Source organism: Molossus molossus, unplaced genomic scaffold, assembly GCF_014108415.1.
Source record: "Molossus molossus isolate mMolMol1 unplaced genomic scaffold, mMolMol1.p scaffold_m16_p_15, whole genome shotgun sequence".
Lineage (NCBI taxonomy): Eukaryota > Metazoa > Chordata > Mammalia > Chiroptera > Molossidae > Molossus > Molossus molossus.
This window is the reverse complement of record NW_023425350.1, coordinates 25267130-25339218: the sequence shown is the minus strand read 5'-3', so window position 1 is coordinate 25339218 and position 72089 is coordinate 25267130. Positions and strand designations below refer to the sequence as shown.

Here is a 72089-nt window from a genome sequence, read left to right as displayed (position 1 = left end):
TTTGACTCAGCGGTTAGAGCATCGGCCTGCAGTCCAGAGAGACCTGGGTTCAGTTCCTGCTAAGGGCACGTACCTCGGTTGCAGTTTGTCCCCGGCCCTGGTTGGTCATGCGGGTGGCAGCCACTTGATGTGCCCCTTTCACATTGATGTTTCTCCCTCTTTCTCTCTTCCTCTCTCTTCCTCACACTCTATCTGAACAAAAAATGGAAAAATGTCCTTGGGGGGTAAGGATAAAAATAAATAAATAAATAAATAAATATCATCAATGATCTTGTAAGATGTTAGATAGCAAGCACATTTCAGAGAAGTACTTTTCGATTTGAAGACCGTGGTAGGCACTGCTGGTTACTTATTCAGTGAGCATTTCTCTTCCTTCTTGTTGATTTTGTTAAGGCAGCAATGGCCCGTCCCATCACAGATATGGGCTTTCCCAGGTGGTGGTGGTGCATGTGATGGGGTCCAGGCCAATAGGATAATGTTACAGAGACAGATAGAGCTGGCACCATCTTTGGCTCCTTCCTCCCCTCTCCTGCCTTGAACAGGATGTGCTGACTGATCGTGCAACAGCCATCTTGGGCCATCAGGGTAGGAGCGAGAAGATCACAGAGGTGCCCTCTCTGACTTAATTGAGATGTTGAACCAGTGCCTGCAGCAGCTACCTCCATCTTCTTGTTGTGTGAGAAAAATAAACTGCTATAATCATGCATCCTTTCAGTCAATGACAACTCACATATATGGCAGTGGTCCTATAAGATTATACTGGAGCTGACATTGTAGCCATTGTAATGACATAGCACAATGCATACTCATATGATGCTGATGCTGGTATAAACAAACCTACTGCCCTACCAGTTATATAAAAGTATAGCACATATAGCCCTGGCCAGTTTGGCTCAGCGATTAGAGCATTGGCCCGTGGACCAGAGAGTCCCAGGTTTGGTTCCCGCTAAGGGCATGTACCTCGGTTGCAGTTTGTCCCTGGCCCCAGGTGGGGTCGTGTGGGTGACAACCACTCGATGTGTCTCTCTCACATCAGTGTTTTTCTCTCTCTTGTCCTCCCTCTCTCCCTCCCGCTTTATCTGAAGATAGATGCAAAAATGTCCTCGGGTGAGGATTAAAAAAAAAGTATAGCATATACCTGCTGATAGGCGATACCATTAAAGTTTGTGGAAGCACATTCTACGATGCTCGCACAACTAAATCGCCTAACAACGCATTTATCAGGGTCTATCCAATGATTAAGAGGCATGTGGCTGTATTTGTTTAAGTCACTGTGGTTCCGTTTTCTGTTATTCGCAACTGAATGTAATCCTAGCTGATACTAGACATTGAGGGCACAGTAGTGCTAACTCTGCTGATCAAACATCCTCACAAGCAGTGATTGTAAACTAGACTTTACCCTTTCCAGGGTCGAGAACTTCTGGTTTCTGACACCTAAATTCCATTTTTCTCTGTTTGTTTTGGGATATGCCTTTCATGAGCAGGTTTCCCTCAAATGTCTGGATTCATTGGCTGGCCATTCATTTTTAAGACTGACTTCTGAAAAAGTCCTTTGGAAGCTCTGGGTATATTGACAAGGTTTGATGCCCGGGGGGCTTTGCTGTAGAATGATTGGGTAGTGAACCAACCTTATTACTGCTGAGATGCTCTGGTATTAGTGTGTGGAAGTCTTTTCTCTGGGACTGTCCAGTTTCTCCAGAGGAGGAATGTCTGATCGGGTGGAGGAACAGATATGCTGGCTGCTGGCATCTAGGGCCGGGCAGGGAGGTTCCATAGTTCAGTGTATAGTTTCTTACGTAATATATCAGCTTTCAACTCTATGACTTGTCCTTGCCTGCATGTGGCTTAGTTTCTAACTCTTGGATGAATTTCTCCAGAGTATGAAGCTTTATTCTCCCGTAGGGTGGTGAGTAGAAAGGGGAATATTTTTTTGTCTACTTAAGAGTTGGGAAGGGGACTTGGGACTAGATGTCCAACTGTTTTCCACACATCTAGTCTACCAATCCCGCTAATCTTAGAGCCACGGCTTCACTTCCACCTTGTGTGGACCTTACTGCCTCCAAACACAGCAATTCTCAATCTCTAGTTCATTATTCATTGGGATGCCCCTCTGTTTAATTTCCAAATTCTTCTGTTCTGTTATGTTAGTGGTGACTTCTCCATTCACTTTCCATCTTCCATACGTTTGATGATTATTCTTTGTTTCTGTTCCACTCCATTTTGTTGTTGGGGGCAGTTGGGGAAAAGCCCCTAAAGTCTCAATTCAGGATCAATTCCGAAGAACTGACACATAGCCTATTCAAATTCAGAAGAACTTTAATAAGAGAAACTTACACACACAGGCAAGGCAGATGCTTCCAGTGGTAGCCGGCCAGGAGAAAATCCACGCCCCTCTCAGGACAGGGTCTCTTTATTATAGGGGGTTAATAGTAATACCAGATAGTGGGTAGTCACGTAGAACACCAGAAAGAACAATGCATTTCTAAGTTAACAGAGAACATCAGGCAGTTAGCATACTCTATACATTCATTAACTTCCTTCCAGGGGGCCTGACGGTTATCTTTGGGTGGTGTTTTAGTTTTCTAGGCCAGCCAAGCCTGAGGCTACAGAGAGTTAAGAGTCCAACATTTCCCAGACACCTTTGCTGCTGAAGCCATATTGCATCTCAGTGGGTTCCTCTACAGGGGCTAATACCTTTTCACTGTATTTTTTTCTTTTTCTTTAAAAAAAAATATTTTTTCTATACTGATTTTAGAGAGGGGGGGGGCAGAGAGAGAGAGAGAGAGAGAGAGATAAAAACATCAATGAGAGAGAACATCGATTAGCCGCCTCCGGCACGCCCCGCGCTGGGGATCAGGCCCACAACCTGGGCACGTGCTCTGACCAGGAATCCTACCGGTGATGTCTCGGTGCATGGGTCGATGTTCAATCAGGGAGCCACACCAGCCGGGCTTCACTGTATTTCTGTACTGTAATTTTACTGGTGTTAGGGAGGGGGCACAGGTGTGTGGTCACTCCTTCCTTTTTCTAGTTAACCCTGACTTTGAATCCAGGAATTATGGTAGTAAGCATACCAGGAATTATTATAGAGAGCTATAGGAATGAAGACTCCCGAAAATGATTCAATAGTTCAGCAGATTGTGGCAGGAAACTGAATCACTTTTCAGTGAAAGAAACTGCCCCCACAAGCTAAAGTGAAAGAATTTATTGTCTTATCAAAGTTGGTAGGTTCCGAGGATTGAACGGACAATTTGGTCTATAAGAGGAATTCAGAGAGATAATCTGTTATGTAGAAAGAAGAAAGGCTGCCTACATTAGTCAATAGAAGTAAAATAAGTTAAATCCGCAAATTCAGGGCAAAGTAAACATGTGACTCAATAGTTTTGGAAGGAGAAACAAAAGTAGGAGAAACATGGGCAGGAACTGCTGGATGTCTGCTTTTGTGAACACAAAAGCAAGGGGAACCAAGAACACAGCGGGAAGTGAGCAGGGTGTGGTTCAAGCTTCACTCAAGTTATGATGTGCTCTTTCCCCAAAGTTGTTCTGGAAGTGGAACACCCTCTCTATGGTAATGACAAAGACCACATGCGAAAGATGTAAATAACAACTAGGGGCAAAGCCACTGGTAGTCTAGCTAACTGAACCTTGGGGAGCTATCTGGAGATGAGTTTTGGAAGTGATTTGCAGAGAAGCTTTAGAAATTGTTTGGCCACAGATTAGAATAACATCATGAGGAAAATAGTTTCTGTTTGTAACAAGGATGATCTAAAACCTGTGGGCTTGAGAGAGCTCGGTACTTCCAACCTGCTATCTTTCTACCTGATAGGTTAACGCTAATGAAGACAATGAATCGCAAGCTCATATATTCTTAGTGCCCCACTAGTTGTTTCACTGGCACCACTCTCTGGAAGGGAACTCCAGGAACTCGGGTGTTGGACATAGTGGGAGTTTTTACTCCTGCTGAGCTGGGTAAATTGTTCTGGGATTGGAGCAATTGAGCCTACTACTCCAGAGTGGATGATAGGAGAAGAAAAGAGAGTTAATGTAGAGCCAGCTTCAGGCATAACTGGATCCAGGGACTCAAATGATGTAATCAGGACCATTTTCCTATCTCCCAGCTCTGCTTACCTCTCAGTTTCATTCAGGCTTCTTCAGTTCCAGACGCCTATGCTCCCAGTTTAGCAAATCAGCAAAAAGAACAGTCTTTCCCAATAGTTCTGCCAAAAAACTCCTGAAGGTGATTCTGGTAAATTCTGCTATGTCACATATACACCTCTGAAATAAACAATGACACTAAGAAAATGCGAAACTCTGGTGGCCTGGCTGGGTCACTTACAGTCTTGTGATGATGGCTATGTGGCCCTGAGTGAGTGTTGACCTCCAACTACGACACCTAGATTTGGTTCCTCACAGAAAAGAGGGGTTCTATTATGAGGGGGAGGAACCAGACTGTTAAAAATGAGAGATGTCCATTACAGGTTCATTTGCCATGGATGGATTAGAATCTTACCCTTGTGGTGCCAGCCATCATGGCCCGTAAAACATTACAAACTTTTAGAATGAACATGGCACTGATTTGTTCTGCATAGTTTTAAGTAAAGTTTAATTTGGTGTGATGATCATAAGTACCTGCAGAAATGATGTTATTACAGCTTCGCTCTTTAGGCTTTATAAATCCCAGCTTTAAAATCTGGTTTCTGTGAACACGAAGACCGTGGCAGGGGCTAACAGTGGAGGGGTCGCTTCAGAGTAGGGGATGTGCCCGACTGACTTGTCTGACTCAGCCTTCATCTCAATGTCTTTCATCATCAGACATTTTAAATCCAATTTATTGGAATTTTTTACCCCCATTGGCCACTGTGCATGTATGTAAGTTATACTTAAAAATGGCTACTTATAAGAAAATAGGATTTGCTTTACATTTTATTTATAGTCAACTTTTCTGAAATATTTATTTTATAAAGTGAGGACTACCTATGGAATATAAAACTGGGAACTGGTAGGGTGTTTTTGTAAATTAGGTGTAGTCTGAATGTTCACATACCTAGTCAGCCCATGAGAACTCAAAAAGTCAGATTACTAATACATCTCAAAACAGTCCTGCATGTACCCAGTCTGACAAAGTACCTGAGAAAAATTTCTTCAACTTCTGATTCTAACACTTCTTTTCACAAGGATCTAGTGAGTCCACAGAACCAAGAGGGTTGGGTAGAGTTTTCAAATTCTCCAAGCTTCCAGGCATAACTAAGTCAAGCATCAGACACCCCTATGCTTGTTTACAGATTCAAAGATATGCCCCAGTACAGGAGAGGCTTGTGTGTCAACCACCCACATGTCCCTCTCTGCCAAGTCTTAGGTTCACCAGATCACCTGCTTCTCAAATAGATTGCTTTTCAGAATAATGTCATTGAGACTTTCAAAAATAGTTTTTAATCATCTGTTCTAATCAAACAAGGAACAGAATGGCTATATACATGTTGACAATGGTTTTGTTCTTTCCCAATCCTACAGTGTTAGAGTAGCCTACACTTTCTTTGTTCTATATTTTATACTTGCAGTATTACTCAGCACATATTTATAACTGAGGCTCTATTTCTTGCACTCACATTGACAAAGAGAGAATGATAACACTGTAAAGTATTCTGCAAATGTTAGATGCTGTAATACTTCATACACATTTTTAAAATAAAATTAGGCATTGTCAAAATATTTTCAGTTACTTTCCCATTGAAGCCAAACATACATTAACTTCTTACCCAAATCCAGTGATGGGCTCAGTGATGAAATGATTCTGAATTTTTTTAAAACTTGTACAAAGTTTCCTTTAAAATCAGAGGCAATTCTGAATGTGGGCTAGCTCCAAGAAGCAGTCTGCAGAATAAGAATCACATCCTTTATTAATGAGTCATTCTGTCCTTCGTCCCCATCTGAATCACATAGTGATTTGACTTTATGGGTTTTTATTTTTTAAACTTATTTTTATTGTTGAATGTGTTACAGATATCTCCCCTTTATTTTTCCCCATTGACCCCCTCCTCCCCAATTCTGCCCCTCCTCCCTGCCTTCCCCACACTATTGTCTGTCCATTGGTTATGCATATACGCATAGAAGTTCTTTGGTTTATCCCATCCCACACTTCCTCTCCCCTCCCCTTTGAGGTTCATCAGTCTAACAATGAATTTGTACTTCTTAATTCTCTCACCTTTTTCACTTCCCCTCAGTCCCCTCCCATCTGGCAAGCAACAAAAAGTTCTCTGTATCTATGAGTCTGTTTTTGTTCTGCTTGCTCATTTTGTTTGTAGATTAAATTCTTGATAGATATGTATTAATTGCCATTTTATTGTTGATATTTTTGTTCTTCTCCTTCAAGAAGACCCTTCAACATTTCATATAATACTGGTTTGGTGGTGATAAACTCCTTTAGCTTTTTCGTGTCTGGGAAACTCTTTATATGTCCATTGATTCTAAATGATAGCTTTGCAGGATAGTGTAATCTTGGTTGTAGGTTGTTGCTTTTCATCATGTTGAATTTCTCTTTCCACTCCTTTCTGGCCTGCAAAGTTTCTTTAGAGAAATCAGCTGACAGTCTTATGGGAGCTCCTTTGTAGGTAACTAAATGCTTTTCTCTTGCTGCTTTTAAGTTTCTCTCTTTGGAAAAAATGGCAGTGGAGTGAATGGAACCTACACAGAACATCTCCCAGGACCAAACTGGAATTACAACTAAAATAAAGACAAATCGTCAGAAAAAAGCAACAGAAAAGCAGCTTGTGAGGACCATATAACCAGGGACACTGAATCAATCCTGGTAAGATTGCAGAGGCATGAGACGGGGCTGAGAGCCCACGAACAGCAGCAGTATTAGCTATGAGCAGGGCCCTTGGGGTTAAAATCCCAAGTCGGCTCCATAGCGCAGAGGGCCAGGACAGAGAGCTAATATAGCCACAGCCACTCACCTTGGGCTCCAGCAGAGGAAGGGCAGACAGGACTGGAACTGTGTGAGGACACTCGAGATTTGGAGGGCACTCAGAGCTTTTGCTGAGTTGAGGCCACACAGGATGGTGGCCATCTTACTCCTTCCCAGGGCTCTGAGGAGAGGTGGCAGACCCTCTCATGGAGATCCAACCCCACCCAGGTGGGCCATTGAAATTCAAATTGAGGCTCATTAACGAGCAGCATCTGCCCCACCCTCGGTAAATCCTCTTATGTGGAACACTTGAGGGAGTTTTTTATTCAACTGAGAAACTAGGCTCCTCAAGTAACCGTGACTAATAACCTCCAGGCAAAAAGCTAGAGATAATTAAACCTTTCCTGGGCTTGCAAATCTACCCAGGAAAGTAAGACTTGACAGTGGTGTTTAATGTGAGTACTCCCATACTTATCCAAACCCAGGAGAGGGCACCACAAACAGCAGAACACCAACACCCACAGGGCAAATTTGGCAGGCTCCAAAACCCACTGAGATGGCCAAAATGGTGAAACAAAGAAACAAATCCCAAATGAAAGAAGAAGAGACCTCTACCGAAGACAAGATAAATGAAATGCAGTTAAGCAAGTTATCAGAGGTAGAATTCAGAGCCATGATCTTAAGGAAGCTCAACAGCATGAGTAGGGACATCAACACCATGAGTAAAGACCTAAAAACATTGAAAATCAACCAACTGGAAATGAAAAACCACCAAGAAGAAATGAAGAATAACATAGCAGAAATAAAGAACACATTAGAAGGACTAAACAGCAGACTAGAAGAAGCTAAGAACCAGATCAGTGAATTAGAAGACAAGGGAGAAAAAAAATCAACCAATCAGAACACCAAAAGAAAAAAACAATTAAAAACAGGAAGACAGTTTAAGAGAACTGTAGGACAACTGGAAACGTAGTAATATTCACATCATAGGAGTCCCCAAAGCAGAAGAAATGAGCAAGGGTTAGAGAATATATTTGAAGAAATAGTGACAGAAAACTTCCCTAATTTGGTGAAGGACGAAGGCATTCAAGGTCAAGAAGCACAGAGAGTCCCAAGTAAGAAGAACCCAAACAGGCCCACACCAAGACACATAGTAATTAAAATGCCAAAAATTAAAGACAAAGAGAGGATCCTAAAGGTAGCAAGAGAAAAGCAACAGGTTACCTACAAAGGAACCCCCATAAGGCTATCAGCTGACTTCTCAACAGAAACACTACAGGCCAGAAGGGAATGGCATGAAGTAATCAAGGTCATGAAAAACAAGGATCTGAATCCAAGACTATCCTAGACAGCAAGGCTATCATTCAAAATAGAAGGACAAATAAAGAGCTTCTCAGACAAAAAAAAAGGCTAGGGGAATACATTAGCACCAAACCAGCACTGCAAGAAACATTAAAAGGACTGCTGTAATTAATAGAAGAAATAGGAAAAAAAATAGAACCACAATAAACAAAAATGGCAATAAATAAGTACATATCAATAATCACCTTAAATGTAAATGGATTGAATGCTCCGATAAAAAGACACAGAGTAGCTGATTAGATAAGAAAGCATGACTCATACATATGTTGTTTTCAAGAGACCCACTTAACGACAAAAGACTCACATAGGTTGAAAGTGAAGGAATGGAAAAAAAAATCTTCAAAGCAAATGGAAAGGAAAAAAAAGCTGGGGTAGCAATACTCATACCTGATAAAATAGATTTCAAAATGAAGGCCATAACTAGAGACAAAGAAAGTCACTACGTAATATTGAAAGGATCTATTCAACAGGAAGATATAACCTTGGTAAACATAAATGCATCCAATATAGGAGCACCAAAATATATTTGAAATCTTCTGGAGGACTGCAAAGGAGAAATAGACAGCAATAAAATCATAGCAGGGGACTTCAACACCCCGCTGACATCACTGGATAGATCCTCTAGACAAAAAATTAACAAGGAAACAGAGACTCTAAATGAAGCACTAGACAAAATGGATTTAATAGATATCTACAGAGAATTATACTCCAAAACTACAGAATTCACTTTCTTCTCAAGTGCACATGGGGCATTCTCAAAAAGATAAACAAGATTAATGGACCCTTAGCTAGACTCACCAAGAAACAAAGATAGAGAACCCAAATACACAAAATCAGAAATGAAAGAGGAGAAGTAACAACTGACATCACAGAAATACAAAAAATTGTTGCCATATAATTGTTCATAGTATTTGGTAACAAATTGGACAATTTAAGTGAAATGGACACATTTCTAGAAACACAGTCTTCCAAAACTGAAATGGGAAGAGATAGAAAATTTGAACAGACCAATAACAACTAAGGAAATTGAAGAGATAATCAAGACTCCCAGCAAACAAAAGCCCAGGCCTGGACAGCTTCATGGGGGAATTTTGCCGAACAGTCAAAGAACTAATACCCATTATCCTAAAACTATTTCAAAAAATTCAAGAAGTAGGAAGACTTCCAAACTTGTTTTATGAGGCTAGCATAATTCTAATTCCAAAACCAGAAAAAGACACTACAAAGAAAGAAAACTACAGGCCAATATCCCTGATGAACATAGACGCCAAAATTCTGAACAAAATACGAGCAAATCAAATCCAGCAAATACAAAAAAAAAATTATTCACCATGACCAAGTGGAATTAATCCCAGGGATGCAAGGCTGGTACAATATTTGCGAATCAATAAATGTGATACACCACATAAACAAAATGAAAAATAAAAACCACATGATCATATCAATAATGCTGAAAAAGCATTCAACAAAATGCAGCATTCATTTCTGATAAAAACGCTCAGCAATGAGGGCATAGAGGGATCATATCTCAACATAGTAAAGGCCATATATGAAAGGCCTACAGCCAACATTATAATCAATGGGCAAAATCTAAAAGTTTTTCCCTTAAGAACAGGAACAAGAAAGGGATGCCCACTTTCGCCACTCTTATTTAACATAGTACTAGAAGTCTTGGCGACAGCAATCAGACATGAAGAAAAAATAAAAGGGATCCAAATTGGAAAGGAGTAAATGAAACTGTCATTATTTGCAGATGACATGATATTATACATAGAAAACCCTAAAGACTCCATCAAAATCTACTAGACTTAATAAATGAATTTGGCAAAGTAGCAGTATACAAAATTAACGTCAAGAAATCGATGGCATTCTTATACACCAATAATGAACTCACAGAAAGAGAAACTGAAAAAAACAATTCCATTTACCATCATGGCAAAAAAATTAAGATACCTAGGAATAAACTTAACCAAAGAAGTAAAGGACCTATTTGCAGAAAACTATAGGACATTGAAAAAAGAAATAGAGGAAGATATAAAAAAGTGGAAGCACATACCTTGTTCATGAATTGGAAGAATTAACATAATTAAAATGTCCATATTACCCAAAGCAATCTATAGATTCAATGCAATTCCCATCAAAATACCAATGACATATTTCACAAACTAGAAAAATACTTCAAAAGTTCATATGAAACCAAACAAGACCCTGAATAGCCACAGCAATCTTGAAAAGAAGGACAAAGTAGGTGGGATCACAATACCAGATATCAGGTTATACTACAAAGCTACTGTAATCAAAACAACCTGATACTCATAGAAGAACAGGCATACAGAGCAGTGGAACAGAACAGAGAACCCAGAAATTGACCCAAGACATTATGCTCAATTAATATTTGACAAATGTGGCAAGAGCATACAATGGAGTAAAGACAGCCTCTTTAATAAATGGTGTTGGGAAAATTGGACAGCTATATGCAAAAAATGAAACTAGATCATCAACTTACACCATACATGGGAATAAACTCAGAATGGATAAAAGACTTAAATGTGACTTTTGAATCCATAAAATGTAGGCAACAAAATCTCGAACATCATACACAGCAGAATTTTCACTGATACATAACGTAAGGCAACAGAAACAAAGGAGAAAGTGAACACATGGGACTACATCAAACTAAGAAGCTTCTGCACAGCAAAAGAAACAACCATCAAAATGGAAAGAAAACCTACTGTATTGGAGAGCATAATTACCAATGATACATCAGATAAGAGGTTAATTAATAAAATATATAGAGTGCTCATACAACTCAACAAAAGGGAGACAAAGAACCCAATTGAAAAATGGGCAGAGAAACTAAATAGATACCTTTCCAAACAGGACATACAAATGGCCAAGAGACATATGAAGAAATGCTCAACATCACTAATCATCAGAGAGATGCAAATTAAAACAACAATGAGGTATCCTCACACCTGTCAGAATGGCTGCCATCAACAAATTATCAAACAACAAGTGTTGGCCAGGGTGTGGAGAAAAGGGGACTCTAGTACACTGCTGGTGGGAATGCAGACCGGTGCAGCCACTGTGGAAAACAATATGGTGTTACCTCAAAAAATTAAAAATTGAACTTCCATTTGACCCAGTGATCCCACTTCTAGGAATATACCCTAAGAAGCCTGAAACACCAATCAGAAAGAATATATGTACCCCCATGTTCATAGCAGCACTATTTACAATAGCTAAGATCTGGAAACAGCCCAATTGTCCATCAGTAGAAGAATGGATAAAAAAGCTGTGATACATATACACAATGGAGTACTATGTAGTTGTAAGAAAGAAAGATCTTTTATCCTTTGAGACGACATGGAGGGACCTTGAGAGTATTATCCTAAGCGAAACAAGCCAAGCAGAGAAAGACAAATATCACATGATCTCACTTATTTGTGGAATATTATGAACAGTCTGAGGAACAAGGTAGACCCAGAAACATGGAAGTAGGGTACAGACTGACAACCCTCAGAAGAGGGGGAGGGAAGAGATAAACCACAGAACTTGTATGCATGTATGCATAACCAATGGACATGGACAACAAAGCTGGGGACGAGGTGGGAGGGATGGGGAGGAGGGTGTCAATGGGGTACAAAAGAGAAACATCTGTAACAAAAATAAATTAATAAAAATAAGATTCTCTTCTTGTCTTTAACTCTTGGCATTTTGATGATGATGTGACAAGGTATGAACCTCTTTGGGTTCATCTTGTTTGGGACTCTCTGTGCTTCTTGGACTTGTATGTCTGTTTCCTTCATCAAGTTAGGGAAGTTTTCTGTCATTATTTTTTCAAATAGGTTTTCAATTTCTTGCTCTCTCTCTTCTCATTTGGGCACTCCCATGATGAGCATGTTGGCATGCTTAAAGTTGTCCCAGAGGCTCCTTACATTATCCTCAATTTTTTAAATTCTTTTTGAATTTTTTTTCTTTTTGCTGTTCTGATTGTGTGTTTTTTGTTCCTTATGTTCCAAATCGATGGTTTGCTTCTTGGCTTTACCTACTCTACTATTGATTCCCTGTAAATTATTCTTTATTTCAGTTAGTACAGCCTTCATTTATGACTGGTCCTTTTTTATGTTGTTGATGTTCCAAGTTCCTTGGAGGTCTCCTTAAGTTCCTTGAAGTTCTCACTAAGTTCTGTGAACATCCTTAACACCAGTGGTTTGAATTCTGCATCTGATTGATTGCTTATCTCCATTTTGTTTAGTTCTTTTTTCTGGAATTTTGTTCTGTTCTTTCACTTGGGACATGTTTCTTTGTCTCCTCATTTTGGCTGCTTCCCTGTGTTTGTTTCTATGTATTAGGTAGAGTTGCTATGTCTTCTAGGCTTTGTAGGGTGGCCTATGGTTGTAGGTGTTCTGTAGGGTCCAGTGGCACAACCTCCCTGATCACCCCAGCTGGGCCCTCGAGGTACACCCCTACTGTGGACTGTACACCCTTCAGTTGTAATTGAGTCTTAATTGCTGTTGGCACATCAATGGGAGGGATTTACTCAGGCTGATCAGCTGTAAGGATTGGGTGTACCCACTAACCACTGGCCTCTGACTACCTTGGAAGATCAGCTGTTTAGAAGCCCACCACACAGAGCAAGACTTCAGCAGGGCTCTGTTACTCACTGAGTTCACTTATTGAGTGTGTCACTTGTGGGTTGGTTGGGGGTAGTGCTTTGATGTGGTCTAAAGCTGTCCACTGGGTGTGCTGGCTCTGGGACAAGGTCAGCCACTACCTGTGTTCTACCCGGGGTCACACGGATAAGCTACCAAGTGATCTGCTGATGGCTGTTTCTTTTTTTTTTTTAAATCCTCACCCGAGGACATTTCTCCATTTTTGTTCAGATAGAGCGGGAGGGGGGGGGAGAGAGAGTGAAACATCAACATGAAAGGGACACATCGAGTGGCTGCCACCCACACGACCCAACCAGGGCCGGGGACAAACTGCAACCGAGGTACATGCCCTTAGCAGGAACCGAAACTCAGGTCTCTCTGGACTGCAGGCCGACGCTCTAACCGCTGAGCCAAACTGGCCAGGGCTGATGGCTGTTTCTTATGCTGGACTTGGAGGTGCTCAGGAAAAGCCAAGTTGTGAACCAAGGCTGGCTGCTTCTAGTGCCAGGCCTGGGGCCACTTAATGAGAGGTATGGGGCTAGCTGAGACCAGATGCTGCTTGTTTGAGAGATTTTAGAAAAATCTGAAGCAGGGGCCAAGACAGGCCAATCCTATGGTAAAGCCATTGGGAACAGCTTGGGTGAGCCTGAAAGTTGGGTGGAGCAGGGCCTCAGGGAATCACCAGGGTGGGGCAAACTGTGTGAGCCAGGTTTCTGGAGTCCCAGATATGGCTGCCTATGCCACCCCGAGGAAGGCCTCACTAAAGGAACAGCCTTTGTCAGCACGTCTGTCTGGGAGAAATCTACCCCGCTAGCTCTCATCCTGATGCCAAACAACTCAGTTCTTCACTGTATGTCTCTGGTGCCTTTCAAGCTGCCTCCCCCACACTGGAACCTGGAGGGTGTGAGTCTGAATAAGTCCATGTGCAGGCCCTTTAAGAGGAGCAGCCTGGGGATCCAGCAGCCTCAGTCTTCCTCAGCCTCAGTTCCCTCTGGTTTTATAGCCAGAAGTTATAGGAACTTCTCTTTCTGGCTCTGGAACCCTGAGCTGGGAGCCTGGTGTGGGACAGGGACCCCTCAGTCCTCAGGGAGGACCTTCACAGCTGAGGTATCCCCCCTGATTTTTATCTGCCACATGTGGGCCTGGGACCACTGGTCCGTGCCTCCACCCCTCCTACCAGTCTTGATGTGGCCTCTTTAATTCCGTAGTTGTAGAACTTCCATTCAGCTCAATTTCAGGCAGTTCTGAATGATGGTTGTTCTGTAGTTTAGTTGTAATTTTGATGTGGTTGTGGGAGGATGTGATACCATGTTTACCTACACTACCATCTTGACTGTAAGTAACTTTATGGGTTTTTTTTTTTTTTTTTATCCCCACCCGAGGACATTTTTTCCATTTTTTGTTCAGGTAGAGTGGGAGGGAGAGAGAGGAAGAGACAGAGAGAGAGAAACATCGATGTAAAAGGGACACATCGAGTGGCTGCCACCGCACGACCAACCAGGGCCGGGGACAAACTGCAACCGAAGTACGTGCCCTTAGCAGGAACCGAACCCGGGTCTCTCCGGACCGCAGGCCGATGCTCTAACCGCTGAGCCAAACCGGCCAGGGCACTTTATGGGTTTTTAAAAAACGATTTTGCAATCATCTAAATGAAGTTCTTTTGATGTTGATTATAGTGGTGAGATTAAAATTATCTCTAATAATGAGCCCGGCTGGTGTGGCTCTGTGGTTGTGCACCAGGAGGTCACCCATTCAGTTCCCGATCAGGGCACATGCCCAGGTTGTGGGCCAGATCCCCAGTGGGGGGCATGCAGGAAGCAGCCAGTCAATGTTCTCTCTTATCAATGTTTCTCTCTCTGTCTCCCTTCCTCTCTAAAATCAATAAAGAAAAAAAAATCTCTAGCCTTGGCCTGTTTTTCTCAGTGATTAGAACATTGCTCTGTGGATTGGAGAGTCCCGGGTTCGGTTCCTGCTATGGTCACATATCTTGGTTGCAGTTTGTCCCTGACCCAGGTTGGGTTCATGTGGGTGGCAACCACTCCATGTGTCTCACATCGATGTTTCTCTCTCTCTTCCTCCCTCTCTCCCTCCTGCTCTGTCTGCTGATAAATGCAAAAATGTCCTCAGGTGAGGATAAAAAGAAATGATCTCTAATAATGAAATGTATAGTAATCTGAATATTAAAACACATGAGAAGAGTTTGTAAATCACAGTACTACTCAATTTTATTTTAACCCTCTTAATATTTTTATTGCAAAAATAAAGAGAATGTTTAAAAGCTTCAATAACTTGCCCTGGCCGGTTTGGCTCAGCGGTTAGAGCGTCGGCCTGCGGTCCTGAGAGACCCGGGTTCGGTTCCCGCTAAGGGCGCGTACCTCGGTTGCAGTTTGTCCCCGGCCCTGGTCGGTTGTGCGGGTGGCAGCCACTCGATGTGTTCCTTTCGCATTGATGTTTCTCTCTCTCTCTGTGTTCCTCTCTCTCCCTCCCACTCTACCTGAACAAAATAAAAACGGAAAAATGTCCTCAGGTGAGGATAAAAAAAAAAAATAAATAAAAAATAAATAAAAGCTTCAATAACTTTATCATCATATTAAAAGTGCCTTTAAAATTTTTCCAGGTTCCCTTCCAGCTTTGTCTATATGTGCATATATTTGATATAACTGCAATCATAGAATATATATTATATATTTAGTTCATCTACCAAAGATTCTCAGCTGGGGGTGATTTTTGCCCTACACAGGACAGAAGTGATGTCTGGAGACGTTTGTGATTGTCCCTACTAGGGGCAGGTGGGTGCAACTGGCTTCTGGTGGATAGAGAGCAAGGATACTGCTAAATGTACTACAATGTACAGCTCCCTTTAAAAAAAGAGAATTGTCCAATCCAAAATGTCAGTAGTGCCAAGGTCGAAAAACCCTTGTACACACACACACACACACACGCCACAGGTTTTTTAAAACTTTCTGTTAAATAATACATCTTTTAAAATTTTCACACAGTTCTTATAATTATCCCTTATTTCAAGCAGTCAGCTATCATAATTTATCTAATGTTTTCCCCACTCTCAGACATCATTGATAATGGATGAACATCTTTATACGTATGGCTTCTATATTACCTTAGAGTAAATAAATGTTCATGAGTAAAATCACTTTGGTAAAAGGTATTATCATTTTAAAGGCTCTTGAATTTGGTATAGGGACCTTGTAAATGTCAACTTTGGCAAAACACATTCATTATTAATAGTTTATCAAAGAGAATTAATGCTTGCCTTTAACCACAGCTTCTAATGCTATAATTTTGTACGTGGGAAATACTGGGGCTGGGAGATGATTATATCTGAGAGTTAGTTTTAACTTTTGGATAGACAATGTGATCTTACAAGATTAAAAATGGACAGAGAGGGGTAGGAGTAGTAGCACATAAAGTAACTAACTGAATGTGACTGACTTTATTGGGGCAGATGATGGCATAGAAATGTTCGTGTTCCGATGAAACCATTAGCATTCATGTTGCAATTAGTTCTTATAGTTATCATTATATTTCATTATTGCTGCTCCCGCTCTCTGCTAGAAATATCTGCTAAGGTTGGTGGTAGAAGCCAAGTCATTGAAGGTCTGGGAACAAACACATGGCTCTTTTCTCTCAGCCAGGATGAATGCCTTCTCCAGCAAGATAACATTGGTTTTTGTATAATTTAAGTGGGCTTCAAAAGCTTTAATAAATTAAAAAATTGACCAGTGAATTTTTAACATCTAGGGAATTCATGTACATGACACAAAGTTGAAAAGTATTTTTCAAGCCGGGGTTTCCAGCCACCCAGTTTCTCTCTCTGGAGGGGCTGACATATATGCTAGATTAAGGCTAGAAAATGCCATAATCAAGAGATCCCAAAATAAGGCACACAAGCAGAATAGAAGTTTGTCTTTCATGTAACATCCTGGAGGTACATAGTGCCGGCTTGGGGGATGGTTCTACTCCATAAAAACCATCCTGGGACCTGGTGCCTTCAATCTTACTGTTCTGCCATCCCTTATAGTGTTGTGCATGGTGGTATCTAACTCAGCACCACATCTGTACTCCAGCATGTGTGAAGGGAAAGAGAAAACATGGAGGGCAATTTTTAAGCAAATGATGCAGAAGTTGTACCATTTCTACTCATAATCCATAGGCAAGAACTTTGGTCACATGGCAAAGGTTTAGTTACATCTAGCTGCAAGGAAGCTGAGAAATGTAGTCATCAGCTGGGGGGCCATATGCCCAGATGAAAATGCAGGCAAGAAATGATGTTGTAGCTGTGGGTGTCTAAAAATAAAAGTTGTTTCACAATGTGGCAATAGTGTCAACTGGATTATAAATCACTGAATCTATACCAGTCTTGAATTGTGATGTCTGGCATGTCACAATTAGATCCCTCAAAAACACCAGAAAATAAAGTAAATAGTAATCAAGAGGGGCTCGAGGCTTCAATACATTTCATTTCTAGAGCATTTGTCTTCTTTAACCCATTCTTCTCTTTTAAAAAAATGTTTTTTTTTCTTTATTGATTTTAGAGAGAGAGGAAGGAAGAGGGAGGGAGATAGAAACATTGATGAGAGAGAACATTGATTGGCCACCTCCTGCATGTCTCCCACTGGGGATCAGGCCCACAACCTGGGCATTTGCTCTGATTGGGAATTGAACTGGTGACCTCCTGGTGCATGGATTGATGCTCAAGCACTACGCCACACCAGCTGGGCCATTCTCTTTCTTATATTTGAATCTCTAAGACTGAGGCTTGATAACTTGGAGGCCTTTGGTAATCTTCCTTCTCCACTACTACACTAGGCAGCATTAATCTTTTAAAGCTGTGAAATAGGTGGAATTTATCTTTGGTGATGTCATCTTTCTTCACCCTTCTTCCCTAGGTATATAATACCCATGTTGCTCTGACCATTCAGAACCTCATACCATAGGGCCCATAGGACTGCTCTCTGTGTAAGGTGGTGGCTACAGAATTCTCTCTTCTTTACTTACCCAACAACTACCCCCTTAGTGCTCCATTCTCCAACTGCTTGGTAGACTTGCGAAGTGGGGGCCAGAGAAGGGGTTTAAGTAGTGGTTGATATGTTAACGCTTGTGAAAAGGACTCAATTTGAGTTAGTAGTATTGTTGCCTTACATAGTTTAAAAGAACCAGAGTTTGTCTTACTGTGTACGGGGGGGGGGGGGGGAGGGGGGGATATATATATATGCTGTATCTAAATCACAGATGTGCACATTGGTATTCATGCAGAAACATTCCCAATGCCATTTTGGTAAGTTATTACTTTTCTGCAAAAACAACTGTACTCTGGAAACAAGCAGATTGACTTTCTTTGTTCTCCCGTCCTGTGGTCAAAACCCTTATTATAAGAGTTGACTTGGTGGTATGTAAATTGATTATTGCTATCTTTAGTTCTCTTAATTTGTTGCAAAAATATTTATAAGAATTTCTGCTATTAATAAAGCATTCCAAGAAGAGCACACATATTTGCTGATACTTGACCAAGACTCAATAACTGACATATTTATTCAAATGCAATGCTTTCCAAATCACAGCACAGGTTAGAAATTAATATTTGTCTGGCACACTGATGTAAGCTGGAGGCTCTGCCTGCACCAATCTCATCTAGCTGCCCCAAGGCTCGAAGGGAATCATTATCTCAGCATACCCCACTCATGGGGCAGCCTGGCCTGCTGGGAGGGTTTATCTAAAATGCTGCTATTTTTTTAAAAATTGATTTTGAGAGAGAGAGAGAGAGAGAGAGAGAGAGAGAGAGAGAGAGAGAGAGAGAGAGAGAGAGAGAGAGAGAAAGGGAAATCGATGTGAGAGTGAAACATCAATCGGTTGCATAAAATGTTGCTATTCAAAATGTGGTCTTCACATCAGCAGTTTCAGCAGTACCTAGGAGCTTGTTAGAAATGCAGAATCACAGGCTTTACTCCAACTTACTAAATCAGAACCTGCATTTTCATAAGACTCCCAGATGATTTATGTACACATTAAAGTTTGAGAGCACTGATCTAGAATATAGTAAGTAATATAACTAGATAGAAAGTTGCACTTACCGGGCATTAACAAAATAGCAAATGATTAAAATGTATTGTTTTTTATTTCCCTGCTCTGGAAGAAGTTGTACTAAAATGGTGCTGCCTAGCATGTGAGGTTTGATTCTATAACTTTCCTGCTATTATAGAGTGTGCATTCTTTCATACGCATCCACAGACACACACACATCTATATACACATATGACCATTTATTTATTTACTTAATTTTATTTTTTATTATCCTCACCTGAGGATATTTTTCCATTTATCTTCAGATGGGGGGTGGGGAGAGAGAGAGAAAACAAAACAAAACAAAACAAAAACATTGATGTGAGAAAGACACATTGATTGGTTGCTTTCTGCATGACCCCAACCAAGGGCTGGGGACAGTACCCCAACCAAGGTACCTCCCCTTGACTAGAACAGAACCCATAACTCTTTTGTCTGTGGGCCGACGCTCTAACCGCTGAGCCAAACCGGCCAGGGCCACATATGACCTATTAGTATTCTATAAATGTGCAGAACAAAATGTGTGGTCTACTTAACCTGTTAACCGAGCGGGACGTATAAATACGTCAAGCGTTGCATACAGTGAAAAGGGAATTCCCCGGTTAACAGGTTAAACCATACATTCCATTTATTTTTATTTTTTGGTTAGATTACTTATTTTTATTTTATTTATTGTTGAAAGTATTAGATATCCCCACCCCATTTCATTGATCCCCTCCTCCCTGTTCCCACCTTCCTCCTGCTTTCCCCAAACTATTGTCTGTGTCCATTGGTTGTGCATATATACATATAAGTAACATTCAATTTCTTTAGGTGAGTGTGGAGGATAAGGAGGGTTGCACCTAACAGGCATTTCACCCTCCTTCAAGCTTCACATGTGCTTCCTGTACTGCAGAGACCTGCAAGCCAAAAATCACATCTTCCAGACTCTCTCGCAGCTATTATCATGGAAGTGCTTAGGTTTCAACAATCAGATGCTTCCATGTAAGATCTAGAGGGCTATTTCTCTGATAGGCATTGTTGTGGAGGCATTTTTTTTTTTTTCCCTTCTGTAGGGGTCCTATTATTCAGTCATGTGAACATCAGGAAGAATGGGATAGTGCATCCATTTTGCTGGTTCAGATAACAGTTGGTATGATGATTCTGGAGTTGTCTGTGGAAGTGGCAGCTTCTTGATCCTGGTGGCTTCCAGACAGTGGTTGTGGTGATGTAGTTCTGAACTACAACTGACTTCTTGGGGTGAGGTGAACCATTTCCAAGATATTTTTATTTTGTTCAAATTAAAAAAAGAGAAAAGAATTGAGAACTTTTACTTAACAACAAAGTTATTGAGAGTTACTGATCATTCCCAATATTTCACATTCTATCTTAATACTTTTTAAGTGTGAACTATTTGTTAATTTTGTTTTATCTATATTGTCACAGGCAAAATAATTTACTTTGATATATTCTATTTACTCTCAACTGGGGACAGAATGCTATTACTTTACTCCATTTTATTAAAATTATTTTTAAATATTTTTAAAGCACTATCAATTCACGAGTCAGAAGGAAAAGTAAATTAATTTAAATATTGTTTCTATGACTAAGGATAAGTGGTTATAATTGATAACACGAACCTGAATTTTACCTGTCATTATCTAGTATGTGGGCTAATCCTTCTATTTTATTTTTGCAGATTTATCACAAATTATTATTTTTTAAAAAGAGGCTAAGCATGGTGGCAGCTCTAGCCCCAAAGCAGATGCGCATGATGATAATACTCAAAAGAGAATACCACTGTGGTTACACTTGACTACACAGTGAGCCAGTAGTGTTCGAGGCACTTCCAGTGGGGTGCATCCTTGTGGAACGGTGGCTTCTTTTCACCATAACTAACCACATATGGGTGGAGTTAGAGGGGCTAGTTTGGGTACCAGTGCCACAGTGCCACTTCCTTGGTGATCTCTGTCGAACAAGGAAAATGATATCATCACAAATAATGTACTCTGAATTTGACAAAGTTTCATAGGAACTAATTGGTCTCTTAATGGACTTGGTTCTAAGCTGGATTCATGTTAAACATATCTTAATTAAAATATACCTCTATGGTTCCAATCTATTGGAAATATGGCTCACAGATAAGGTGAGCAGGAAGGTTTTGTTTGATTTTTTTCAGGAGCTGAGGCAGGAAACAGAAGTTTGATATTTTCAATAAAATAGCAGCAATATTGGAAACTGAGTTTTGGTATGAAAAGCTCATAGTTTGCATCTCTAGTTGTTCAAATGATGTCACCATCAGAAAATGGTAACATTTTCCTTACAATTTCTGAGGCTTTTCTATACAAATTACATTTTAAAATGAATACTAAAACAGTGTATTATATTCCTATGAAAGCTAACTGATTTTCCTTATATCAATACAAATGGTGAAAACTAAAACTTATTAATCCTTTCCCTTAATTACAGTTGTCTATGCCCTGGTAAAAATTGTGAATGAATCAGTATTATAAGTGACTATAAATTAGATCTATATGTTCATGGCAGTAAATAATAATTAAATCATTCCTCTTCTTGAAGTGTATTGGCTCTGAAATTAGATTGCTTGGATTCCAATCTTGGCTCTCTAGTTCACTGTGTCTTCTAGAATATGTGTCTTAATCCCTCCTCCATTGTTTCTTTTTTTTTTTTTTAATTTTATTTATTTTATCCTCATCTGAGAACATTTTTCCATTTTTTGTTTAGAGTGGGAGGGATAGATAGAGAGAGAAACATGGATGTGAAAGGGACACATCGAGCGGTTGCCACCCACACGGCCCAATTAGGGCCGGGGACAAACTGCAACCGAGGTACGGGTCTCTCTGGACCGCAGGCCGACGCTCTAACCGCTGAGCCAAACCGGCCAGGGCTGTTTCTTTACTTGTACAAAATGCCTCTGTTAAGGAACTTCGTTCAGAATTTGACATGACTCTTGTAGCAGTTAGCACGGTGCCTGTGTAAAGTGCTGTTATTACATGTATGTTATATGTGCCTTGTAGCCTATCTTTTGGGTATGTACCTTGTTTCCTTAACTTGATTGCAAGCTTTGAGAAGGCAGGGACCAGCTCATATAGTTTTTCAGTCCCTTCATCACTACAATGTCTTATATTAAAACTAAAGGGAAATTTGGGGCTACATTTTAAAGGCCCTTGACTATCAATTTCCCCAGGCCTGTTCTGGACCTGTCTCCCACTCTAGTATAACCCCTGAATCCACTTTGATTTGTGGCATAGGACATTCATGGCTGCTTCCTACACCAATCAATAGCAGCCAATCCAATTAAGCATTCAGACCATCGGTCCTTTGGCCTGAGGCTGTATGTAGTAGTACAAAAGATCCCATATGGTCATATCATTTAGGAGCTGTTTCTGAGTTTCTTAGGCATTTTCTGACTATTGGGCAGTACATAATTTATTTCATCCAAGTTAAATTATGCAGAATATAATTTATGCCCTCCTTCTTTTCCTCTTCTCACAGTATAGTGATGAGTTAGCTAGCATTTTCCTTGTCAAAGAATCTACTGTCACAGTCTGAACAACTAATCTGTAATAGGCTCAAAGGTCACCCAAGGTTAATATAGTGTGACCTTTGTCCTTTAAACATGTTAAATTTTACTTCTTCAGTTTTTTTTTTTTAACCTAGCAATCTGATTTGAGCTAATCTAAAATAGAATTAAGTTTAAAACTGGTACATATTGACTTTTACCTACAGTTTGTGAAGTAAACACTGAGTATAGCAGCAAGGTTCAGCAAGCCTGGCCAACTGGTGTGAGTGTTGCACTTTATTTAACCTGGTAGAATCCATAGACTGGATGGAGGCTTAGAGAATGTAAAATATTTTCGTCGTCACATGAACTATTTGGAAAGTTTGTATGAGGTTTTGGGGCTCCTCTCATTCTTCTCAGTGCTCTGCCAACAACATTTCCTTGTCTGCAAACAGCTCTGCAGCTCCCTTATTCATATTTCTTCTGTCCACTTCCACTCTATCTTAATTTACAAAATAAATTCCTAGGTTTTTTTTAGTTCTATTTTGTTAGTGATTACTTGCAGCCACACACAAATTTGATTATAGCTGTATGGTGTTGTGGAAAAGCTTGCAACTGGATTCCAAAATGAGAGGCAGTGTAAATTATAAAGTACAAAACACTGTGTTAAAGAACTGTCAGCAAAAAATAAAAATGTTAAAAAAAAATGGTTTGGAAAGGAGGGAGAACTAGGCTGGTAGAGGAAACAATACACACCTAGGAAAGGAAAAGCCACATTACGGAAAGCATTTGAGGGACAAGGACAATGGAAACACTTAAGTGACTTTATTTATTTATTTATTTATTTATTTATTTATTATTTATTTATTTATTCCTTCCTCACCCGAGGACATTTTTCCATTTTTTGTTCAGGTAGAGTGGGAGGGAGAGAGAGGAACAGAGAGCGAGAGAAACATCGATGTGAAAGGAACACATCAAATGGCTGCCACCCTCACGACCGACCAGGGCTGGGGATAAACTGCAACCGAGGTAGGTGCCCTTAGCGGGAACCAAACCAGGGTCTCTCAGGACCGAAGGCCGACGCTCTAACCGCTGAGCCAAACCGGCCAGGGCAAGTGACTTTATTTTTAATAAAATAATTATATAATATGGTTATTCAACATTTATATACCTAACAAACTGTCTAGTAACTATCTGACACCATGCAAAGTTATCACATTGTTATTAACTATATTCCCTATGCTGTACATCACCATGGCTTATTTATCTTATAACTGGAAATATGTACGTCTTATTCCCCTTCATCTTTTTTGCCCTTTCCCCCACTTCCTTCCTCTCTGGGAAACATCAGTTTATTTTGTATATCTATGAATCTGTTTCTTTTCTTTGTTTTTTTTATTCCACATATAAGTAAAATCATATGGTACTTGTTCTGTCAGACTTATTTCACCTAGCATAATACCCTCTAGGTCCATCTATGTTTTCACAAATGACAAGATTTCTTTTTCATGGCTCAGTAACATTCCAGTGTGTGTGTGTATGTATCACATTTTTTTAATCCATTAATCTAGCAATGGACACTTAGGTTGCTTTCATATTTGGCTATTGCAAATAATGCTGCAATGAACACAGGGTTACTGACCTGGGCCCCGAGGCTAGGGCGACTAGATTCCATTCTTATGTAGGTCTCTTGTCTAAGGCGACTAAATGACTCCATTTTTATCATCAATGGGCCTTCCTGATATTTTTCCAATAATAGGTTAATTACTCCAAGAAGTAAAGGAATTTTGCCTAAGATTATAGTTGCCCCTTGTGTTGGGAGGCGTTTGCAGTTTCAAGTACCAGTAATTGCAGACATTTGCAGGTATTCATGAGCCCGAAGAATAATGCTAATTTTGACTTCTGTAATTGCTGTCACACCCTCTATTGTACCAGTCCTCTGGGGAGGGGAGGGTTATGGGGCTTCTGTCTTTAAAATAATGAGCAAGAAGAATCATGATTGCTGATATGAGAGGAGACTATGCCCTCCGCAGCTGGCCGGCTAGAATAAAGCGCTCCTTTACAATTTGGCTGTGCATCTCTGGTTATCTCCCTGACACATTATAAGAGTACCTGCACTTTTCAAACCAGTGTTTTTGTTTTCTTTGGATACCCAGAAGTAAAATTGCTGGGTGTGGATCCTCCGAAATCCTCCAAAAGTCACAGAGGACATTAGGTTGTCTTAGATTTGTGACTCTCCTGAAAGATATACTGGATCTTTCTTTCTCTTTCCCAGAGGACATTAGGTTGTCTTAGATTTGTGACTCTCCTGAAAGATATACTGGATCTTTCTTTCTCTTTCCCAGAGGACATTAGGTTGTCTTAGATTTGTGACTCTCCTGAAAGATATACTGGATCTTTCTTTCTCTTTCCCAAGGAGCACTCATTCATCATTGTTGAACTCTAACTTGTGCTAGGGACTGTACAGGAACTAGGTTTGCAAAGATGAAAAGAGCACAGTTCCTGTCTTCAAGTGCTTTTAGTCTTTGAAACAGAACATCCTAAAACATAGGTATAACGGACCCGGTTGCAGAAAGAGAAAGCAGCAAGTAGAAGCTTGGAAGAGTCCTTAAGGCTCCACAGGGGAAGACAGCTGTGGTCCAAGGGACAAAGAGAATTGTGATAGGCTTTTGCATCTTTCAAAAATAACAATGTGAAATGGATCGTCCATAAAGGAAAGGATTGGGATGATGAAACTTTATAAGGAAGGTTTTAAAGATTTAATCAGAGCAGGGACTTACACAGGCATAGTTGTCAGGGAAGAAGAAAGGTCACATGACAAATGAGAGCTAACTGATCAAACTGACATTGGCCCGTGTGGAGCATCTTCTGCAGACTTGCACTTGCTGCATCTTGTCCTTGTTGACTACTGTTCGCCAATATCTAGTTAGAGGAAGAGAGCCCACTTCTTCTATCAGATTTTGCACACAGCATAGGGAGAAAGCTACCTTTATAGTTGCAAACCCTTTTCTCGCCCTCTCCCCCTGGAGTTTTAGGCGGTATGAGGCAGATCTGCAGGAAGTTTAGAGGTTTCCCTCTTTTCCATTAAATACAAAATCATTCAAATAGGGCGGTTAACACCCGCAGCCCTAAACCTCGCACGCCTCATCGCCTGCCCTCCGGGGTTCACTCCGCGCACAGCTTCTGGTTAGCCTAACAGTGTAAACGGCCGTGGGGCTGCAACCGCTCCCAGTCGGCACGCGGCGAGCGTTGCGCGCTCGGGACTCTTAGGCCAGGGTCAAGGAGCAAGGAGCAGGGAGGAAGGCGAGGCCGGGACGTGGGCTTTTGACGGACGACCCTTATAGCCAATTGGAAGCCTGGTCGGCTTCCCCCCTGCCAATAGGGAGCGAGACAAAGGTTGGGGGTGCGCTTCCCGCGGGCTGCGGCTGGATTCGATCCCACACAGCGACAGCGAAGGCAGGGGCGGGGGCGGAGGCTTGGCCTGGGCGACGGGCAGCGGATCCGGGGAGGAGGGAAGACCGGAAGCCGCGGTCTCGTCCCATCCTTAGATTCGCTCCCCCGGGCTGGGAGCGGACACAGAGGAGCGGGGTGAGGCTGAATGCTGGCTCCTTAGTGCAAGGGAGCGGCCGCTGGGGAGCCTCCTCCCCGGGCGCTCTCCGTACCCAGCCGGCGCCTGAGCACTCCGTCGCTGCGGGCGGCCCGGCTGCGCAGAGCTCGCTGGAGACGCGCTGCCCGCGGCAGGGACTGAGCGGCGGCCCCAGGCCCGCAGCGCCCCGCCTCCCCCACCCGCCTGCCCGCCGGTCCCTCCGCCGTCGCCATGTCCTCGTCCTCCTCCTCCCCCAGGGAGGCATACGAGGAGGATCGGGAGTACGAGAGCCAGGCCAAGCGCCTCAAGACCGAGGAGGGGGAGATCGACTACTCCGCGGAAGAAGGCGAGAACCGCAGGGAAGCGACGCCCCGGGGCGGGGGCGATGGCGGCAGCGGAGGCGGCGGCCGGAGCTTCTCACAGCCGGTAACAAAGCGCGGCGCCCCGTCCGCTGTGCCTGGCGGCTCCCCCGGGAAGCAGGGCCCGGTGGCGGGGACGGGCTCTGGGCCTCTCGCCCGCCTTGTTTTCCTTCACTGCTGCGCTGGCCCGGCTGGGGAGCGCCGGCGCTTCTCTTTGGGCTTCTATTATTCGCCCTACCTGTTCTGCGCATCCCGATCGGGAATCCGGCCCTGGCCTGGCCGCAGGCCCTGCGCGAGTCGGCTGCCGGCCCTGAACTTGGCGAGGGTCGCGGGAGGGGCGGCGGGGAGGCGTGGCTTCCGCTCCGGGGGCTTAGGTGTGCGGTGAGCTCTTTGTTAGTTTAACTGTTCCGGCGTCTGCACGACCCGCTCGCCCCGTTCAGCCCCTCTGCCTGCAGTGTCCGCGCGCTGGTCACGGTCACTGGATGGCTGCCTCTGCTCTCCGCCCGGGTCCGGAGGAGAGTCTGAGCAAATGACTACGCTCTGGCGCTCACACCCTAGTTCCCCTGAAGGTTCAACTTAAATTTTTAAAATTCTTGGCACATATGGCGTGCATGCTTTGCTATCCAGTTTTATGATTATTCCTTAGTACCGTTTTTTAGCTCTTCGGTTTTAAAAATACCAAGTAGGGACATCCCTACTTGAAAGGAAAACAAACCACCTCAGTTCTTCATTGACAGTTTATTTTATATTTGCGCCCCCCCCTTCCCCAAAAGGAACTGAACCCAGGACTGCATTAAACATACGCTCTTGGATTCTTGTTTCTCTCATCAAGAATGTTAGCTGGAGATGGAAGGAATGTGAAAATAGCACATAGTAACTCAGCTTCAGTTGGATGGAGACTTGAAGGAAACAAGCAAAGCAATTGTTTTTGCCCGTTTTGGGTGCATTAAACTGCCTTAGTGACTTAGATGTTCTTTAAACATTTAGCACATTCTAATTGTGATTTGATTCTTCATTTTTTTTGGTCTTTTTTTCCTTTTTTTAATTGTGATTTTTAAGAAAGCAAACTATGGGAAATTAATGAAATTATACACATGTTCTATATTAGATTAAAGTGTTTTTCTCCTTTGGTAAGAGGCAAATTAGAAACTTTTTAGCTATTGTTTGAATTTTTATGTAAAAAATTCTGATCTATAGTCCCCAAACTTCTGTTACAGTTTTCAGATATGATGATGTGATGGATAAGGTTGTAATACATTTGAAAAAAGGATCTCTTTCTTCCTCTAAATAAAATAGTTGTCTTATGGCTAGATATTACATTTGATTTTTGTGCCTAGCTATTTGGAATATTCAAAATGTAAGTTGAAAGTGTGAATAAAGAAAGAACATTTCTTCTTTAAAGAAATGCTCAAAGCCAATTCCATCGTGGAACTTGGAAGCAGTCATATAACTGATATTTAGATGCATTGAATCAGTGTGTTTATTTTGCCAAAAGTCTTGCTTGAGTTTTCGTGCAGCATCATGAAATGTCTTGGAAAGACAAATCAGTTATTAAACATTAAAAAAAACAAAACCAGATTAAACATTAAGCCAATAGTATAGGATGTTGAGAAGAAAATAATATATAATTAATATATCCAGAGAGAATTGTATCTAGCAATGGAAATAGCGTCAGGCAGGACTTGGGGGAAAGTCAGAAGTCAACTAGCATAAAATCTGTGTGATCTTGGGAAAGTCAGTTAACTGCTGGATTCTCTTAGTCTGTAAAATGTGAAAGTTGATCTACATGCCTTCCATACCTAAAGTTGTAATCCATGATTAATGTACTGCAGCTTTGAAATTACTTAGGCAGGAACTAATATATGCAGATTGAATTATAAATTCAAATTTTTGTTTCTTTTTTATTTTATCATTAGATAGAGTGGGAGTGTGGGAGGGAGGGAGAGAGAGAGACAGAGAGAAACATCGATGTGATAGAGCCACATTGACCAGCCGTCCCCATACGACCCCAACCAGGGCTGGGGATGAATTACAACCGAGGTACGTGCCCTTGAGCAGAATTGAACCTGCAACTCATTGGTCTTAGGACTGATGCTCCAACAGCTGAGCCAAACTGGCCAGGGCATAAATTCAAATTTTTGTTTATCTTACTGCTGTTAATGTTTCTTAAGGGAGGGTGAATTGCTTTATTTAATAGTAGAACCCACATTGCACTGTGAAATCTAATGAATGTGTAATTTTCCTGTTTTTAAACATTTTTCTTCATGTAATTTTTGGTTCTCTTTTGAAAACCTTACCACTGGAAACCTGTACATAATAAAATTCTATTAGGACAGGAATTTTCTGAATAGAAGTTTACTGTCTTCCACCTTGTATCTAGAAAGATGGTAATTCATCTAACTGAAAAGGGTTTGACTCAGCCCTAACGGTCCTTCAGCCCCCCTAGAGAAGAAATATCTCTGTGCTCAAACTGTTAAAAATAAATGTAGATTAGGTACAATGATGGGCAGTCTTTTCAACTCTAGTTGGAAGTTTGTAAAGTGCAAAGTAAGATTTACATTGTTTGGCTTTTCATAATTATTTTCACGAGTGCTTTAATAATATATTAACTAAATTTAAAGAGGAAAGTGAGTACATATTTAAGAAAAATAATGTTTCAACAAATGCTCCTAATTTAAAGATGAATTGGTCATTGTGAATGATCATGATGTTTTAAGGTATAAAGAGAAATGAGTTAATAGTTTAGATATGAGAAATAAGACATCCTTCAAATTCATGTCTTATGACACTTATTTTGAAGAGAGGAAATTCCCCAAGTGATTTAGATTCATTGGGCTACATTGTTGAACAAAGCTTGCTTATGGAGGTTTGTGCTATGTATTATACAATTACTTTATTCTTACAGAGTAAATGGTGTTTTTAAGTTTAGCAGGCATGACCTTCAAGATTATATTAATAGTAAATTTATGTATCTACTCACTTTTAAGAAAGCAGTTTGACAGAAGTAATTGAGGAATTGAATTGGGAGGTTACTTAGGAAAGATCTGCTTTTATAAAGACCAGTTTCAATAAAAACTTTTGGAGTACCAATTTACTTTGGAGACTTTCAAGTTTTTCTTTTAGTCTGTTCTGCTAGTGAGTAAACAGGAAATTAAAGATTGTTAAAGTGGTTTGTTTGTGGATGCAGTGAAATTTATTTTTCAGCTTTTATTAAATAGACTTACAAGATGGCAAAATGCCAAGATAAAAATATAGATCCTAGGATTTCCAAATAAAGGAATATGTATTATGTAGAGACTCTAGTTTGAATTTAAGATACACTATTATACTTTAATGTTCTAAATTACACTGATGATAGGAATATTATGATGGCTTATTGGATGAATAAGTGATAGGGGATGGGATGAGGTCACTTTGTTACTTTAGCTCCCACAGGAAAAGCTTAGAGACCATGACAGTGAACACAGTAACTATACTCTGTGGAATAAACCATTTCAAGGCTGTGTGCCCTAGAGTTAAGTGCCAGATCCTTGAGGCTTCTAGAGCAGTAAAATCTCCTTTAGCTAAATTGCTACAGTAAGTGAGGATTTTCAGGCCTAGTTTTGGGAAGAAATGAAAAGCAGTAGGTTCTACTATCTTTTGGTTTTATTTCTTCGTGTGAGTTTTATCTCTTCGTGAAAAGAGTTGTTAATAAAGGTATAAGCCCAAGCAAGGCAGGTGCCTTGGCCCTGCAACCAACATGCTTTAGAACTCAATTTATTACCTGTCACATGAGATGGTTGGATTAGATGAACACTTTGATCTCCTAACTCATTAAAAAAAAAAAATTCTTGAGCCCCTACTGTGTGCCAGGTGCAGTTCTCAGTGATATAATAGTAAAAAACATTCTGTATCTGAAAATCAATGAGTCTGCATCATTCATTGTTTTTCTTTTTCCTCTGTGAAATTGAATATAACTTGCAAAGCTTGCAGTTGCAGTCACAGCAACAACTCAGATGAACTTAAGCAAAACAAGAAGGGGGCAGGGGTAGGGAATCTATTGGCTCACATAGCTAGGAAAGCCAAGTTGTGGCACTAGTTTCAGGCATGGCTGGACCCAGGGATGTAGATGATGTCATAGAGACTTGATTGTGTCTCTTTCCATGTTTCAGCTCCATTTTTTTCTTTATTGATTTTAGAGAGAGGAAAGGAGAGGGAGAGAGAGAGAGAAACATCAGTGAGAGAGAACATTGATTGGCTGCCTCCTGCATGCCCCCCACTGGGGACTGGGCCCACAACCTGGGAATGTACCCTGACTGTGATCAAACCCAAGACCTCTTGGTGCATGGGTCGATGCTCAACCACTGAGCCACACTGGCTGGGCTCAGCTCTATCTTATAACTAGCAAATAAAGAAAACACTGTCTATTCCCTAGTGCCCATGTTTATCTCCTCGAATCAACCATTTCTTTTTTTTTTTTTTAATCTCCTGTTTTATTCCCTCAGCTAATCACTGTGCTATCTCTGAAGTTTGGGAGATGTTTCTATGTGATTGAGAATACCAATATAATAATATGGAGTTGACAAGGTTTTTTTTTTTCTTTCTTTTTTTGGCGTGTTTAGCCAGAAGTGGGAAGGGGTTCTGGGTAGGCAAAACCAAAGGGTTTATAGTACATGAGGGGAAAAAAAGATTATTTTTAAAAAGTTATTTGAGCCCTGGCCGGTTTGGCTCAGCGGTTAGAGCATCAGCCTGTGGTCCCGAGAGACCCGGGTTCGGTTCCCGCTAAGGGCATGTACCTTGGTTGCAGTTTGTCCCTGGCCCTGGTCGGTTGTGCGGGTGGCAGCCACTCGATGTGTCCCTTTCACATCGATGTTTCTCTCTCTCTCTCTCTCTCTTCCTCTCTCTCCCTCCCACTCTACCTGAACAAAAAATGTCCTCGGGTGAGGATTTAAAAAAAAAAAAAAAAGTTATTTGAATCATATGGCTGTTCTTTTTAATCTTTGCTCCGTTGGGTGATCAAATGTATCTAAAAACTTTGGATCCCGTATCTTGGATCTGCTATATCGTTTCTTTTAAACAGGAAAAGACCAAGTAAAGAGATGTGATTGTTTAATAAGAAAAAAATATAGTTAAACTCTAAACTTAGTGTATTTGCAGCTGCCCCTTAAAACTATTTTGTTCATGGTCTACAAATGACTTCAGATTTCTTATTATCAGTGTGTAGTATAGGTAGAAATAAGAAAAGAAAAAAGGGAGAGAGAAAAACATCTGTGTGAGAGAGACGCATCGGATTGGTTGCCTCCCGTACCGACCAGAGCCCCCCCCCCCACCAGGGCCGGGGAGCAAACCTGCAACCCAGGTACATGCCCTTAACTGGGAATCGAACCCACAATCCTTCAGTGTGTGGGTGGATTTTCTAACCACTAAACCACACCAGCTAGGGCAAAAAAAAATTTTTTTGAGAAAAGTCAGCATAAAGCACTTTAATTGCAATACAAAAACTTGCAGGGGTGGGGGGGTAGGCAGCAATGATTTATTTCACCAAATCACTACACAGGACAACAAAGGAGTGAGATGGGGGTGGGGAAGGGGGGGGAAGGAAGAGCGGGAAGCTGAGCATCAAAAAGCAGGAGATGCTGAAGCTATGTTGATCAGCATAGCGTCATTTTCTTTCATATATATTATTTTTTAAAATTCATCTTTATTGAAAGTATAATAGGTGTCCCCCCCTTTCTTTCTCCACTGATCCGCCCCCCCCACCCACACACATCATTTTCTTAAGACAACATTTAAGGCTTTGTCATGGATGGCTGGACTCTTGTTGGGTGGTTCCGGTCTGCAAACAGCACCTTCAATTTAAACTTTCAATTAAAGTTCTTAAAATTTAGGAAGTGGAACCTCTATAAAAGTCTTGAATATCTTAGGAAAGAAAACCACACACAGGATGGGGTGGGGAACCAAGCCATGAAGAAGGCTTCAGAGGTTCCTGCTGGCCCAGGGACAGATGCCTATAGTGTCCAACATCACTGATTTGCTTTTAAAAGGCAGAGGGTTTAAAGGGAGAGTGTGATGGGGCAGTGGAGGCAAGGGCTTTCTCCCTCCCCCCTTCAGTTTCGGGTAGGGCTCTTAAATCAACCCAAAGACATCAGTCAACTTGGAGATAATTTGGACCTCAACAGCAACTCAAATCTGGCTTTGCAGCTCAGCAGCAAGAATGTTTACTATAGCGGTTAGAGCGTCGGCCTGTGGTCCAGAGAGACCCGGGTTCGGTTCCCGCTAAGGGCACGTACCTCGGTTGCAGTTTGTCCCTGGCCCTGGTTGGTCATGCGGGTGGCAGCCACTTGAAGTGTCCCTTTCACGTCGATGTTTCTCTCTCTCTCTCTTCCTCTCTCTCCCTCCCACTCTGTCTGAACAGAAAATGTCCTCGGGTGAGGATAAAAAATAAAAATAATAAAAAAAAAAAGAATGTTTACTATATAGTAGATAAAAAATATTATCCAAAAATAAAAGATTCTTGCGTCCCCCCGCACCAGTTCCTAGTCTGAAGTTAACCCATTACTTGTGCTGTTACTCCTTGACTAATACTTAATTGGAAACCTAGATCCAAAAGATTGCATCTTCATCCCAAAATGAAAAAAAAAAGAATAACTTGAGGTTTATTGTATATAGTTTAGAGCAACACACACACGAGGAGAAAGAGGAAGGACACATTCAGAGCAGATGTTCATGTAGAGAGTATAGTGGAACATCAGGAAAAGCTCCAGCAGATCCCTACGTGGCACATCCGAGAACAGAGCGCTCAAGGAGTAGGCCATTACTGTCATTCCAGTTTTTTTTTTTTTTTCTTTTTTTTTTATCCTCACCTGAGGACATTTTTCCATTTTTTGTTCAGGTAGAGTGGGAGGGGGAGAGAGGAAGAGAGAGAGAAACATCGATGTGAAAGGGACACATCGAGTGGCCGCCACCCGCACGACCAACCAGGGCCGGGGACAAACTGCAACCGAGGTACATGCCCTTAGCGGGAACCAAACCCGGGTCTCTCGGGACCGCAGGCCGAAGCTCTAACCGCTGAGCCAAACCGGCCAGGGCTGTCATTCCAGTTTTAGAAGCTCTCTGGCAAAGACCAGAGTGGCATTTGGTGGGATGATGACTGGGTGCCCAGTAGAACCATGGGCATAGTCTGGGGAGATAGTCTGTCAGTTTGGCTCTCTGCACCATACTCATCTGGTTAACCCCTTCTTCCCAGCCTCTGATCACCTTCTGCTTGCCTAGCATAAACTTAAAGGGCTTATTTCTGTCCCCGAGGAAATCAGATATATTTCCATCTTCAAGCATCCCCGTGCAGTGCACCACGCAGGTCTGGCCCTGCTTTGGGAAAGTGTGTACCATCTCCCCGTGTGCTGCCTTGGCAGAAACCGAGGTGGCTGTGGCCCCAGCAGGAGACCAGAAGCATGATGGGCCAGGGTGGACCAAGACCCAACCTGGTGATGGCTGTGGTTATAGAGCTTTGCTTGTCCCAAGAAAGTATTGATTTAAGAAAAGTATTTGGGAGGGCAGAACAGATGGGTGAAAATACAGTTTGAAAAGATATCCTTAATATGCCAGTTTTATATTTGGAAACAACCCTAGGGTTTTTTTTCTTTTAAAATGAACTACAGAAAGGGTGAGAAATTTTAAAATTCAAGAAAAGGAGACATAATTTAAAATGGAGAAATACCAAGGTAGGTAAATCATGAATGGCAAATTTATTGAGTGGGAATAAGGGAAATACAAGGGGTATGGGATGTTTTCTGCCTTGAGGTTGAGATAATCATATCTTCTCCTAAATACCATATTGATAGCATTCAGTATTTTCCAACTTTTATAGAATGGCTTGAGTCCCCATCTGTTTCACTTGGGAAGTATAATTAAATAATTATTAAAGTCAGATCTTTTGAGGGATTTTTAAGTTGGTCCTGTAATCCATTTCTTTGTGAGAAGTCCAATTTGAAAAAAAGTTATGTTCTTTAGTACTATATACAAGATAGTCGTTATCCATGATGGAAAGGGAGGTAGGAGGAGGAGATGTGTTCAACTGAGTGGTAGTTTCATTATTAGACTGGGTAGTAAATTATATTGTTCTTTGTACCCTTCTGTAGGTCTTAAATATTGTATGATAAAATGTTTTCCTAACTTTTTGTTGTATAAAATGTTCAATTAAGATGTAGTTTTTAACATTTTGTTATTTGGGATTTTTATCTCTATATATGTCTGTATTTGAGTACATACATGTTTTTCTAAACTATTTGAAAGTAAGTTATAGACATCACATTTATCCTTAGATATCCCAGCTATTCCTAAGAATAGAGATACTCTTTCCTATATCATTACCATTATCATGGTACTAAGACAGTAATCACATTATATAATCTAATATCCTATTTAAGTTCTCCAGTTGTCCCTAGGATGTCTTTTACAGCAGTTTTTATCTATTATAACATGAAGGCTCATATATTGCATTTGATTCTTTTTAGTTGCAGTCTGAAATTTTTCTTCCACTGTTTTTTGATACTAACTTCTTGAAGAGTATCAGTTTTCTTTTGCATTTTACCTTTGCCAGCTGATTTCTAAGGCTCAATGGAGATGACTATCTTATTTCTTGCTTTTTATTATTGTCTAATTATTTTTAGAATAAAACTTGTTATTTATATTTTAAATGTAGATCTGAATTCAGGTTTTTGGTTTTATTTAGTGCTCTCTTCCTACAATATTGTTGTCCAGTTATATTTAAGAGCTTAATTGTGATAATGTGCATTTTGTTGTTGAATTTCATGTAGGCAGGATTTCATTTTTTTTTTTTTTTTATCCTCATCCGAGGACATTTTTCCATTTTTTGTACAGACAGAGTGGGAGGGAGAGAGAGGAAGAGAGAGAGGGAAACATCGACGTGAAAGGGACACATCGAGTGGCTGCCACCCGCACGACCAACCAGGGCCGGGGACAAACTGCAACCGAGGTACATGCCCTTAGCGGGAACCGAACCCGGGTCTCTCGGGACCGCAGGCGGACACTCTAACCGCTGAGCCAAACCGGCCAGGGCGGATTTCATTTGTTAAGGTTGCTAAGAGAATGTTGTTTTACATAGGGAAAAATAAGAATGATTTATTTTAGCTCTGGCCAGTTTGGCTCAGTGGTAAGCGTCAGCTTGCGGACCAATGAGTCCCGGGTTCGATTCCAGCCAAGGGCACATGCCTCAGTTATGGTTCGTACCCAGCCCTGGTCGGGGTTGGGCGGGAGGCAGCCATTCGATGTGTCCCTCTCACGTCGGTGTCTCTCTCTCTCCCCCTTCTCCTTCCTCTCTCTCTACCTAAAGATAAATAGAAAAATATCCCCAGGTGAGGATAAAAAAAAAAAGAATGATTTATTTTAAATATCTGTAAGCATAGAAGAGACTAAATGTGAGTAATTCAAATGAAATTCTGAGGATTGAATTAGTATTTGCAAAGGAATAAAATTGTTGACTGTGACAATCATGTACCATGGTTACTTTACATATTTAAATCATTTCTTTCCTTTAAACTCTGACATAATTTTTTATTGGCAACACATAAGTCTATTTTTCTAGACTTTATAATAATAAATTATAATAATTTATTATAATAAAATAATTTTATTATAATAATTATAATTTAAAAAATTGGTATGTCTTTTGAAATAGCCATAAAGGGATTTGATTTTCTTAATATGATTCTTAAGTTTTATAGTGATTTAAGTTTCGTTTGATTGGAGGACAAAAAAAACATTTCATTTAATAGATTTTTGGGATATATATGTATACACACACACGTGAATTAATTGTACGTGGAAGTCATTTCTGAAATGATGCAAGAGAGGTGCCCAGTGGCTAGCTGTAAATATAAATCTTTGTTTAGTAGAATTTGAATAAGTAAATGAGAGAGCTATTTTACTTTTCAAAGTAATTCTCCTATAGTCCCTTTTAAAATAAATTATAAGAACATATACTTACATTTTAAAACTTCCTGCTGAGCATATTCAAAGATGCAGAATACCCCATAGAAGTCCTGGAAGGTTTTTGTTTCTGCATATTCCCTGTTCATCAACAAGGAATGGTACCTTGTGTAAATTTAAGTTGTCAGGTGTACTGTTGAGTAAATTCAAGTAATAATGGGACTTGGTAACCAGTTAAACAAGGACAAAAGATGATATAAATCTACTGTATTACAGGATAAATAAAGTTTATTATCTTTATGTTAAAAATTTTAAATTGGGACTATTTGTGCATTTGGACTACTTGAGATTTTGATTTTTTGGAGGTAAAACTATGAAATTATGAGTATAAAATGTATTTCCAGTATTAGCATGCTCTGTGTCATCTGCTGAAATTTTTTTCTGAGATTTTCTTAAGTTAAAATAAGTTATTAAGTTATTTTTACTTCTTATTGAGAAAGAATGCCCCCTTTTAAGACATCAAAGTTTTCATGCCAGACGTTTAATTGGTGATTTTACTTTTAGGTCCTTTTGCTAACTTTTAAAAAATGTTTGCTTTTTAAGGCAGAGCTGAATGTACTAAAAGATGCCATTTGGATTTTTAAAGTTTAAAATTACAAATTATTTTCTCTTGCTAGGAGGCAGGTGGAAGTCATCATAAAGTTTCTGTTTCACCCGTTGTTCATGTTCGAGGACTCTGTGAATCTGTGGTGGAAGCAGATCTTGTGGAGGCTCTGGAAAAATTTGGGACAATATGGTAAGGACAATAGGGACTTCATAAAACTTTATAAAACTGAACATAGTATGGTAGAAAAAGCCTTGCTTGGTTGCAACTGCCTTGACCTTGAACTCTGGCATATATCAAGTTTGATTTTCACAGTATTTCTTTGGAATCTTGTTTTTAACCTTTCTGAGATGGTGCATGGATGTCTTTTTGTGGCTATGATCACCTGTCACTCCCCAACCAGGTTGTATGTAAAATTGATTATTGCTTCTTTTAGCTGATTTTCAAATGAGTCCATGATTCCTTAAACACTGCTTTAAACGAATGAGTTGATTACACTCTTCATCTTCAAAGTTTATAGTGGTTAGTGGTACTTAAATACTGATTTAAAAAAAATTATTTTGAAATACTTAGGAATTGGCAACTAAGATTGGATAGAGGAAGGGTAGGCATTACTTGCTTAGCTACATTTTGCTGTGAGTTATGAGATCATGAGAAGTCAGTATTTTATCCTAGCTTGTTCTCAGTTTGTGTTTTTTTTTACTGTTTTTTTTCTTTCTTTTTTTTTAAATCTTTATTGTTGAATGTAAAATGTATTACAGATGTTCCACATTTTTCCCCCATTGACCCCCTTCCTCCCCACTCCCGCCCCCCTCCCGCCTTTTCCCACACTATTGTCTGTGTCCATTGGTTATGCATATAAGTTCTTTGGTTTATCTCTTCCCACCACCCCAACCCCTTTCCCTTTGAGGTTTGTCAGTCTAGCAATGAATTTGTACTTCTTAATCTCTTCACTTTTTTCACCCATTCCTCCCACCCCCATTCCAACTGGCAACCAACAAAATGTTCTCTGTATCTATGAGAATGTTTCCGTTCTACCGGTTCATTTTGTTTGTAGATTCATTGTTGATAGATATGTATTCATTGCCATTTTGTTTGTTCATGTATCTTTTTCTTCAAAAAGACCCTTCATCATTTCATATAATAACGGTTTGGTGGTGATGAACTCCTTTAACTTTTTCTTGTCTGGGAAAGTCTTTATATGGCCATCAATTCTAAATGACAGCTTTGCAGGATAGAGTAATCTTGGTTGTAGGTTCTTGCTTTTCATCACTCTGAATATTTCTTGCCACTCCCTTCTGGCCTGCAAAGTTTCTTTTGAGAAATCAGCTGACAGCCTTATGGGAACTCCCTTGTAGATAACTAGCTGCCTTTCTCTTGCTGCTTTTAAGATTCTCTCTTTGTCTTGAACCTTTTGCATTTTGATGATGATGTGTCTTGGTGTGGGCCTCTTGGGGTTCATCTTGTTTGGGACTCTCTGTGCTTCCTGGACTTGTATGTCTGTTTCCTCCACCAAGTTAGGAAAGTTTTCTGCCATTATTGTTTCAAACAGGTTTTCGATTTCTTGTTCTCGCTCTTCTCCTTCTGGCACCCCCAAGATGCGAATGTTGGCACGCTTGAAGTTGTCCCAGAGGCTCCTTACACTATCCTCATTTTGTTGGATTCTTTTTTCTTTTTGCTGTTCTGATTGGGCATTTTTTGATTCCTTATATTCCAAATCGATGGTTTGCTCCTTGGATTTATGTACTCTATTATTGAAGCTGTGTAAATTATTCTTTATTTCAGTTAATGCCTCCTTCAATTCTAACTGTGCATCCATGATTTCTGACTGGTCCTTTTTTATGCTCTTGAGGCCCTCACTAAGTTCACTGAGGTTCTCACTAAGTTCATTGAGCATCCTTATAAGCAGTATTTTGAACTCAGCATCTGTTAGGTTCCTTTTCTCCATTTCACTTAGTTCTTTTGGGGTTTTGTTCTGTTCTTTCATTTGGGACCTGTTTCTTTGTCTCCTCATTTTGGCTGCCTCCCTGTGTTTGTTTCTGTGTATTACTTAACAAGAGGTATGGGGCTCGCTGAGACCAGATGCTGCTCGTTTGAAAGAATTTAGGAAAAACCTGAAGCAGGATCCAAGACAGGCCAATCCTATGGTTAAGCAAGTGGCAACAGCTTGGGTGGGCCTGAAAGTTGGGTGGGCCTGAAAGTTGGGTGGGCCTGAAAGTTGGGTGGGCCTGAAAGTTGGGTGGGGCGGGGCGGGGCCTCAGGGAATCACCAGAGCGGGGCTACCAGTGTGAGCCAGGTTGCTGGAGTCCCAGATATGGCTTCAGTCTGCCCACCCCAGGGAAGGGCTCACCAAAGGAATAAAGGCCTCTGACAGCATGTTTGTCCCGGAGAAAGCCCCCTCTCCAGCCCTTGCTCCAGTGCCAAACAGCTCAGTTCTTCCCTGTGTGTCTCTGGTGCCCCTCGAGAGCTGCCTCCCCTCCAGGCTTAGAGGGAGTGAGTCCGATAAATCCTTGCGCGGGCCCTTTAAGGAGCTGCCTGGGGCTCCAGCTGCTTCAGCCTCCCTGAGCCTCAGTTCCCGCTGGTTTTTCCAGCCAGAAGTTATGGGGATTCTCTTCCTGGCACTGGAACCCTGAGCAGGGCACCTGATGTGGGACGGGGACCCCTCAGTCCTCAGGAAAGACCTTCCCAGCTGAGGTGTCCTCCTGATTTTTATCCACCACACTTGGGTGTGGGACCAGCCTGTCGCGCCGCCGCCCCTCCTACCAGTCTCCATGTGGCTGCTGCTTTAATCCCGTAGTTGTAGGACTTCCATTCAGCTTGATTTCAGGCGGTTTTGAATGATGGTTGTTCTGTAGTTTAGTTGTAACTTTGATGTGGTTGTGGGAGGACACGTTTACCTACGCCGCCATCTTCAGTTTGTGTTTTATATTCACTCAGGCTCCTCCTTTCTCTTACCACAGCTGGTGTGTGCTTAAGAATATTGACTTAAGTGAAAACATAATTAGAAAAGTGAACCTGCAACCAAAAATAGATACTTAAAAATTCTTTTAAAATTATTTTGGGAGTATGTCCGCTTCTTAGCATGGATGATCTAGAGTTGATTTTTATTATTTTTTTTCTTGATAAATATGTTTGGGGTTTTTGTTTTAGGCCTCAGTGACACAGACTAAATCAAAATATATAAACAGGAGAGAAATTGCACTATAATTGATGTGATAGCTTGATTGCTTCAATTTTATAAAAATTTATATGGAATTTTTGTGTATTGAAAGGATGATGCATAAATAGATGATAAGGGAGTGATCAGAGATGTCCAACAGAAAAGAATCATTGCTCCTGAGGAGTAGGAGTAGTTTTCAGTGATACCTTTTATCATGGCATCTTTTTTATCAATCTCTTTGATGATTTCATCAAAAGATAGATAACTCGGCACACCTGTTATCTTAAACTTATGTACCTCGGAAATCACTGACTGATATATATTATTTGTCCTTGGAGGTACAAATTGGGAATCCACATGGGCATAAGAAAACTCATTTCTCGAAGTATCACTAAGATGACCATATCATGTCTTAGTCATTTGGAGTGGATTTTGGAAGTTAAGTCTGTCCGGAGAGTTATGTATTGAAGCAGACTCCTTGGACCTTATTTAGATTTGGCACTAGACTAACTCCATTAACTATGAGGACCTTCTGAGTGGTGCATTGTCCCATGGAGTTATAAAGAGACGGTTATTTCTGGTTTATTTTTCTTTTGTTCTGATATATTTAGGGCTTTGAAAGTTATTTTCTTATAGCCAAGAAATACTGAAGCAATGTGAGAAAAACAAGTTGATGAGAAAATATAGTTGGAGACTTTGATGTTAATTATGACCATGACCTGAATGTTACAATTAAAGAAATAGAACTATGTGTTTGAGTTGGTGAGTAATTTGAGTTACTTTTGGGTGGACTGTTCAGTTTTAGACTCTGTACTGTTTGATACTTCATCCGTAGTAAAGTGTTCCATATATAAATGTTATTTGGTTAACTTGCCTAGTACATCATTCTGCCCTCAAGATTGGTAGTTATGTGGATAGAAAAGTGAAATCATTGGAACAAAGAAGTGTATAATTAAGAACTTAATTGGCATAAATATGAATATTAGGAGTTTCAGGTGTATGAAATGATGCTGAATAAACGACTGCTATTAAAGCTGAAAGAACTGCCGGCCAGTGTGGCTCAGTGGATTGAGCATCGTCCCACGCACTAAGAGATCACTGGTTCAATTTCCCATCGGGCACATGTCCGGGTTTCGGGCAGCCGATTGATGTTTCTCTCTCACTCTCCCTTCCCCTCTCTCTAAAAAAATCAATAAAAACATATTTAAAATTTTTTTAGAAAGCTAAAAGAACCTTGAATAGCCTCCAATGAAAAGCAGGTGTTTTGCTTCAAAATATTGTATTTATAGAACCTTGCTGTTTGTTTATTTTGTGATGTGTAATTATAAAGATTATATAGAAACTGTTCATATTTAAAAAGGTGAATCATCAAATTCAACATTTAGTAAATCTGTTACCTAAAAACTAGATGCATAGGAAAGAAGTTCAAGAGAAATTATTAACAAGATGTTGAGAATGATTGTGTCAGAATAATAAAATTGCTATATATTTTGTTTTTATTCTGTAGTATATTAATGTATTATAATCAAAAGAATATTTAAAAATATATACTGAGTCTTTTTTTCTCTCTTCCCCTCGTCCATGTATTTATTTTTATTCCCCCTCCCATTAAAGGAGGGGATGCTAGGTAGTGATTAGTTTAAAATTTTATAACAGAACTTTTGAGACCTAATTTGCGTAGTAAATCTTTTGCCTCCTCCTGTTTTTATTTTAAATTTAGTCAGCATGTCTTGAGCTGTAAGTTGAAAGCACCCACCATGTCCCTTAGCCTTTTTGTCTATTTTCTTTTCTCTTTGGTCTGTCAATCTTTATATTAATGCTTTTCAAAGATTTTTAAAAAATTATATACCAGACAATTTAAGTGGATTCTTAAAATATCTGTGATACTTTGATTTTCCTTTCTCTGTCTTCATGGGAGACCACTTTCCTGGGTAACTTTTTTAACTTTTAAGTCTGTGCTTCCACCTCACTTCTTATTGTAGTTCTAGAAAGCAGTTTTACACTGACAGATCGATAACAGGCCAACAAATAATTTATTTTTTTATCTTTATAATTTTTCTTCCCAAAAAACCATAGGCCATTACTAACATATTTACTTGGTATTATCAGTTATCTATTAAACCAACTTATATTTGTAATAGAATATTTATTTTTTAAAAAATTCTTTAGCATAGACCTGATTCCAGGGTTTTCTATTTTTATGTACTCAAGACTTTAGAACTTCAGCAAGGAGTAAAGGGAACGTTTCTCTCTTAGGACTTATATTTTGTATCTATAGGGTGACTCTTTAAACCCAAGGCTTTATTGTTTCTGTATTTTCTTCTTTAATTTTGCATGATGTGAGTGGGGAGAGCTAACAAGCCTCATAGACCAACAAATATTGATTGAATGCCTGTTATGTGCCAGGCTCTTTTTTATAGATTTTGAGGCTATAAAGATGAATGAGGCAAGGCAAGCAGTTTGTGTAACTATAATCTTGGTTACAGTCCTTCCAAGTTTTATAAATGAGGGGGATGAAATTCATAAGCAATTACATAATTTGTCAGGCTACTGAGTGGTCTGTTTTTTAAACCATTTGCCTATTTCTAAAGTGTAGCAGTAGGTCCCGGATGCCTGATTGAGCAGCAGTGTTGTCACCAGGGACTTGACCTGAGGTTATTTCTTCGGCCTTCCACTATTATAAAGACCATGTTAACTGTATTTAAAAACATTTTTAAGGTTCTTGTTTCTGTGAGTAGAGGACATGTTTTTCCCCTCTTGTGATCTCCATGCTCTGATTTCTCTCTTGCCTTCTTTCATTTAAAAAAAAAAAATTGTTTTATTTATTTTTTATCTCTATTGTTGAATGTATTACAGATGTTCCTTATTTTTCCCCCATTGACCCCGTCCTCCTCACTCCCGCCCCCTCCTGTCTTTCCCCACACTGTTGTCTATGCCCATTGGTTATGCATATATGCATATAAGTTTTTGGTTTATTTCTTTCCACCCTCCAGTCCCCCTTCCCTTTGAGGTTTGTCAGTCTAGCAACCAATTTGTACTTAATCCCTTCACCTTTTTCACCCATTCCCCTAATCCCCCTAGCTGGCAACCAACAAAATGTTCTCTATATCTATGAGAATGTTTCTGTTCTGCTTGTTCATTTTGTTTGTAGATTCAATTGTCAATAGATATGTATTCATCGCCATTTTGTTTGTTCATATTTTTTATCTTTTTCTTCAAGAACACCCTTCAGCATTTCATATGATGATGGTTTGGTGGTGATGAACTCCTTTAGCTTTCCCTTGTCTGGGAAAGACTTTATATGTCCATCGATTCTAAATGACAACTTTGCAGGATAGAGTAATCTTGGTTGTAGGTTCTTGCTTTTCATCACTCTGAATATTTCTTGCCACTCCCTTCTGGCCTGCAAAGTTTCTTTTGAGAAATCAGCTGACAGCCTTATGGGAACTCCCTTGTAGGCAACTAACAGCTTTTCTCTTGCTGCTTTTAAGATTCTCTCTTTGTCTTGAACCTTTTGCATTTTGATAATGATGTGTCTTAGTGTGGGCCTCTTGGGGTTCATCTTGTTTGGGACTCTCTGTGCTTCCTGGACTTGTATGTCTGTTTCCTTTACCAAGTTAGGGAAGTTTTCTGCCATTATTGTTTCAAACAGGTTTTCGATTTCTTGTTCTCTCTCTTCTCCTTCTGGCATCCCCAAGATGCAAATGTTGGCACGCTTAAAATTGTCCCAGAGGCTCCTTACATCATCCTCATTTTTTTGGATTTTTTTTTTCTTTTTGCTGTTCTGATTGGGTGTTTTTGCTTCCTTATATTCCAAATCAATGGTTTGCTTCTTGGCTTTACCCACTCTACTATCGAATGTGTGTAAATTATTCTTTATTTCAGTTAGTGCCTCCTTCATTTCTGACTGGTCCTTTTTTATGTTCTTGAGGCCCCTCACTAAGTCCATTGAGCATCCTTATAACAGTGTTTTGAACTCAGCATCTGTTAGGTTTCTTATCTCCATTTAACTTGGTTCTTTTCCTGGGGTTTTGTCCTGTTCTTTCATTTGGGACCTGTTTCTTTGTCTCCTCATTTTGGCTGCCTCCCTGTGTTTGTTTCTGTGTATTACTTAACGAGAGGTATGGGGCTAGCTGAGACCAGATGCTGCTTGTTTGAAAGAATTTAGGAAAACCTGAAGCCGGATCCAAGACAGGCCAATCCTATGGTAAAGAAACTGGCAACAGCTGGGTAGGCCTGGAAGTTGGGTGGGGCGGGGCCTCAGGGAATCACCGGGGCGGGGCTACCAGTGAGAGCCAGGTTGCTGGAGTCTCAGATATGGCGACTGTCTGCCGCCCCAGCGAAGGGCTCACCATAGGAATAAAGGCCTCTGACAGCACGTTTGTCCCAGAAAAAGCCCCCTCTCCAGCCCTCGCTCCAGTGCCAAACAGCTCAGTTCTTCCCTGTATGTCTCTGGTGCCCCTCGAGCTGCCTCCCCTCCAAGTTTAGAGGGAGAGAGTCCGATAAGTCCGTGCGCGGGCCCTTTAAGGAGCTGCCTGGGGCTCCAGCCACCTCAGCTTCCCTGAGCCTCAGTTCCCGCTGGTTTTTTCAGCCAGAGGTTATGGGGATTCTCTTCCTGGCACTGGAACCCTGATCAGGGCACCTGGTGTGGGACGGGGACCCCTCAGTCCTCAGGGAGGACCTTCCCAGCCGAGGTGTCCTCCTGATTTTTATCCGCCACACATGGGTGTGGGACCCGCACATCGGCCTCCACCCTCCTACCAGTCTGGATGCCGCTTCTTTAATTCCGTAGTTGAAGGACTTCCATTCAGCTTGATTTCAGGCGGTTTTGAATGATGGTTGTTTTGTAGTTTAGTTGTTACTTTGATGTGGTTGTAGGCGGACACAATACCACGTTCACCTACACCTCCATCTTGACCTTTGTCCCTCCTTTCATTTCTTTATTTTTTTTAAAAAATTTTTTGAGGGAGAGATAGAAACATTCATGAGAGAGAACATCAGTTGGCTACCTCCTGCATGGCCCACAACCTGAGTATGTGCCCTGACTGGGAATTGAACCAGCAACCTCTTGGTGCATGGGTTGACGCTCAACCACTGAGCCACACTGGCTTGGCCATTTCTTTATTTTTCATTTCATGTATTAAAATGCATTCCTACTCCCAAGAGTGTACAGTGAAAAGTAAATACTTCACCTTCTTGTCCATAGGCAACCATGATTACCATATTCTAGTGTCTATCTTTTCACATTCTTTAATATTTAAAATATTTGGGGGAAGACTATTGGTATGAAATTTGGTCACTTTGCAATTACTTTTGTTTATCTTTGGTTCTCTGTTTTTAGTAGGATAAGTGAAAGTGTAGTAATTTGTTAGAGTGGGCACTTATTTATTTGGAAAAATTAGTAGAGGTAGTAGTTTCTATTTTTAGGGGTCCCATCTGCTAAACTTCTGTTGGGTTTTATCACTGTTGGTTTCTGTAGCTAGATATTTTCTAATGCCACTGGGGAGTGGCAGCCTGAGGAATAAACTGGGTGGTGTCATTAGTAACTGATAACAGAAAATTGTTCCTGAGGAAGGCATGAAAGGCATAACCTTTCAATCATAGGAGGATAAGCTTTCAAATATGCACCATCTACCCGGTAGAGCACAATTTATTTGGATGATTTAAGAGTTGACTGACCTCGGATACAGCTGGTGAAGAATACTAATCTGTATGATTTGATACATTTTTAATAAAGTCTACTTTTACTTGATTGAAAACAGATAATGTTAATTGAAATTATTCTATTTGGGTATTCCCTCCCAATCTCCCTTTCAGCTATGTGATGATGATGCCATTTAAACGACAGGCTCTAGTGGAATTTGAGAACATAGATAGTGCCAAAGAGTGTGTGACGTTTGCTGCAGATGAACCTGTGTACATTGCTGGTCAACAGGCTTTTTTCAACTATTCTACAAGCAAAAGAATCACTCGGCCAGGAAATACTGATGATCCATCAGGAGGCAACAAAGTTCTTCTATTATCAATTCAGAATCCTCTCTATCCAATTACAGTGGTATGGATTTTTAATATGACAAACTAAATTAGAAGTGATTTTGCCCTAGCCGGTTTGGCTTAGCAGTTAGAAAATTAGCCTGGGGACCAAAGGGTCTTGTGTTAGATTTCTGGTCAAGGGCACGTACGTGGGCAACCAGTTGATGTGTCTCTTTCACATAGATGTTTCTTTCTCTCTTTTTCTCTCTCTGTCTCCCTTCCACTCTATTTAAAATCAATGGAAAAATATCCTTGGGTGAGGATTAATTTTTTTTTTTTTAAAGTGAATTTGGAGTTTGCCGCTAGAGTGACTGACATAATTTTCTTCACTGCCGTCTAGACATTTTAAAATAGTGGTTGTTTCGCCCTGGCCGGTTTGGCTCAGTGGTTAGAGCATCCGCCTGCGGTCCCGAGAGACCCGGGTTCGGTTCCCGCTAAGGGCATGTACCTCGGTTGCAGTTTGTCCCCGGCCCTGGTCGGTCGTGCGGTCGATGTGTCCCTTTCACATCGATGTTTCTCTCTCTCTCTCTCTCTCCCCCTCCCACTCTACCTGAACAAAAAAGTGTCCTCAGGTGAGGATTAAAAAAAATAAAATAAAATAAAATAGTGGTTGTTTTTAGAATTATTAAAATTAATCTTAATTTTTTTTTCTTTTTTGATTTTACAGACAGAGGAAGTGAGTGGGAGAGAGAGAGAGAAACATCGATGAGAGAGAACATCGACTGGCTGCCTCCTGCATGCCCCCACACCGGGGGTCAGTCCCACAACCTGGGCGTATGTCCTGACCAGGAATTGAACTGGCAACCTCTTGATGCATGGGTCGATGCTCAACCATTGAGCCACACAGGCCGGACTTTTTTATTTTGAAAAAAAATTATTTTTTAATTAATCTTAATTTTGATTACTAAGTTTAATGAACAAAAGAAATGGTGAGCCCTGACACTAAAAAGGTCAGAAGCACAGTTGTCATAAATAAATAAGCACATTTAAAATAAGCACATTTAGCCCAGCCAGTGTGGCTCTGTGGTTGAGCGTTGACCCATGCACCAAGAGGTTGCTGGTTCGATTGCCAGTTGGGGCACATGCCCAGGTGTGGGCCAAATCCCCAGTGGGTGGCCAGCCGATGTTCTCTCTCATCGATGTTTCTATCTCTCTCTCCCTCTCCCTTCCTCTCTCTCTAAATATCAATAAAGAAAAAATAAGCACATTTAGAGCATCAGTGTTAGCTGTTTCTAATAAGGGATTAGACAGACTTGTTGGAAATGATCCAAGAATTCTCTCATTGTTCATATGCCAGTCAAGAGCACCTACCAGGTAATGACAGACTCCTCCATAGTATAGTAAGATGCATATGTCATTACTATAAGGTGTTTTGATATAGAGCTTGTTAAAAGCTGACCTGGTTTACTTAAAATTCCCTGCTTCACCCTTTTAAAAAATGATGTTAGTAGAATTTTAAAAAGGATTCATGTTCTGAACCAGTTGAGTGTCCTATTTTATAATCACATGCTGTTTCACAATAAGCTAATGACGCAGACCCTTGGTTTTTGTAATGAATAAAATATCACAGTAAGGGAAACTTCAGTTAGTATTTCTAGTATAAGGGTAAATGATATTGGGACATACATTTAAATAGTATCTTATACTTTAAGTTTAATTAAACAATTATCTTTATAATATTTATAGACTTAATATACAGTGTAAATAGATATACAGTATTTGGTGTTTTGAGAAAAAGAATGTAACTTAATCTAGTACAACTATTCTTATACAAGTTTGTTTATTGTTGTATCCCTAGTACCTAATGGTACGGCTGTGTAATTGTAGGTATTCAACAAATTTCTTGAAAGGTGAAGAATTGTTCCTCTTAGGGTATTTAAGTTCTCTCTTAGGTAATTCGGGTATCTTGTTTGATGTCATCTAACACTGTATAAAAGATCTTCCCTGGGTCTTTTCTGAATAGCCATTGTTCCTTGAAAAATGGATACTGAATTGTTCTCTACTACCCCTTGATAAATACTTATTACCATAATTCAAGTGATTATATGAAACATTTCAGAGTCATATTTGGAAAAAACAAATTAATTGATTACATTTTTGGTATTAATTGTGTATAGTCAGTATATTAGTCACCTATTAAGAAAATAAAAATTGAAGATTCATTTAAGCATCAAGCCCTGGCTGGTTCTGCTCAGTGGTTAGAGCGTCGGCCTGCAGACCAGAGTCCCTGGTTCGGTTCCCACTAAGGACATGAACCTCGGTTGCAGTTTGTCCCTGTCCCCAGTTGGGGTCATGTGGGTGGCAACCACTTGATGTTTTTATCTCTCTCTTCCTCCCTCTTTCCCTCTCGCTCTCTCTGAAGATAAATGCAAATATATCCTTGGGTGAGGATAAAAACAATTTTTTTTAATTAAAAAATTAAAAAAAAATTAAGCATCAAATATATAATAGTGCTTTTCAAATATTTCATTGGAAATTCTCTGATGAGTGAGTATATTGTGTAGGTGAGGAAATTAAATTTATTAAAGTGTGACATTTTTTAAAGTTTAATTAGTAAGTAATAGAAATGACATCTTGATCGTTTTTTTTTTTTGTAAAGGATTATCAGTGTATAATAGCTTTAATGTTTTTCCAAATATAAAATGTGAAGGAATCTTTTTCTTTCCTTCTTAGGATGTATTATATACTGTATGCAACCCTGTTGGAAAAGTGCAACGTATTGTTATATTCAAGAGAAATGGGATACAAGCAATGGTTGAATATCCTTTATTTGTAATTCTTTATTGATCTGTATGAATGCTGTGTAACACAGACCTTTTTTTTTTTTGCGTAATTATTTCTCAACAAGTGGTGTTTATTCCCCCCAATCTCTTTTTCTTAGATTTAAAAAATGAAACTGCAGTACCCACCAAGAATTTTGCTTGCTACCGTAAAACAATCCAGTGCTTTATATTACAGTGTGCTTTGCCTTTTCAATGGAGAAAAATAGCAGTTTGATAATATATACACTTGTACATTTTGAGATTTATCTTGAATAAACTTTTCTTAATCTTTTCTTAAAATAGGTCATTTGGCCCTGGCCAGTTTGGCTCAGCGATTAGAGCATTGGCCCATGGACCGAGAGTCTCGGGTTTGATTCCAGTAAAGTGCATGTGTGGTTTGGTCCCCGGCCCCAGTTGGGGTTGTGCAGGAGTCAGTGTGTCTCTTCCTCCCTCCCACTCTATCTGAAGATAAATGGAAAAATATATCCTCGGGTGAGGATTTAAAAAAAATTTTAAATAGGTCATTTGGAAGTACCAAAACTTTAGAATCAGTAGAACCTTTCTTACCTTTCTTTATTGAATCTTAAATGGTCATAGTTTATGTAAGAACTATTTCTGTTTGTTAAATTTGTTATTTGTTGAGTAAAAAGAACAAGTTGTAAAATAGTATATATATATATGTATAGTATAATCCCATTTAAAATAATAATAATTAAAAAAACCCTAGCGTATGCATAGAGAAAGTTAAGGGATATACAGCAAACTCTCTTAATGGTCCTTACTTCTCTGACAAGGTGTTTTTGCCTTTTTCTGTTATTAACAACTTTTGTGGTTTGATTTTATTTTTTAGAAGAAATTATAGATTTGTGTAATTTTTTTTTTTCCTTTTACGTACACTGTGGGAACTGAACCTGGGACTATCTGATCCACAGGCCAATGCTCCAACCACTGAGCAAAACTGGCCAGGGCTAGATTTGTGTAATTTTTAAAAACCAATAAAATAAAATGAAGATAGTTTAAAACCCTGCCTTTTGAGAAACATATAAAAATTATGTTTGTTTTGTATTACTTTGGTTCTTTGTAATGTTAAGAGTAAAATATTTGCTGTTTCAAGGTAGCAAGCTCTTTTGCTAAGGAATGTGACCATGCTCCCTTCCCCTTCTCTCCAATTTATGAAGTACTTCTAATTACTTAGAAGGATTAATGTATAGACAGGTTGGTTGTATTATATTTGTTGTATCATTGATCATTTTTTCTTTTTAAATTTATTTTTAAATTTTATTTTTCAATTACAGTTGACATACAGTATTGTATTAGTTTCAGGTGTACAACATGGTGTTTAGACATTTTTATACCCTACAATGGTATTGTTGATTTAAAAAATAAATTCCCCGCCCTGGCCAGTTTGGCTCAGGGAGTAGAGCGTTGGCTGGCAGACCGGAGAGTCCCGGGTTCGGTTCCAACTAGGGGCATGTACCTCGGTTGCAGTTTGTCCCCTGCCCCGGTTGGGGTCGTGTGGCTGGCAACCACTCGATGTATCTCTCACATCAATGTTTCTCTCTCTCTTTCTTCCTCCCTCACTCCCTCCTGTTCTATCTGAAGATACATGCAAAAATGTCCTTGGGTGAGGATAAAAAATAAATAAATTCCCCTACTAAAATTCATCTAGAAATTTTACTTGGTAAAACATTTCCAGACGTGAAAGAGATATTTCTAATTTTTAAAGTCCTTTTCTTAGGGATTGAATAATAATTAAATATTTGATATCTTAAACCAAATTTCCTTAATAGAGCTTATGTTTGAATCAGTCCTTTGTGCCCAGAAAGCTAAAGCAGCACTCAATGGAGCAGATATATATGCTGGATGTTGCACACTAAAAATTGAATATGCAAGGGTAAATATTTTTTTCAACACTTCACCAAAGAAATATTTATGCTTTGGATATACAATTTGAACTTACTTTCTTTTTAATCTTAACAGCCAACTCGTCTAAATGTTATTAGGAATGACAATGACAGTTGGGACTACACTAAACCATATCTGGGAAGACGAGGTAAGTATTTTATGCATTTTAGAATGTATTTGTATCTGCTGAAAATTTTTACATGCAGTTAGATTCCTTTTTCCTGAGATTAGCTAGTTCATTCAAATAAAAATCTTGTTGGTGAATGCTTTTGTTGCAAAAGGCCATGTAATGCTGGAAAATAACCTTGAACATTAGTGCCCCCTACTGGTATGTACTGAGTTATTTATATTTAGTTCAACAAAGGAGCCCACACATACAAGCACGCCCGCAGTTCAAGGACTTGCATTTCTCCAAGCAGCTCTCTCTCTTTGGAGGAGAGGAAACTGATTCAGAATATTCCTTACAAACTTCAAACTTGCACACTGCTTCTCTATGGAAAGGACTTTCCCCCCAAGCTGGACAAGGCATTAAGAAGGATAGAGGACTCCAGCAGGCTGACTCTACACTTCATCATGCACAACATCGGCATCAGCAAAAAGCCCTCTGAAAAACTCAGACTTGCAATTCACCTTGACTGCATACTGCATGCACCATCACCCAGCTTCTTAAAGGAGGACACTTAACAGTACTTCAGACTTGCATGGGATGAACAGCACGATAGACTGTGCCCATTTATTCAAGTTGTATGTATATCTTGGTCTGATTTCCCTTAAGGTTTCAGTTGTAGAATTTAAGATTTTTCACTAACGGATACTAGACTTTACCTACAATGTTGTAAATCTTAATTACTGTAACTGTTTTCAGCTTAGATTCAAATTGTTAATTGGCAAATAACCAGGGCCAATTTATCTATAGGTCTTGGGAATTGATAATGCTCAACCAATCCACACAGATATTAAAGCAAGTGCACACTTGCTGCACTTAAGTTTTTTCCCCTCAAGTGTGGTCATTGAATAGAATAATATAATGAAAAGGTGCATTATATGTAAAAGACGATTTTCTGTGTGGTTTGAATTTTGTAAAGTGACTGTTTATAAGTTGTTACTTTTTGTAACAATTTAAGGTTATCATTCATGTTAATTTGTGTAACTAGAAATTTTGACATTTCAAATGCAGGTGAAAGTAACATGTCTGTTCCAGGTAGAATATATTTAAACTTGATAAATTTGAAAATAAGAACAGTTCATTGGAAATAACATTTTCACCTATAACCTCTAAATGCTAGACTTCATGAGCATAGATTTTACTGGTAAAATTGTTCAACTAAGTGTGTGGCAATTTTGGTATATACAGATTAAAATGTGGATCTTGTAAAAACAAGGGGGCTGCAATATTGGCTACATCTCAACTACAATATCAATATTTGAACTATATGTTGGGAAAACTCACCAAGATGAGTATGTCTGTAAAATTTAATAAATTAGGAAAATTTTTTATGGCATCCAAAATATCTTGGGCAGTAGGGACTCTATAGTGCATATACTCTTGACCAAAGACAAAATGCAATGCAATGATCCTTTGCCTGTTCAAAGATTGACTTTTGGATGATTGGCCCCTTTAATTCTCAGTTCTCAAGAAATCATCTTGCCTTGCATGTGGGGTTATAAACAGATTTGTTTTTGCAGTGCAGCTTTGGCTGGACCCCCGCATTTTTCTCTACTCACAGAAATCCACTTGGTATGGGCTTGGTGCAGTTGAGTGCAGTACTGGAAAACAAAGCCTTAGTTCTCAAACAACAGAACAAGTGGTTGATGAGAAATCTCTCACTTCTGTCAAATTATAGTCAGTTAAAGAACACTCAGGGTTGTTTTTATTTTTCCCATTTATTTGAAATAGTGCTTTTGGTTACATTTCTCTTAATGTCTCTTACAACATTTATATAGACATGCTTTTTATTTTAATAGTGTTAACATCTATTTTAAAAGGTCTAAAGTTTACACAGAACCGGTCTTATATTAGTTTTTCATGCAAGGAATTACAGTCAGAAATGTTAAGAAATGTGTAAGATAGGTATTTAAATAGTGAAGTATAATTAAAGGAAGTCAAACAGAATTGTAGTTGTTTATGCTTTCAAGGGAAAAGAATTTTTGTTTTCTAATTCTTTATAGATAGATGTTTGCCTGGCAAGCCTATAGCAGTTTATTTTTGTTTTTGTAGTGACTTTAACTTCTACTCAAGTTGATATTAATTGTAACTTTTTCTATCAAAAATAAAACCACTTTTGTAAATATAACCACATTTTAAAAAGTCCTTTTCAGCCCACATTACATTTTAGTGCAAAGAATTCTTAGCCTGGATGCCGGAGAATCCCTTCAGAAATGTTAAGCAGAACGTGTCTGTATATGTATCTTTTGGGGGGAAGGCCCACAGCTTCCATCAGATTTCAGTTGAATGCAGGAAAGGTTATATACCACTGTTTATAGACTGGTGTAGTCAGTGTTTGACTCCTCTACACACTTCTATCTTATGTGACCTTATATTAGGTAGTGAATGCTTCGAATGAAGAGAATATTTAACAGTGAGAATGTTTGGCTGAAAGATACCTTGGAAATCATCTACCTAAACTTCATTTTATGAATGAAGTTGTTTCTGTGATTATACAGCAAATCAGTGGTTAAATGGGGATCTTCTGATTCTCAATCCACTGCTCTTTCCTTACAGCACACTGTTATATCAGTAAAATTGAGCCTTGAAAACATGGTGGCTTTGGTTTAAGGTTCCTAGATCAGATAAGAAATTGTATTTAGCGTTCGGTGGCATGCTTCAATAGAAGCACATTAGCACAGTGTTTTAGTAGATTGGATTGATTGAAAGGAGTGAGACTTAAATGATGATGCAGAAGCTATGTAATGGAAAGAAGAAGCTGTAAATGTTTAGACCGGAGAAGAAATTACTTTGGGCAAATGGAGGGAGGATCTTAATAGTGTTTAAGCGCTTGGAAGGGTTTTTGGGGAAAGACTGAGTAAGTCTTTGAGGCCCCAAATGGGATAGAATATGGATAGAGGACCAATTTCTGTACAGTACAAAAATTAATTTCCTGATGATTTAGGACTACCTGAAATGTTAGGGAAAGGAGTGAGTGTCTTGTTACTGATGTTGGGTAAGCAGAGGCTAGATGGTCCCAATTGATTGGGATGTTGTAAAAAGAACTTATACACTGAATAAAAGTTGAACTAGATGACTTCCTAGGTCCCTATCTGTGCTGTGGTAACTTGGAATAGGTAATTAAAATGACATGTCTCTAGACTGAAGTGAAAATTTAAGTTATTTCTCATCTCCCATAAATCTCATTTGTTTAGATGACTAAGGATGTATAATGAGCCCCTCTCTTTGAATTTTTAAAGATTAGAATGACCAGACTCTTAAAATACATTAAAAATCTTACTGGACACTATAATTCGATCAGCAAACTTTAAAAAAGTATTATACAATGAATTTTAAAATTTACTAACCAACATAGGAAGTGCTACTGTAGAAACTTACTTTTTATTTACTTCTCACATTTGATTTGGGAAAATTGGCATGCCTTCCCTGAAAATGTAGCTAAAATTAAAATGATCCTTCAGGAGTATTGTAGTACTCTCATCCAATAATGTAGCCCCCTTGGTTAGCTTTATCTTGGCATATTTAAACTTTGGGGAGTGCTCATAGTCCTGCCTGGTATTAAGATCTATACATAATGATCAGTCCATGATATAATCTGGGCCAGTGATGTGCAAATTTCCAGCTCTCGAGTCTGTAGGTGTTTGTAAATATGTGTATATACATACAAAATACTCTGTGTTTACTGATTGTGAAACCATGTAATACAGGTTGTTGTTGGCTTATGCTGAACTTCTTGAAAGAAGCCCACTTTGAAAATGTGTTGCTGTTGAAGCTAATAGTATGATTCAGGTACTGTCTTTCAAAAGTACTGCACTTAAAGCTTGTTTTAAAGACATGTATTGGTAAAAAACTTCTGTACAGTGTCAAACTCTAGCATTGTGTACATTCACTTTCTGAAAAGTATCCATTTTTCTTAAGTTTGAAAGTGTGATTGTATTTGGCATTTGCCAAAAAGATATTTTCAAGTTAAGTGGAGTTTGTTAGATAGAAGTACTTTCTTAAACTTTTGGTGTTTGTATTTAAAATGGATATGAATGGATGTTTAAAGTTAACCAGGAATCACAATTCTTTTATTATGAATTGTAATGGATGTTTTGAATGGGTTTTCCCATGTGAGAACTCTGTTAAGTACTTGGGTCAAAATTGTTAAAACCATGTTTCTACTTTTGTGTCAGATAGAGGAAAGGGTCGCCAGAGACAAGCCATTTTGGGAGAACACCCTTCTTCGTTTAGACATGATGGCTATGGTAAGTTGTCAAGGCAGAAGGAAGGTAGTATAGATGAACTATTGATGAATGGCACATTTCTTGTTTCTATTTTTCCTGCTCACCTGACTTGATTTATATGGGATTGGTCCCTTATAATGTCCTCCCAAGGAGTTGTCCAAAATTTTTTTTTTTTTTAGAATATTGATATATAATCCTTGAGATAAATGAGAGCTATTGGTTGGGGATTTGAAAGCTTTTTTACCATTATATTTTGTTTTGTTTTGTCTTGGTTTTGATTAGTTATGGGCTCTGGTTCTGTTAGAGGACTAAAAAGAAGTATTATTGTTCAGTAAGTGTATTTTCTTCATTGTAGCAATTATGAGCAAAGAGGAATTTTGAGTAATAAAGGCAGAAAGAATGGGGTATTTATTGAAAAGGAGACATGTTTCTGGTTAGATCTTTAATTATTTTAGTTCTACAGTTAGTATATTGGCTTTGGTTAAATTGGTTTTATTTAATTTCTCTGTTGAAACTTCTTTAGTTTTAATGTTTGCTATGTGGGTAAGTTAAGGTTATGAAACCTAGAATAATATTCTTCCTTAGCAAAGAGAACTATCAAGCTATTGTCCTTGTGAGGGATACTGAGAATTGTCATTGATAAGGTTTTTAACTGGTTATAAGTTGTGTGGTTTTAAATATTTTTTAGTATTTAAAAAGTATTAATTGACCTCACCTATTCTGTGGTTTCAATTTGAGGTGCAATGCTATTTGAAGTGGTAGAAAATAGAAATTGCCATATAGTACTGTTGGGATTCATCATTGCAAAGTCCCTGGTGTTGCCTATTGTCTGAAATATTTTCTTATTGCCTATGTGTTTGATGACCATTCTTAGCTGTGAGTTTTAGCTTATTCCTGTTGTCTTTTTTTTAAATTTCAGGAATTCATTGAGTGTGTGTTTGTTCAAGTTTCTATAGTAGTCTATATAGCAGAAGTTGAAACAATAATGTTGTATTAAAACAGTAAGTGTGTTGTACAGAATGAAAATCTTACTACTTACTGTCATTTAGTGAGTGTGTTCCTTCATCATTTGTCTTAGTTTCTTTAACAGTGTAAATATTAAAAATGGTCGTATGGGTAGTTCTGACCCTGCAGCAAAGAAACACTTATTAGGAGCCCACTGTACTTGGCATAATGGAGGGTTACAAAAGAATTACTAACCACAAGTTTGTAGTGTAGTTGTGGAATATATAACTGCTGTGGGAATCAGCTGAAGGCTAAAATTGGTTTAATGTTTTGCCAAAACAGGGTAGAAAAATCTGAAAGAATAAATGAAGGACAAAGATTATTTTCTCAGTGTGAGTTTCAGGTTTTCCTTCTTTTATAAAATTTATTTTATTGGAAAATTGTATAAACAAAAATATATGATATACCCTAGAGGAACTTCATGTATGTTTTTAAACCCTATTGTAAAATATGTGGTCAGTTTTTTGCCCTAATTTATTTAGAGAGAGACAGAGAGAGAGTGAGTGAGTGAGTGTGTGTGTATGTATAAATTTTAAAATACAAGCTTACTTAAAGAGATGAGGTGTAGACTTCTTTGGCTTAATGATGGTTGTTAAATAGGGATCTTTCAGGCTCTGGAGAGTCCTGCTGAAGAGAAATGTGTAGTGGGGTTGTGTAGGGGCATCCATTCTGAGCTGTGTCCATTAAAACACTTAACTCTGAGAATAATTTTACTTTTCTAGGGAAGTAAGCAGAATGGGGGAGAGGGACGGAGGTGGGCGAAGAGAGAGATGAATAAAGAGGAGGTAGAGAAGTAAGATGTGAAATTGGGGAAAGGCAAAGAATATGGGATTTGGATGCTAGTGATCTTGAGCCTTCTTACAAATGCTGCAAATCACAGCTGTATTCCTCAGATTCAGCAGATCAGCAAAAGAGGTTAATTTGCATTTTTACCATATCATGTGTGGCTTTCCTTTATGTTGGTATGGAAAAGGTTTATTTATTTAATTAGGTTAAATTCATTATTTAACTTTTTATAACAGTATAAATCTATGTTTTCATAATTCTTTAACTCTTTTAATTTGGGAAGTCCAGCCCTATGAGATGCACTGGTAGAAGCCATTATACTTGAAAAGTGGCAAAAATAACTATACAGATTGATTTGCTGTGAGCCCAAGAAACGTTTGTGTATTAATTGCTAGTATCTTTGGATATGGATCCTGGACCAAAGATTTTAGAATATCAAAGATGGAAAATGCCTTCAAAATGTTAACAATGCCCATTTATGTAGCATTTTTTACATAAGTAAAATTTTTAAATACCTGAAGCATTAGTAATTTAAGCACCAAAATGTTGCATGAACTCTTTAGTATAGAAAGCTTTAAAAGACATGTTTTTGTGCCCTGGCCAGTTTGCTCCGTGGTTAGAGCGTCGGCCCGCAGAACAAAGGGTTGCAGGTTCAATTCCAGTCAAGGGCACATACCTGGGTTACAGGTTGAAGCCCTGGCCCTGGTCCTGGTCAGGGTTATGTGGGAGGCAACCAATTGATGCTGCCCTCCTCCCACCCTCCCTCCCTGCATCCCTCCCTCCTTTTCTATCTAAAAGGCGATGGAGCCCTGGCCGGTTTGGCTCAGCGGTTAGAGCGTCAGCCTGCGGTTCAGAGAGACCCGGGTTTGGTTCCCGCTAAGGGCATATACCTCAGTTGCAGTTTGTCCCCGGCCCTGGTTGGTCGTGCGGGTGGCAGCCACTCGATGTGTCCCTTTCACGTCGATGTTTCTCTCTCTCTCTCTCTCTTCCTCTCCCTCCCTCCCACTCTATCTGAACAAAAAATGGAAAAATGTCCTCGGGTGAGATTAAAAAAAAAAAAAGACTTCTGTTTTTTTTCTTACCTTCTTAAACAATATAGGTAACAGTTTAAGTTGTATAGATAACATAATTTAATCCTGATGGCTGAATGTCATAATTATAATATTAGTTCTGTTGCACTGAATTTGATTGATACATGTGGCAGTAGAGCTGAATGTTTTTGGACCTTGGCCAACTTGAAACAATGGAAAGTTTCTGCTGCCCATCTACCATACATTTTTCCACCTTCCATGGAAAACAAAATCTAGTGATAATAGTAAAGTGTCATTATTGTACAACCAAATGGTGGGGTGGGGTGTAGTAATAGAGATAAGAAATTATTGATATGACTCCATTGTATGTATAATAGCTTAAACTAGAGGCCAAAATATGTGTAGTTTTTAACAAGTAACACCATGAGCTATATTGATTGTTGTGGTAAACGACCAGTTACCAGCAAGAAGAGAAGTTGAAAACCATAACCAATTTAAGGCAACACTAATGAGGATGCATTGATCAAGTATTCCTCTATAATAGCGATTTTCAACCTTTTTCATCTCATGACACATAGACTAAATATTAAAATTCTGTGGCACGCCAAAAGTATACTTTTTGCAATCTGACCAAAAAAAAAAATAGCTATAATTTTTTTGTTTGCTTTTAATCCTCACTCAAGGATATTTTTCCATTTTTTAGAATGAGAGGGAAAGAGGGAGGGAGGGAGAGAGAGAAACATTTGACAGTCTAAGGGAAAAGAGGTCAGTGCCCCTGACTAAAGAGTCAGGTATTGCATGTTTTAAAAATTCTTGTGGCACCCTGGTTGAAAATCGCTGCTATATAAAATGGCAGGAACTCACACTGTTTGCATGTGCTCAGTGGTAGTGGTGTTGTGTTATGAATGGCAGCTACATTGAGAATCCTGAATCCTGAATTGGAGTCCACATAAGCTCTAATAGCATGCTCTAATACTAAAATACAGTGGTTCTTAGTTACTCAGTAGACGACAAGTGTCCTCTTAGTCGCAATCACTTTAGTCTTACATAAAAATGAAAGTCAGAAGCATTATATACTCTTCACTTTTGAGAGACGAGGAAAGGACTTGGGATTTTGGATTGGTTTCTTGCACATCAGGAGGACCTTTGCATGTATCCCAGAGGATGCTACTATAGACTCTAACTCAGGAGTGCCTAAGTGTGGGTTTATATTTCTGAGCTACCTGTCTCAAGCTTAGTTGCCTCTTCTGACTTTTTATGCCTCTCTTCTTGTTGCTATAAATGCCTACTTTTAGTTGTCACAGTTTCTCCAGACTCCCTCATCCCTGTCTATTATTCACTCTAGCCTTATTTTTCTTGTTACTTCTAATGGGTTGTGAATGGGAAAACCAGGTGAAGTTGTTTAGAATTACTCTAAAGTTAACAGGTTGCTCCTTAAGGATTTTCAGTATGAGAGACATAGAATTTTTTGTGTTTCGGTGACAATAGGTTCAGATACTCAGGCATTTTCTTCTGGTTCTTGATGTTGTTGCAAAACATGGGTTGCTGAATTAATGACACCTATGAATAGGTGTGATTTTAACTAAATCTGTGGTTTTAATTACCTGAATTGTAATAAAATGCTAACCTGTAAGTACATTATATTAAATTATATTTAAAGGAGACAATTTTTCAGTGGAACTAAAGATGTTCTTTTTGTTGTGTCTGTATAGAGATAGTTATCTAGATTTCTAGATGGTATATGTTGTAGTATTATCCTCTAAATAACATTGGCAGAAGTTATTTTTTTTAATGAGGTATAATGTATATACAGTGACCCAAAGATTTACACTAATTTCTCCCTCTCCATCTATGGCCTGATCTTACATACTTTTGGGGGGGGTTAAACTACTATTTTTTAAAATATTTAAATGTAAAACCTGATGCAGGTGCATGCAGGCCAATGTATATCAGATCTGATACAAAGCAATGTAGATTTTATTAATTCCTACAGATTATATTATATTTGAACATTCACACATTTGAGTTTTGTTTGGACATACATCAGATTAGTTATAATAATAGTTTATTTTTTGGTGGTATAGTCTATTTGCTAAAGTTGTGTTTTTTCTCTCTTTCTCTTTTTCCTCCCTCCCTCCCTCATTATTTTTATAGGATCGCATGGTCCATTATTGCCTTTACCGAGTCGTTACAGGATGGGCTCTCGAGATACACCTGAGCTTGTTGCATATCCATTACCGCAGGCTTCTTCCTCTTACATGCATGGAGGAAATCCCTCTGGTTCAGTTGTAATGGTTAGTGGATTACATCAGCTAAAAATGAATTGTTCAAGAGTCTTCAACCTATTCTGCTTATATGGAAATATTGAAAAGGTAAGTTTCATTTAATTTAGATTTTTTTTTTTTCTGCTAAGATAATATAATAAGAACATCTGAAAAGGCAGCAGGTACATGCTTTGTTCTTGAATTAGGAACATTCAAGTTTGGTTTTTTTTTTTAACATTTACAAAATATTTTTCTTTATTGATTTTTAGAGAGAGAGGAAGAGAGAGGGAGAGAAAGAAACATTGATGAGAGCCCGGCCAGTGTGGCTTAGTGGTTGAGCATTGACCCATAAACCAAGAGGTCACTGGTTCGATGCCTGGTCAGGGCACATACCCAGGTTGTGGGTCTGATCTCCAGTGGGGGACATGCAAGAGGCGGCCAATCAATGTTCTCTCTCATCAGTGTTTCTCTCTCTCTCTCTCCCTTCCTCTCTCCAAAATCAATCAAGAAAGAAAAAAAAATTATAAAAAAAGAGTTGTGCTTAATCTTCTTTAAAAAAAAAAAAAGAAACATTGGTGAGAGAGAACATCATTTGGCCACCTCACGCATGACCCCCAATGGGGATTTGGCCCACAGCCTGGGCATGTGCTCTGACCAGGAATTGAACCTGTGACCTCTTGGTGCATGGGTCAATGCTCAACCACTGAGCCACACCGGCCGGGCAGGAACATTCTAGTTCTTTTAGTAGTGACCCACATGAGCTAAAAATTCATTAGGTAGGAACTCTAGAAATTGTTTTTTGTTGTTAAGTGATCAGTATAGGTTGTTCATATTAAAAGCATTTTTAAAAATAATATAAATAAAAGTCTAAAACAGTTCAATTACTGGAGTATTAAAGACATAAATCTTATGTTTTTATTTCAAAGAGATTCTAGCATTTAACATGTTAAACTGTGGAATTTGAAAGATCATTTAATTTCATGGAGCTAGGTATACATAAATATATCTCAGACTTGACCACAAGTCATTAATTTTAGGAAGGTTCTAGATTTATATACTTGCCTCCCAAGTGCTAGAGTTCTTATCTTTTCTGAGGAACAATGTGTTTTTAGCTCCAGTGGTGTTTGAAACTGACCCACTTTGCTAGAATGTGTCCAGAATTTTCTGTCTGGAGGCTTATACTAAAAAAGGAGTAAACCATTTAAATCAAACATATTTTGAAGATCTTTAGAATTGTAACTTTATTTTTATCAGATAACTCTGTGGTTTCCCCAGATCTGTGATGTTCTGTTCATTGATAACCCTACAAACACTTAGGATAGCTCCTGTCACAAGTAGGTGTTAAACTATTTTTGAAAGAATCATGGGAAATTTAACTGGGGAAATAATTGGTAGTCTTTAAGTTACTATTTGTTTGAAATCACTTGCTAATTTGAGTTTCAATATTGTAGTGATGTTTTAAGTGACTTTTAGTGTTCTTTTTACAAAAATAAAAAAGTATAAGTATGTGAGTCTGTTGGTACTCTTAGTTCTTGATTTGAGGAAGCAAATCTCTGAAATAAGAATTTCCTCAACATAACTATTTGACCACATTTTTTGAAAAAAGAATGGTCTTGGGGATATTTCTACTTATATGAACTAACGAAAACTACATGGAACAGATTTAACAACACTGGGAAAAATAGTTCAGATTATTTTCATACAGACATTTATTTTAGACACCTGGGTGTTTAATTAAGGTCTAGGAACCTCATGCTTGATAACCAAATAGGCTTTAATGTGTATTTTAACCTTCACATAGTGTTAATTTTCTGTTTGTACTTTTCACATATGTAGATAATGAGAATCAGTTTAATCAACATCTTCAATAGATCTTTGTCTTTTGTGTTATGAACTAATTATCTCATGATTTAGAACTCAGATCACTTTGTTCAATAAAATGTAAGTTTTCTGTATGTTTGAACAATTCTAGTCTCTCTCATTCCACATCTCAATAATTTCAAAACATTTTTGTTGTTAATCCTTGCCCAAGGATATTTTTCCATTGATTTTTACATAAACTAGAAGGGAGGGAGGGAAAGAGAAACATCAGTGTGAGCGAGAGACATCGATTGGTTGCCTCCTGGGGTTGGGGATCGAACCCATGACCTTTCAGTCCACAGGAGGACTCTCTAACCACTGAGTCAAGGGCTCAAAATATTTTAAATGACACATTGTGGTACATCAAACTCAAGCCATCATATCTTTAAAATACCTCTATATCGTTAATTTTTTCTAACTTTTTCTAAAGATTTATCAGCACAAGAACTACATGCTTCACATATATATATATTATTCACTATTAGATTTGTAAGATGTTATTGGATTTATTCACGGGAGAGGAATTTTGCTCACAAGAAGACATTTGATTTCAAATAAAAATGAAAAGTCCTGCTACAGCTGAGTTATGTTCAAGTACAGGTGTAGTATAAAAATGCTAGGATAGCCCATTAAAGTGGACAGTTGCGGTGGTGGATGTAAATGCTGTTACATTTGTTGTATAAGTACCTTTCCAGTATTCTTTTAAGGTTAACTGATAAGGAAGTATGTTCAAAATGTCATGGAAATTAGTGGTAGCTATTCACAGACTTTCCAAGGGGTAGGAAAATTACTATGCCGAGTGATTTTTCATACTTTATTCCATCTAACTCTTAAGAATTTATACTAAAATTGGAATAATAGAGGATAATGTGGCCTCTGCCCAAGATCTCATGACAACTTGTGAAGTATTGCCTATTTTTTACACTGCCCTTACTTTGCACAGGCTTTTCTTCTGGCAATGTTAGCTCAAGGCCATCTCATATTATTTCTTATATAGGATTTTGTATATCACTGTAACAGACTTATTTTTAAATTTCTGACCTACTGCCCTGGCCGGTTTGGCTCAGCAGTTAGAGCTCAGCCGGCAGACCAGAGAGTCCCAGGTTCGGTTCCTGCTAAGAGCATATACCTCAGTTGCATATGGGTGGCAGCCACTCGATGTGTCTCACGTCGATGTTTCTCTCTCTCTCTCTCCCTCCCTCTCTCCCTCCCTCTTTATCTGAAGATAAATGCAAAACAAATGTCCTCGGGTAAGGATTAAAAAAAATATCTGACCTACCTATTAGAATATAAACTTCAAGAATACCACGTCTGTTATGTTCACCATTAAATTCCCAGTACCTAGCACACAGCTTATAAAAACATATTAGGCACTTAATAAATATCTGTTGAATGAATAGATATTGATGAGTCCTGTCAGATGTTATTTATCTCCATGTTATAGAGAAGTCTGGAGCTCAGAGACGTGAAGTAAATTGCTGTAGGTCACACGTTAATAAATATGTAAGCCTGTGTTTATAGTCTTCTTTTTAAGTTGATTGAATTTCAATATGAATTAAAAATGTCTAATAATAGCACATCAAAATAAAGTTTAAAATTCCAGGTGATCTTCTGTATTTGACATCAACCACTTAAACCATATTATCTTTTAGAAATTCCATTACTACAAAATGGAATTAGCCCTGGCCAGTTTGGCTCAGCGTTGGCCTGCAGTCCAGAGAGGCCCGGGTTGGGTTCCCGCTAAGGGCATGTACCTCGGTTGCAGTTTGTCCCCGGCCCTGGTTGGGTCGTGTGGGTGGCAATCAGTCAATGTGTCCCTTTCACATCGATGTTTCTCTCCCCCCCCCCCCCACCCCCCCATCTGAACAAAAAATGAAAAAATGTCCTCGGGTGAGGATAAGAAAAAAAAAAGGAATTAGATGGTCACCTTTTGGGGATTTTGTATTTACAGGTAAAATTCATGAAGACTATTCCTGGTACAGCGCTGGTAGAAATGGGTGATGAATATGCTGTAGAAAGAGCTGTCACACACCTTAACAATGTCAAATTATTTGGGAAAAGACTTAATGTTTGGTAAATATCTTGTAAATTTTAAAAGCTTTAAAAATATTTTTAAATCTTTATATTAAAGACATTAATTTCAATTTCAGAATATTTTAATATGATTGAGGGCACATCTGAAACTAGCATTTATAGTGTTATTTTAAACAAAGTATTAGGATCATATAATTCAGGTATTGCTTACCTATGCCTGGTTTTTAGTTTTATGATCATAAAACAGCATGTTAAAATGGGCATATTTTATGTTCAAGTTTTCTAATATGAGAACATGGTCAGTAGATTTTTCTTTCTAATTGATGTCAAAAATGTAAGACTGATTTAACTCAAACTAAATTTAAATATTTAAATACATGTTCAAAATATTAAATATTTAAACTGTTTAAATAGCTATGAATGCTTTTTTTGTTAAATTGATGCAGATATATATATGTATATATAATATATTTTGAGACTGCCTACTTGCTGCTTTTTATCAAGGTGTGTTCTGTACCTTTTCCCTTTCCAATCTTCAGTGTGTCTAAACAACACTCAGTTGTCCCAAGTCAAATATTTGAATTGGAAGATGGTACGAGTAGCTACAAGGATTTTGCAATGAGCAAAAATAATCGATTTACAAGCGCTGGCCAAGCATCTAAGAATATAATCCAGCCACCCTCGTGTGTGCTGCATTACTATAACGTCCCACTGTGTGTCACAGAGGAGACCTTTACGAAGGTGGGTGCTGAAATACAAATTGTGTAAAATGTTCCTCTTTTCTATTTTAAAACATGTCATATTTTAGCCTAATTTTTAAGTCTTGCTCTGCTGTCCTGGCCAGTTTGGCTCAGCGGTTAGAACGTCAACCTGCGGTCCAGAGAGACCCGGGTTCAGTTCCTGCTAAGGGCGCGTACCTCGGTTGCAGTTTGTCCCCTGGCCCTGGTTGGGCCCGGCGGGAGGCAGCCACTTGATGTGTCCCTTTCACATCAATGTTTCTCGCTCTCTCTCTTCCCCTCTCTCCTTCCCACTCTGTCTGCACAAAAAAATGGAAGAATGTCCTCGGGTGAGGATTTAAAAAAATAATAATAAAATAAAGTCTTGCTCTGCTCATCTGCTTTTGATATTGTTAGTATTCTGTTGTTTGTTTGGTACTTTATTATAGAGTTTATTTCTTGGCCATTATACTTTTGTGGCCTCCATTCTTCATTGGTCTTACTTGGTTTGTGGCACAGTCTTTTTGAGAGTTGAAATTAGAATGAGATAACCTTACTTCTGCATTCAGAAAGTTCGTTAATGTGTTCTTACTTCTTACTCATAACAAAATTCTATATATTCCTGCCTTTTTCCCTAACTGTAGGAAATGCTTCAGAGAGAAGTAATTTTCTGGAACTCCACTCCTACTGGTCAACCAATAAATCCTGGTCAACACTGAGAATATATATTTTAGTTAAAAATCTGTGATTTTATTGTACAGCACTAAATTATTTGCATAGTTTGTTGAATTTCATTATTTTTAATTGATTTTCTCATACAGCTTATTAAAGACATTTAGTCCTTTCATGTCAGGCTCAAAAGTTAAATGCTGCCATAAAGTTTACTTTCTTAAAAAGGTAGGAATATTATTTCGGCCATGTTTTTAATGGAGTTCTGTGTTTTTTTAACAGTTGTGTAATGACCATGAAGTTCTTACATTCATCAAATATAAAGTGTTTGATGCAAAACGTAAGTGCACACTTCCTCTTTTTTTTAAGTTTTCTAGTTAAGTTGTGACAAGCAAATAATAACTGGATTTGTGATTTTATGTTTTAGCTTCTGCCAAAACGCTTTCTGGGCTGTTAGAATGGGAATGCAAAACCGACGCAGTAGAAGCCCTTACAGCACTTAATCACTACCAGATAAGAGTTCCAAGTAAGTAAAACTGTGTTGTAATTTTTCTTTAGAATTATTCTTTGAGGCATTTATTTATTTTTCAATCCTTACCCGAGGATATTTTTTTCCATTTATCTTCAGGTAGAGTGGGAGGGATGGAGGGAGAGAGACAGAGAGAGAGAAACATTGATGTGAGAGAGGCACATCTACTGGCTGCCTCCTTCATGACCCTGACCAGGGCTGGGGATAGAACCGCAACCGAGGTACGTGCCCTTGACCTGAATCAAACTCGTGACTCTTTGGTCTGTAGGCCAACACTCTAACCGCTGAGCCAAACTGGCCAGGGCTATGTTGTAATTTTTCAATGGGAAGTACTGTCAGGAACACTGATGATAATTTAAAAATAACATTTATTAGCTTTAAAAAATACAGAGAAGGCAGTAGTTTGGGGAAAGCAGGAGGGGGTGGGAGCAAGGAGGAGGGGGTCAAGTGGGAAAAAGGGGGGGATATCTGTAATACTTTCAACAATAAAGATTTTTTTTAAAAATAGAGCCCGGCTGGTGTGGCTCAGTGGTTGAGTGTCGACCTCATGCACCAAGAGGTCACTGGTTAGATTCCTGGTCAGGGCACATGCCCAGGTTGTAGGCCAAATCCCCAGTGTGGGGCATGCAGGAGGCGGCCAGTTGATGTTCTCTCTCATCGATGTTTCTATCTCTCCCTCCCTACCTCCCTCTCTCTCTAAAATCAATAAAGAAAAAAAACAAACAAATGTCTGGCCCGTGTGCCTCAGTGGATTGAGTGTCCTCCCATGGACTGAGAGGTCCTGGTTCGATTCCCAGTCAGGGCACATACCCGGGTTGTGGGCTCGATCCCCAGTGTGGGACATGCAGGAGGCAGCCAATCGGTGTTTCTCTCTCACATTAATGTTTCTATCTCTCTGTTCCTTCCTCTTTCTCTAAAAAATCAATATAAACATGAAAAAAAGATACAGAGAAGTATGAAGAAAAAAGGCCGTATAAATCCCACAATGCACATAATCCTTGTATTAATTACCTATTGCTGTGTAATAGATTATCCCAACATTTAACACTTTAAAACAGCAAACATTTATTATCTTACTATTTCTGAGGGCCGATAATCTGTGTACAGTTTAGCTGGGTAGTTCTGACTCAGAGTCTCTCATGAGGATGCAGTCAAGCTGTTGTCTGGGTCTGCAGTCATCGTCTTGGCCAGGACCTAGAAAATCTACTTCAAAGCTCATTCATGTGGTTGTTTGCAGGCCCAGTCAAGCTGCATTGCCCTTGTGGTCACTGGCTTCCTTCAGAGTGAGTGATCCAACAGGGATGAGAGCACAAGACCAAAACAGAAGCCACAATGTCTTTTATAATCTAATATTGGAAGTGATGTGCCATCACTTATGCTGTATTCTTGTGGTCACACAGACCAATGATGGTACATTGTGGGAGGGGACTCTACAGGACTGTGAATACCAGGAGGTAGGGATCATTGTGGCCATCTTGGAAGTGGGTTTCTACAATACCTGTTGATCTTTTTAGAAAAAAACAATACATGTATATGGTTAAAAAAAATTCAGCCCTGGCCGGTTTGGCTCAGCGGTTAGAGCATCGGCCTGCGGTCCTGAGAGACCCGGGTTCGGTTCCCGCTAAGGGCGCGTACCTCGGTTGCAGTTTGTCCCCGGCCCTGGTCGGTTGTGCGGGTGGCAGCCACTCGATGTATTCCTTTCACATCGATGTTTCTCTCTCTCTCTCTCTGTTCCTCTCTCTCCCTCCCACTCTACCTGAACAAAAAAAAAAAAAAGGAAAAATGTCCTTGGGTGAGGATAAAAAAAAAAAAAAAAAAAAAATTCAAATAGTACATGAAGATGCAAAATGAAAGTTAAGGCTTTCTATACTTTCTAACCTTTTGTCTTTTCATTTTATTCCTCTTCTCAAATGTGTGTGTGTATGTGTGTGTCTGCAGTTTTTTGAAACTTACGCAAAATGGTTTCTCTATACATACTATTCTGTGTCTTGCTGTTTTCACTTGATATATCTTGGAGCTATTTTTGTATCAGAACATGCAAAGGTATTTTGTTTTCTTTTTTCTTTTTTAATCTTTATTGTTGAATGTATTACAGATGTTCCTCATTTTTCCCCATTGACCCCCTCCTCCCCACTCCCGCCCCCTCCCGCCTTTTCTCACACTATTGTCTGTGTCCATTGGTTATGCATATAAGTTCTTTGGTTTATTTCTTCCCACCCCCAACCCCTTTCCCTTTGGGGTTTGTCAGTCTAGCAATGAATCTGTACTTCTTAATCCCTTCACCTTATTCACCCATTCCCCAAACAACTTTTCTTGTTTCTTGAGGTAGGCCTGTCGTGCTATGAACTTTCCTCTCAGAACTGCTTTCTCTGCATCTGGTAACCCATTCGTTGTTTAATAACATGCTATTTAGCCTCTGTGTGTTCACATGTCTCTGCATGTTCTTGTTGCAATTGATTTCTAGGTTTATGCCATTGTGATCTGAGAAGATGCTTGATATGATTTCAATCTTCTTGAACTTGTAGAGACTTAGTTTGTGTCCTAGCATGTAGTCTATCTTTGAGACTGTCCCATGTGCACTTGAGAAGAATGTAAATTCTGCAATTTTGGGGTGTAATTCTCTGTAGATATCTATTAAATCCATTTGGTCTAGTGCTTCATTTAGAGTCTCTGTTTCCTTGTTAATTTTTTGTCTAGAGGATCTATCCGGTGATGTTAGCAGGGTGTTGAAGTCCCCTGCTATGATTGTATTGCTGTTGATTTCTCCTTTGCAGTCCTCCAGAAGGTTTTTAATATATTTTGGTGCTCCCATATTGGGTGCATATATGTTTACCAAGGGTATATCTTCCTGTTGGATAGATTCTTTCAATATTATTTAGTGGCCTTCTTTGTCTCTAGTTATGGCCTTCATTTTGATAACTATTTTATCAGATGTGAGTATTGCTACCCCAGCTTTTTTTTCCTTTCTGTTTGCTTGGAAAAATTTTTTCCATCCCTTCACTTTCAACCTATGTGAGTCTTTTGTTGTGAGGTGGGTGTCTTGTTAACAACATATATATGAGGCTTGCTTTCTTATTCAGTCAGCTGCTTGGTGTCTTTTTATTGGAGCATTCAATCCATTTACATTTAAGGTAATTAATGATATGTACTTATTTATTGCCATTTTTGTTTATTGTGGTTCTATTTTTCTTCCTATTTCTTCTACTAATTACAGAGTCCTTTTAATGTTTCTTGCAGTGCTGGTTTGGTGCTAAGGTATTCTCTTAGTTTTTTTTTTTGTCTGGGAAGCTCTTTATTTGACCTTCTATTTTGAATGATAGCCTTGCTGGCTAGAGTAATCTTGGATTCAGATCCTTGTTTTTGATGACCTTGATTACTTCATGCCATTCCCTTCTGGCCTGTCGTGTTTCTGTTGAGACGTTAGCTGATAGCCTTACAGGGGTTCCTTTGTAGGTAACCTGTTGCTTATCTCTTACTGCCTTTAGGATCCTCTCTTTGTCTTTAATTTTTGGCATTTTAATTACTATGTGTCTTGGTGTGGGTCTGTTTGGGTTCTTCTTACTTGGGACTCCCTGTGCTTCTTGAACTTGAATGCCTTCTTCCTTCACCAAATTAGGGAAGTTTTCTGTCACTATTTCTTCAAATATATTCTCTAATCCTTGCTCACTTCTTCTTTGGAGACTCCTATGATGCGAATATTATTACGTTTCCAGTTGTCCTACAGTTCTCTTAAGCTGTCTTCCTGTTTTTTAGTTGTTTTTTCCTTTTGGTGTTCTGATTGGTTGATTTTTTTTCTCCCTTGTCTTCTAATTCACTGATCTGGTCCTTAGCTTCTTCTAGTCTGCTGTTTAGTCCTTTGAATGTGTTCTTTATTTCTGCTATGTTATTCTTCATTTCTTCTTGGGGGTTTTTCATTTCCAGTTGGTTGATTTTCAATGTTTTTATGTCTCTTTATTTATGGTGTTGATGTCCTTACTCATGCTGTCAAGCTTCCTCAAGATCATGGCTCTGAATTCTACCTCTGATAACTTGCTTAACTGCATTTCATTTATCTTATCTTCGATAGAGGTCTCTTGTTCTTTCATTTGGGATTTGTTTCTTCATTTCACCATTTTGTCTATCTCAGTGGGTTTTGGAGCTTGCCAAATTATTTCTTGGGCTCCAGCTGAGGGAGGAAGGGCAGACTGGACTGGAACTCAGTGGGGACACCCAGGATTTGTAGGAAGCTCAGTTTTTGCTGAGACGCGGCCACACAGGATGGTGGCCAGCTTGCTCCTTCCTGGAGCTGTGAAAAGCTTTTTAAAAGATGCAGAAATGGAAGTATTTTTGTGGATTATACCCAATTAAAAAAATAATAATTTTAGAATTTACATGCCCTATTGATCAGAGATTTAATACTAGATCTCCTTGAATTTTTTTCAGCTTATTGATATCTTCCTGTGCACTGCAGTCTTGTCCCACTTCTCACACTATATTTGAATTGGTTTTTGTAGAGGAATTACCATTGGTAGTATTTTCTGCAAAGTGAGCTTTTGCTCATGGACATAGGCCTAATCTTGATACTATTTATTTATAATGATTAATTCACTAACAAAAAACAAACCCAAAGTGCTTTGTTAGAATAGTAGGAATTTAGCAATAGGCAAAGTCTCTGGCTTCATGGAGCTTACCTACTGGTAGATATGAACAAAAGTAATCTTCCCCTTAACCTTACTTAGAAATTTCCCTTTTTTATATTCCTGCTACTAATACTATGCAAAGGTAAAATAATTTACTCTGCTAATTCAAGGTAATCTTGAAAATTTAAAGAAGTAAACTATTAACTTTGTTTTTTAATTTTTACAGATGGTTCCAATCCCTACACATTGAAGCTTTGCTTTTCTACATCATCCCATTTATAAGAAGAGAAGAGCATGTTAGAATTTATGTTCACATTTATTACAATTTTAAAGCTATACTTCATTTTAAAAATCTAAAATGGTTGCTCTAATGTTGCCTTGCTTACTTTGACTTAAGATCCTGTTCTGTAATAAATATTTTGCCTTGAGTAAATTTGTTGTAAACTTACATATTGAATTGTTTTCATTTTAAAATAGAATGTCATAACGTAGACTATCTACATCTTCTTTGTAGATTACTCAAATATATCATTTCTAATCTTATTATTTTTCTTCCACAGTGAAAATATATTTGCATTCTTAATGCTAATTATCTGCAAGTATTTTTCCATTGTGTATGAGATTAATGCAGGTGAAAGTATTGCATTTTAATATTATAGAATTACTATTAAATGTTTAGATGTTTAAGTATGTTGCAGTTATTCATAATAAACATAACTTGTATTTATTAAGTATTTTAATCAAGTTTGAGAATAACATACACATATTAAATTTTAAGTACTACAGATTTAGCTGATTTTATATTTCTGAAAGGCTAACAGACATATGGGTACACTTGTACAGAATGCACTCAAACTTATTTAAATTCGTGTATTTTTTTTAAGTCATTGTCCATTTGTATTGACATGCCTCTGTTTCTAGTTCCAGTTTGGAGATTTTATAAAGCTACAACAATGAGTTAATGTGTTCATCTTCATTGGCTGCATGTGACTAGATCTTGAAAACATGTCTGGTATTTGGGATTGAGGTTTTAATAGAAGTTATGATTAACAGTTTCTCTTTTAGATAATCTGAGATCCATGGATGGGCTTTAGGGAGTCTTTGAACCCCCTAAAATTGTATGTAGAATTTTGGGTACTTGCATTTTTATTTTTTAATATTGAATCCATCAGTAATATATGTATTTTTCTATATGGTGCAAGGTTTAAGGATCTAATTTTATTTTTATTCTAAACAGATAGCTATTTGTTTCAAGACCATTTATTAAACATTCTTTCTCCCAGTGGATCTGTTTTTTCCACCCCCCCTTTATTTGGAAAATAATATATCTCACACATAGGCAGGTAA

General features: G+C 39.0%; 1 protein-coding gene and 1 pseudogene across 3 annotated transcripts; one reads left to right on the top strand and one right to left on the bottom strand.

Annotated features, from left to right (window-relative positions):
* Positions 1-26291: 26291 nt before the first annotated feature.
* Positions 26292-71094, top strand: HNRNPLL (heterogeneous nuclear ribonucleoprotein L like). Of its 3 annotated transcripts, XM_036262966.1 has the most exons (13): positions 26292-26513; positions 37051-37169; positions 45955-46192; positions 48844-48929; positions 50730-50826; positions 50913-50985; positions 55179-55250; positions 60206-60423; positions 64127-64248; positions 64749-64950; positions 65877-65934; positions 66022-66120; positions 70969-71094. In XM_036262966.1, the coding sequence occupies exons 1-13, from the start codon at positions 26319-26321 to the stop codon at positions 71022-71024; spliced, it is 1635 nt and encodes a 544-aa protein (XP_036118859.1). In that variant the 5' UTR covers positions 26292-26318; the 3' UTR covers positions 71025-71094. The 3 variants fall into 3 exon arrangements, with proteins under 3 accessions (XP_036118859.1, XP_036118860.1, XP_036118861.1); XM_036262967.1 differs by lacking the exon at positions 55179-55250; XM_036262968.1 differs by lacking the exons at positions 48844-48929; positions 50730-50826.
* Positions 33517-33760, bottom strand: LOC118630810 (annotated as a pseudogene).
* Positions 71095-72089: the final 995 nt, after the last annotated feature.

What these genes read in the sequence shown, in the direction of transcription:
- HNRNPLL (XM_036262966.1), top strand. Translation starts at nt 26,319, where the DNA reads ATGTCCTCGTCCTCCTCCTCCCCCAGGGAGGCATACGAGGAGGATCGG. An exon ending in GTTTAGACATGATGGCTATG is followed by an intron (nt 55,251 to 60,205) that starts GTAAGTTGTCAA and finishes TTATTTTTATAG; the next exon opens with GATCGCATGGTCCATTATTG. An exon ending in CAGAGGAGACCTTTACGAAG is followed by an intron (nt 64,951 to 65,876) that starts GTGGGTGCTGAA and finishes TTTTTTTAACAG; the next exon opens with TTGTGTAATGACCATGAAGT.